At 36.7% G+C, this 72,089-nt stretch overlaps 1 long non-coding RNA gene and 1 pseudogene across 1 annotated transcript; one reads left to right on the top strand and one right to left on the bottom strand.

Annotated features, from left to right (window-relative positions):
• Positions 1-11,901: 11,901 nt before the first annotated feature.
• Positions 11,902-12,670, top strand: LOC122467941 (annotated as a pseudogene).
• An 18,329-nt stretch (positions 12,671-30,999) lies between these two features.
• Positions 31,000-66,010, bottom strand: LOC122467940. Its single transcript, XR_006293105.1, has 2 exons — positions 65,914-66,010; positions 31,000-31,296 (listed from the first exon to the last, which is right to left on the bottom strand). It is a non-coding gene; the product is annotated as an uncharacterized LOC122467940 (long non-coding RNA).
• Positions 66,011-72,089: the final 6,079 nt, after the last annotated feature.

The following is a 72,089-nucleotide window of genomic DNA, read 5'->3' as shown; positions in this document are numbered from 1 at the left end:
TCAGATAAAATGTTTGCATTAGACAATGAGTGACTGGCCAAGAGCATTTTGCAATGCACGTCTCTAATTATAAATAAGATATAAACAGAACCCTGGGAGAATAATCAAGGACAGAAAAATAACTTCACCTTCAGAACAGCAACCTCTACATAGTTCTCTTGCCTGTGTTCCAGAGTCCACATGTTAGACTCTCCACAATTGTACATGACAGAAAAGGAAAAAAGTGTCGGTCTATCATGGCTAAGGAAATTGGGACCTTATTTTACTTGATATGCATATTATTCTTTTTGTAATTAGTGTCCTTTTAGGTCAAAGTATTAATGTTCCTCTTCTTTGAAGAGACAGATAGTTGGGATTGCTTATTTTACTTTTCAGCAAACCCATAAAGAGAAACAATGCATGTTGATGGACTTCAACAGAAAAAATTGACCAAATACAAAAGCCAATGCCTAATCTAGTAATTACCAGATGGGAGATGGGAGACAGAAGAGAGAGCTCATGCTTTTGAATAGACTCTATATGCTATAAACCCAAGCCAATACATGACCTTGCTTTCTTCCCATAGCTCCCCTGGAGGCACAAAACCAAACAGAGCAGCCTATATGGCCCAAGACCAGGTCTCTTCTAAATACCTCCTTACATAATTAGTAGGCCTTAAAGAGAGAGAAATTCAGTGCTTAAAGTAGCCTCTCTTTCTGCCACTTTAGGAAAAACTTCCAAATATTCTAGCACATATCAAAACCAAAAATCTCATAACCACAGCAGGAGATACTATCTAAAGAAAGTTAAAGATCCCTACCTGAACAACTTTTCTCTCTCTTCAGATCAAAATCTTTGAGCCTACAGAGCTTTCATGCTCTACCATTCACTGGAAAGATTCAAAGAGCTAAATAGTTCTAATTTTTTAGTCATATGGAATAGAACTACTGTAGATAAGACTGGAAATCTTATCAAAAATCTCTATTCTATTGGTTACATCAATAGAATTCTTCCATCATAATATCAATGAAAAAATATATCTGCATAAGGCATTTGGAATAAATGTAAGATCCTTCTCTGAAATTGGTTATTATCTTGCCTTTTTGAAACCTAATATATTCCTGCCACAGACTGAGTATACTATTTTGTGATGAGGACAGAAAAGTCCCACTTATGATAGAATTACTGTATCACTCTCTTTCATGTTCAGAAATGTTGCTAGTGTTGTTGTCCATGTAAATGGGACTTTAAAAAATGAACTGCAGTTTCTTTTCCACTTGATACATGTAAAATCCATTTTTCATCAACAGTTCTTTGAAGAACCTGCCACTGATTGCATTTCTGCTTTTCTCATCATAGTCTGACGGATGTTTGTGCTCCAAATAAGCTGCCCTTTGCTGATTGCTGCAGGCTGTGTGGTCTGTCAATTGTGAAAATACAGCATTCCCCAGCTAGGCCACATTGCTTATTGTAATCAAAGAGTCAGATGCAAACATTCATTCCAATGATTCCCTGACTCTGATCTCTATTTGCTTTACTGTAGTGTCCATTTTCGTTGTGAGGTATCCTCAGAACAAAAATGCCACAGGTTAGAAATCAAGTCAGTCAACCCAGCTATGTTAAAATTTTCCCCTCAGTCAAGAGAATAAGCCTCTTGTTTCTCTTAAAAGATGTGCAAAACAAAGCTGTTTTCTTTTAAAAATACAATTGGTGGAAGCTGCCATTTTAATGAGGATACAGAGAACACAGAGTGTAGGAACTAGAAACTAAAGATTCGCATCCCTGGCAGCAACTCTGAATGTTACGAGTTTAATACCTGTCAATCAAAACAATGCCAGTTAAAAGCATGTTTGTGAAAACAGAAATGAACTGACAAATTATATGGTCAATTAATCTTTTGATCAAGCAGGAAAGAATATCCAATAGGAAAAAGACAGTCTCTTCAACAAATGGTGTTGGCAAAACTGGACAGCAACATGCAAAAGAATGAAAGTGGACCACTTTCTTACACCATACACAAAAATAAATGCAAAATGGATGAAAAACCTAAATGTGAAAAAGTCCTAGAAGAGAACACAGGCAGTAACTCCTTGGATATTGGCTATAGCAATTTCTTTATAGATATCTCTGAAGGCAAGGGAAACAAAAGTAAAAATGAATTATTGGGATTTCATCAAGATCAAAAGCTTCTGCACAGCCAAGGAAACAATCAACAAAATTCAAAGAGGCTCTATGGAATGGGAAAAGATATTTGCAAATGACATATCTGATAAAGGGTTAGTATCCAAAATATATAAAGAACTTATAAAACTCAACACCCAAAAAATAAATAATCCAATTAAAAAATGTCATGAACAGACATTTCTCCAAAGAAGACATAGAGATGGCCAACAGACATATGAAAAGATGCTCAACATCACTGATCATCAGGGAAATACAAATCAAAATTACAGTGAGATTATCACCTCACACATGTCAGAATGGCTAAAATCAACAACACAAGAAACAACAGGTGCTGGTGAGGGTGTGGAGAAAGGGGAACCCTCTCATACTGTTGGGGAGAATGCAAACTAGTGCAGCCAGTCTGGAAAACAGTAGAGGTTCCTCAAATGGTAAAAAATGTTAAAAATGTTAAAATGTTAAAAATAGAACTACCCTGCACTCCAGCAATTGCACTACTAGGTACTTACCCAAAGAATACAAAAATATGGATTCAAAGTAACACATACACCCCAATGTTTATAGCAGCCTTACATAATAGCCAAATTATGGGAAAGGCCCAGGTGTCCATCGACTAATGAATAGATAAAGAAGATGTGGAATACACACACTCACATACACACACACACACACAATGGAATATTAGTCATAAAAGAGAATGAACTCTTGCCATTTGCAACAACATTGGTGGAGCTAGAGAGTTTTTATGCTAAGCTAAATAAGCCAGTGAGAGAAAGGCAAATACCATATCATTTCATTCATAGGTGGAATTTAAGAAACAAAACAAATTAACAAAGGGGTAAAAAAGAGTGAGTGAGTCAAACCAAGAAACAGACCCTTAACTATAGAGAACAAACTGATGGTTACCAGAGGGGAGGTGGGTGGGAAATGGGCGAAATACATGATGGGGATTAAGGAGGCCACTTGTGATGAACACCAGATGTTGTATGGAAGTGTTGAATCACTACATTGTACACCTGAAACTAACATGACACTGTATGTTAACTAACTAGAATTTAAATAAAAAAACTTTTTTAAAACCACTTTATTGACAAATATTGACACAAAAGAAGCTATACATATTTAATGGTACAATTTGGTGAGTTTAAGATGTGGCTTTGTTTTGTTTTGTTTTGTTTTTGTTTTTTAATTTACATCCAAGTTAGTTAGGATATAGTGCAACAATGATTTCAGGAATAGATTCCTTAATGCCCCTTACCCACTTAGCCCATCCCCCCTCCCACAACCCCTCCAGCAACCCTCAGTTTGTTCTATTTAAGAGTCTCTTCTGTTTTGTCCCCCTCCCTGTTTTTATATTATTTTTGCTTCCTTTCCCTTATGTTCACTTGTTTTGTATCTTAAAGTCCTCATATGAGTGAAGTCATATGATATTTATCTTTATATAACTAATTTTGCTTAGCATAATACCCTCTAGTTCTACCCACACAGTTGCAAATGGCAAGATGTCACTCTTTTTGATTACCAAGTAACACTCCATTGTATATATACACCACATCTTCTTTATCCATTCATCCATCAATGGACATTCGGGCTCTTTCCATACTTTGGCTATTGCTTTTTTTTCTTTAACATTTATTCATATACAAGAGACAGAGATCACAAGCAGGATAGGGGCAGAGAGAGAGGGAGACACAGAATTGAAGCAGGCTCCAGGCTTTGAGCTGTCAGCACAGAGCCCGACGCAGGCTTCAACTTACAAGTTGTGAGATCATGACCTGAGCTGAAGTCGGATGCTTAACCGACTAAGCCACCCAGGCATCCCTGGCTATTGTTGATAGTGCTGCTATAAACATTGGGGTGCATGTGCCCCTTCAAAACAGCACACACCTGTATCCTCTGGATAAATACCTAGTAGTGCAATTTCTGGGTCCTAAGGTAGTTCTATTTTTCATTTTTTGAGGAACCTCCATACTGTTTTCCAGAGTAGCTGCACCAGTTTGCATTCCCACCAGCAGTGCAAAAGAGATCCTCTAAATAAAAAAACTTTTTAAAAGCATGTTTGTGTATGTCACAAAAAATATGAGGAATGAATTTGTTAAACAGAAAGGCTCTGAGCTACTTCCTAAGTCCCACTGTTAGAAGAGAGATGTGGAGTTTAATGGTGTTATTCAAAAAATAACCACCTTATATTCAAATTCATGTGCAATAGACCCATTTTAAGCTCCTATTCCAAGTAGGAAATCACTTCTCCTGCCAAAAGATGTTGGCATTCACATCAATTAGCACTAGGTTCAGCTACACATAACAAAAAAATCCAACAAAGAAATGGCTTACATTCTTAAAAGAAAAAGAAGTTGTCTCTTTTAAGTCTCTCATGCATAAGAAATTTGGAGGTAAGCAATTCAGAGCTGGAATGATGGACCACAGCATCATCTCATACTCAAGCTCTCCATTCTTCCCCCATCTTAGAGAATGATTTTCATTCTCCAAATCATCCTATGGTCCAGGTGGCTGCTACAGCCCCAGCCATCACATCCACATTCTAGACATCAGGACAAAAGAAAATAAGAAGAAACCTTATTGCCTCTTTTAAAAGAGACTTCTAGGCAGTCCAGCACAACACTGCTACTTACATCTCATTGGTGAGAACTTTATCTGATTGTACTGGGAATGAAGAGAGATATTTATATTTAAGGTTACAATGAACTTGGCTAAAACTTGGGTTTCTCTTACTAAGGAAGAAGAATGAGTGTAACAAAAAACCAGTGATACTGCTTCAGCACTCACTCTTCACCAGTTTCTCTGCTGTCAGAAATATCAAATGATCTTGGGCGAGTCACTCAAATCTCTCTACTCTTCGATTTCCTCAGTTCTAAAATATCTAACTTGTATATTTGTTTGAAACTTAAATGAGATGACAAGTGTAAAGGGCCTAGGGCATATAGGTCCTCAGTAAACATCAGCCCCTTTCACATATCAACAGAAGCAGAATTGAAGGGGTTGGATTGAACCCAAACTGGCAAATCCCTTGGGGCTGTAATTGGGAACTACTGTCTCCTCGGTCAAGGACAAACTGGGTGAGTTCTCCTGGCACTTGGTCTTCCTCTTCTTTCCTATATTACACCCCATATCCAGCTTATGCCATAGAAGCCTAAGCAATAACTGGGTGCACAGAAGCTGTGGCAACTGGATGACCTGCTCTACAGAAAGAACTGAAGGAAAAATGGAGAAAATCAATTTTCCACTAAAACTTCGTATACCAGAAGAACTCTAAATATATATATATATATTTGCAAAGACAGCAAACCATTCAGATTTCTAGCAGTTTCTACTGTCTGCTTAAAAGAAAGTGCTCCTAGATTACCCAACCTTTGGTTTATGTTTCAAGTCATTCCTCTTGGAGAACCCACTGAGAGACTGTGAGGATTACTGATCAACTATCTGCTACTGCAGACCAGGTTCTCTGCAAGCAGATGTTGAGATGGAGTTTGGGATGCAAGATGTTTGGGAGGGATAAAGCCTGTGGATGAAAGGAGTAGAACCAAGATTGACCGGAAAGAGAAGTTAAATTGTAAACGCTGGCAGGGACCTCTGGAGCAAGTATTGTCTAACAGGATGTACCCCATCAGGCAGTCTGGTCTTTATTACCACCACCACATCTCATGCAATTATCAGTGGGGAGCTGTTCTGGAAGGGCAGGACTTCAACGGAATCCAACCCTAAAGGAGCTGACATCTTCAGACTTTCTGCTGAATGCTTCCCCATAGCTGGACAGCAAGACCCACCTTGTAGGAGACAGGGCAGCACAAGTCTACACTATCTGCCATAGAAATTAATGTCCACCATAAAAGGATGTCAGTGTTTTCCTGGCTCTGCTGGTCATACATTGATTTCTTATGACAAATGGAGTTGACACAAAAATCACTGTATTTTACTCCTCGACTCACATCACAAGAGTGTATGCTTAATTGATAATAGGCTTGAAATGCTATATAAACAATTCAATTAAGATTAGAAAGATTGGAAAGTCAGGTTTACTCTATCAGCCCTCTTGGTGTAAAGATCAATGTATATAAGTAAGGATTTTTCCATTTAAAAGGAGATTTGAATGCACTTCATACTTGATAGCAAAAACCTGAAAGATAAGGACTATGGAGAAAACTGATCTTTAGCAGATTTCCAATATTTCTGAAATCTTGCTTTCCCAGGAAGCAAACTTTTTTAGTACTTATTTTCCAATTTTAAGTTCTACTGAGATGCAATGGATACTTTCATTTTCTGGTTAAAATGTTCAGTGGTAAGCTGAATTTCCTCAATTCTCAGGGTAATCCTGCAATTGCTGCATGTGTCCTCCATGGGGATTTCCTCTAAGAAATGCTAGACATCCTTTATTTCACAAAACTACCAAATTCTCAAAGAAGCAAAACACACCAAAAGAATTTTTTCCACTAGAATCAAAATTAGTCCTTGCTTAACATATAATACCTAGTTTGTCATATTAAGTACAAGTCCACTGCAGTCTAAAACATGGACCAAATTCATTTTGTAATAAATCATTTTGAATTTTTTTTTTGGTAGGGTGGGGTGGTGAGTGTTTAAGAAACTAGAATAGTAACAGAGCAGATCACCAAAACACTATGCATTTCACATTAACATAGTTCAGTTAACGACCAGTTTTTATCTTAGCTTTTCCTATGGAGCTGCTCTCACAATAACTACTAAAAATATTTCTTCCCCAGAGAAGCTTACCAGGGAATGAACCAGAAGGAGGAGATAAAGAGGGAATAAAGAAGATGTTCAAGAACATTCAACTATCTGGAGCTAAGTGTTTAATGAAGCAAGGACCAGAGCTGAGAAAGAATTTCTGAAAGGACACCAAACCAAGAGGGGTATCTCTAGATCAAGTGTTAACAAACCAAAGCCCATTAGCCAAATCCAACCCATCATTTGTTTTTGTAAATAGAGATTTATTGTAACACGGCTACATCTATTTGTTTACATATTGTCTATGGCTGCTTTCGCGCTACCATAGATGACTGAATTCAACAGTTGCAACAGAGATTATGTGTTGGTCTACAAAGCCAAGAATATTTACTATCTGTCCTTTTCCAAAAAAAGTTGCTGACCTGTGCTCTAGATGGTTACAAATACTGAGTCACAGAGGGCACTAGGCCAGTAACTATGATGTAGTCTTAAATGGAGAAGTAAGCTTCTTTGGACAAAGAGAGAGCTAAGGCAGAGTCTTCAGGACAATTGATGACATCTTATAACTCCTATGTGCCAAGCCATGCAAGCTGTTTCCACCTGCAAATAACAATCCTCTGTGATAATCCTTTGACATATTGTAAGTGACTCTTCTACCTCTCCTTTCCCCCCAAGTTTCTCTCGTTGCACCTCCTCTTTTCTAACTCACACTCTTCTGGGCATTTCCATCAACATTTTTAGCGCCAAATAACTTCTATAGGCTGATGATTCCCAACTCCACATCTCCTGAACCTGAGATCTGCAGACCTACTGCCTTTGGAACAGCTCTACTCCTCAAATGCAATATACATAATAACTCACCCCTTCTTCCCCTCTAAATAAAATTAGTGATGAATTCTGACTGCCTTATTTAGATCCCTCACTCCACCCTTACTAGTTCTGTAACCCCAGGTAGATGACTTAAACCCTTTAATACTTGGTTTCCTCATGTGTAAATCTGGGATAATAAAAATACCTACTGCAGAGTGCCGTTAGGATTAAATGAGATGGTGTATGTAAAGGACTTAAAAAAATGCTCGACACAAATGAATAGCTCAATAACTATTAGTAGTGAAACTATCAGTAGAATGTTTTATTTTTATTTCCACTATTAGTAACTAGCAATTCCATTAAGTGTTACCTTTTACCTTGGTTCTCCTCTTGAAATTCTGACTTCTCTATGCTCTCACAGGGCATACTTCCTCCTAACAGATCAAGGGTTTATCATTGTTTTGTAATTGCTTATTTATATGTCATCTCTCAAGAAGTCCATAAGCAACTTGGTGACAAGCTGCATCTGATTTTACTCTTGATACTGAAGGAATATCATAGAATGGACATAGTGGGCAGGTGGAGAGATTAGCGAGAGGATACTAGATGAGACATAAAGAGGGCCTATTAAACTAAGTCAGTGGGACTGAGGATGCAGTGGGGAGGAAACGATTTCAGAAAAGTTCAGAAAAAAAGATTCAACAGAACTTGGCAATGACTGGATATCAGCAATGAAAGAAAATCTTCCATTGTACTTCCTACCAGCCACAAGTTTATCTACTCTTGAAGTAAGAATATTTTCAACAGAGCAAAGACTGTTATTTTGAGCTAGGACTGGTCGTAAGAATGAGAATTAGATGTGACTTCAGACTTTCTCTCTGCCCAGCTTTAATGTGTTAGTCCTCACCTAGTCTCCTCATCATATTTTTTATCCATTGAGCAGTGTAGCCCAAGAGATAAGAGCACATGTCTGAAGTCAGGCAACCAGTTTCAGTTCCTCCCTGATAACTGGGGACTACAGGCAAGTTACTTAACCCCTCCAAATCTCAGTTTCTTCATCTATTTTTTAATGAAAATTTATTTATTTATATTTTTGTTTATTTTTACTTCAAGTGTAATGAACATACAGTTTTACAATAGTTTCAGGTGTATAATATAGTGATTCAACACTTCCATACATCACCGGGTGCTCATCACAGCAAGGGCACTCCTTAATCTCCAACACCTATTTCACCCATCTTCCCACCTACCTCCCCTCTGGTAACCATCAGTTTGTTGTCTATAGTTAAGAGTCTGGGTTTTTGTTTGTCTCTTTTTTTCTTTGTTCATTTGTTTTGTTTCTTAAATTCCACATATGAGTGAAATTAGTTTCCTCATCTTTATTTTTTTTTCAACGTTTATTTATTTTATTTTTGGGACAGAGAGAGACAGAGCATGAACGGGGGAGGGGAAGAGAGAGAGGGAGACACAGAATCGGAAGCAGGCTCCAGGCTCTGAGCCATCAGCCCAGAGCCTGACGCAGGGCTCGAACTCACAGACCGCGAGATCGTGACCTGGCTGAAGTCGGACGCTTAACCGACTGCGCCACCCAGGCGCCCCAGTTTCCTCATCTTTAAAAGGAGAATGATGATTGTATCTACCTTGCTGGTTTATATGAAAATTAAATAGACAATACATGTAGAGCCTTGGGCACAGCACCTGGTAAATAGTAAACATTCCATATTCACTATTTTTATTTTATAAGAATAAACATAGTAAAGTAATGAATCTTTAACTTGGAGAGCCACAAATATAAAAAATTCCTAAGACAGAGCTACAACTTTTGTATCATAAAACATAAAATATAATCAAAATGTCTAATCTGGATATTTTGTAGAAAAGTAGGTATGAATACCACATGAGCCAAAAGATAAAAATCTCATCCTATAACACCTGTTGGAAGATATCATTAGAAATTGGACTAGAAGAAAAGAAAGTCAATCAGCTGAAATCATTTGACCTCCGTAATTTCTTTCATAATAAGAATCTGTACTCTGCTCAAGAATTGGACTCCCAATCTAACCTCTATCATATCATTGCTCACACAAATTTCTTTACCTTTCAGTTATGAATTTATTACCAAATCTTTTAGAACTGAACATTCTTATTCAGTATAGAAACAGCAAAGTCAAAAGATATGTTTAATAATTTCCTTCTAACAAATGGAAAGTAAATGTTATGAGTAGCATATTTTAGTATTATAACTAACTTAGGAATTATTGGTTTATATCATTTAGTGTTTATTGTTGCTTAGGAAGACTATAAAATCCAAATGGTCTATCAAGTTCCTGATTGGAAAGCTGTTCTATTCACAAAAGTTGACTAATGTGACACTGACAGTAGTTCATTGTGAATTTTTCATATTAGGCAAGTCATATCATTATCAGTATATTACTTTAAAAAGGTAAGAGTGGGGCGCCTGGGTGGCGCAGTCGGTTAAGCGTCCGACTTCAGCCAGGTCACGATCTCGCGGTCCGTGAGTTCGAGCCCCGCGTCGGGCTCTGGGCTGATGGCTCAGAGCCTGGAGCCTGCTTCCGATTCTGTGTCTCCCTCTCTCTCTGCCCCTCGCCCATTCATGCTCTGTATCTCTCTGTCCCAAAAATAAATAAACGTTGAAAAAAAAATTTTTTTTAATAAAATAAAAAAATAAAAAGGTAAGAGTGACATAAAATGAATGCAACTAAAATCTAAGGGCAAGTTCTCCCTAATTCTCCTTACCCTCCAGCCCAGCTACCATTACTTCCAGGGTTCAGATATCCATGAAATTTCAACCAAAAAGGGTTTGAAAAGATAGAGGCAACTTTTATAAGAAAAATAAAGTAAACTCAGAAGACAGGTAGGTGAGAGGAAACCCATTCCATTTTGGTCCTCTGTGTAGCCTCAATTGAGTCATTTCTTTCTATACTACTCTTTCCTCATTTCTGAAGTAATAATTGCCATCTCATCATCTTGACAGTGTGATCTAAATTCTAGGAATTTCTCTCGCCTCATTTTGCCATTCAAAAATGATGGAATTGCATTAGACATTTCTAAGTTTGCTTTAGCTTTCAAATGCTATGACTCCAATAGGTCAAAGGTTATTTTCATTAAAGCTTAAAGACATCTTATCCAGAAGACCCCTGGCCAAGTACACCTATGTTATCCATAGACATTATGGATTTCTTTAGGTCCACAAGAAGACAGAACATCTGACTGACAAATTTTTATGGAAAGTCAGGAAGCAGGAAGGCCAGTACTACAGAGAACTATCTAGAGAGGAGAAAGCCATTGGGGGAGTGGGGGGGGGGGGTGGGCAGCAGGCCACAGGGCCAAGGTTAAGAATGCTTTCTTCATGGTAGGTGTTCAACAGAGATGGTAAATTTTCTTGGAAAGTAGGTGTGGATATTGTCAGTGTAAGGAGAGAAGATACTCCAAAAGAGAAATCTGTGTGACATTAAAGACTACTTATCATGCTGAGTTATGTTGTCTCAAGATTTCATTGTCTGATGATAATTTTTATAAGTCCTCAAAAATGAAACTTGTAATCATGTATGAGAACTCTCATCATGTGACCAAGTATATTATGAAGTTAAGGTTGCTATAAAAATACTCTTATAGTGAGGATTTGTTCTGGGCAAAATTATGGTGCAGAGAGAAAATATCATCATGACATTCTCATCTCCCCTCTGCCACATTTGTCTCCCCTCCAATTCTCACCCTTCCCTTGGTTTTCCTCCACCACCCCCCTTCTTAGTCCTGAATTCCTGAGGTATGGTGAGCTACCCTCTCAGCCTCTCAGCCATGGACTGAGCCTGGAAATACTGCACTTTCCTTTAGAACATCATCACAGTAGGATGAGCAATGGGCTTTGAAGTCAGGCATCATGAGTATGAGTCCTGGCCCCCTGTGAACAAGGGAAAATTACATACTTGCCAAGTGCTGACATCTAAAACTGCTGACATCTAAAACTGTTTAGAAGTGATAATATATTTAAGACACCTATCACAGTCCCTGGATTACAGTGCATGCAAAGTGACTCTTTTCTCCTTGTTTCCAAAGTGAAAATTCACTCAGTATGATAGCAGCATGGTTTAAAATCATTTGATAAGCTAATTCCCAATGGATGTTAATAACTAGTGGGAGTTTGGGAAGAAACAAGAGTGTGGCGTGAACAAGGGGAAGCAAAAGAAAGCAAGAAAGTATGCTACCATGAAGCAAACGATTAGTCTCTGAGATCAGGGGCTTAAAGAGAAGGATAGATTGAAGCCAAGGAAGGAAGGAAGGAAGGAAGGAAGGAAGGAAGGAAGGAAGGAAGGAAGAAAGAAAGAAAGAAAGAAAGAAAGAAAGAAAGAAAGAAAGAAAGAAAGAAAGAAAAGATCCCAGTGCACTCAAGGAAAGAGAAGTCCCCCCAACATCTTTCCTGCTTATTCTTCCAATATAACACACAGCTGGGCCTACCTTACTACATCCTGGTTGATACCAACTTTATCAACTTTTCCATTAAAGCCAAACTTGACTTAGTACAATTAATGATGGACTGTCTCTATGCCTAGTGTATCCCTTGTATAACTGTGTAATGGCTGAAATTGAGAAATTGGGGCAAAAGTATCAAGTGGCTCTAAGGATTGCCAAAGATCCAAGATTTGCATGATTACCATACACACACAAAGGAACCTATACAGATGACTGCTTAGTACAGACCGTAACTCACCACAAGTGTTACATGTGGCCACAGTTGACCGGGACCTTAAATGAAGGATCTGGAAGATCTCTGGAGTTCCCATCATGTACCTTTCTAACCACAGGTACAACATTGAATGGATGCCAGATGATTATGGAGCCCCTTGGTTCTAATTCTGACACTCTAAAGATAAAGTTCCTCTGCCTTCTTTTACCAACTTTTTCGGTTTCCAGTAAATATAGCAATATGCTATAGCATGAATTATTCTCCTTACCCATTTGTTCTGTTATGAGCTGAGTATGGTGAAACATACTCACTTTTTTATATTGTTTTGGAATTGATATTTTGTATCATTTTGAATTTTGTTGCATCTTTTTATAAATCAGATGATTGCACACACACACACACAAAACATAGCTAGTGGGAGTTTAATGAGCTACTACTTCCTTAATCACTCAATGAAAGGAAATGCTTAGAGACCATACTTTAAAAACAGAAGAATGAAAACAGAATTTCTAGTGGGGTGGCAGGTAAGTAGAAAAATTGGATTTTTACGTGTTCTGTTGCACAGGTAGATGTTTTCTAGAAAACTCTGCATGGTAACTCTTTTCCAAGTGTTTTCAAAAACCAATTTTGCACTGGCCATGAGAAACTTAAAAACTTTTCAGCTAAGAAATAAAGATCTCTGATCTGACAGAAACAAAAAGAAAGGGAAGCCAAAGAAAGTTGTTTCAGAAGCAATTCTAAGGCACTAAGATTTCTTGATAACTCAGAAAGGTCTTGGTATTCTTATGTAGAAAGGAGACAGTATATGAGAAAACCTGTTACTTGTCTTTGTGGGAACTAATAAGTGAAACAGGCCCACAAAATAGCCTGATTATAGGGTACCAAGAATAAGACTTGATGACACTAGTGATGTTGTGACGCCTTCCTTGCTGTGAGTATATGATGATTCATAAGAGAAAAATTATATTTGTGGCAAGGAGAAGATAGAAAAGGTGAATCGTGACCCAAAGGAAGCTTCATTTATACCATATACTCATTTACATGAATGAAGTCATTCTTTTAAAAGTTTAAGTTAGTCATAATTAATCTGTGACTATAGGATCTTTCTGTAAGACTCCAGTGAAATAGGAGTTAGCATAAATATCCATGATATTCAAGCATATTTTTAAAACCCACAATTTTGGCCTAAATTACTCAGATAAGACACTGGCTGCTCAGCTCTTTCTGCTGAGGAAGTGCATTAACTACCACCAAAGAGTAGAAGCTGACATTATTGCTGGAGTTTCTTAAAGCATTTCTGAACATCTGATTACTCATAGTCTACAACTTACAAATTATATAAACCTTTTGAGAATTGAGAGTCAATGCTTTCTTTTCATTATATTAGAAAGTAATAGCATTGTCTCTGAAAGAAATTAGAGGCCCATGGCTAATATTTACTGTGGACCATCTTACTCAGCGAATCCTCAGTAAATGTCAATTGTATGCATAGCCTACTCATCAGAGAAAACAGGAGTCCTGAAAGGGAATTATGACCCAACAGAGATCTCTGTTGATATGCCTTTTCCAGAGCAAAAGACTCAGTGATTTCTCTAAGACTAGAATCTGTGTTTTCTGACTTTCAGGCAGTGCTCTTGCGGTGTCCCATACTTCTACCCTAGGAAGCTGGGTTCAGTGTAAATATTTTGACATCCAGGTTAGATCTGCCACTTCCCAGCAATGTGATCATGGAAAAAAGGTTAAGCCCCTTTGACACTCTAATTTCCTCATCTGTGAAATGAAAATATTACAGGTACCTCGTATGATAGCTGTGTGTGTGTGTGTGTGTGTGTGTGTCTCAACATTTCAATGGCTTTCAAGGACAAATATTTATTTCTTACTCTCCTCACTGAGCTGAGACTCTGTGTTATTCTAGAAGTTCACGGACAGGAGTTAAAAGGGCAACTGGACACCCATAAAGCCTCTTAAAACTTGAGCTCACTGAATGCTTTCATTTCCACCCATATTCTAATAACCAAAACAAGTCATGTAACCAAACCCAAAGTTAATAGGAGAGAATATGCCACCTATCAAGAAGAAGAAAATAGTTAGGAATGATAAACCAATTACCAGAGCATATAAAACATCAAATAAAATCAGCGTGTCCAAAATAGTGATTCTGTCCCCTACTCCCTCTCTAAGTCTGGATTCTCAAGTTTACAGATTCATAAAATTGGTTGATTCATAAAATGGTTGGCTAATAATCATCCTCATACAAGCAGTATAAACAACAATACAGAATTTAGTCTGCAAATATAAATGATTTTCTTTTGGATACTTAAGTCACATATTTTCTATATCACATGTATTTTATCACATGTATTTTATATTGTATTTTTTAATACAATTTTTCATTTTAAATTATTTCTAAGGCTTTAGGTGTGCTGTCCAATGATGATTCTCAATATATAAGTTTTAGTAAAAGTTTGAAAGTACAACCATCTCCAGTAAAGTCTTCTCAACTATATTAAGATGCACTTTAATAACAAAGTAAAAATCTCCAAAATAACAATTGTCATGACTTGCATGTGTACAGGAAAATATTATAATATCAACCTACATGCATAGATAATGCAGGTTGAAATAATTTGAGGGGTAGTTTTGTAGTGGTCACAATTATAAAAAATCTCAAAAAAGTAACTGCAAAAGGAAAGGATATCTCACAAGAATATATTTATTACCACACAATACTAATTTTTACTACCAGCATCTTGTGTCAGAACCCCTAGGACTACCAGGGAAAATGAAGAAACCATGATTAAGAAATAAGCATTTCCACTATCATCCAAAATTTCCATTTGCATGAAGGTGACTCTGAATAAATTATATTCATCTTTGTTCAGAATTCTTGACTATATATCACAATGAAATATTAAGTTGTATACTCACAAAATGTCTAGTTAAGAAGAATATTCTCTCAGGTTGATTTCAGTGATGAATTTAGAGTTAGTGTCTCTCTGTGAGAGTCTATATTATATATGACAGCTTCATTTATAAAATGCTTCAGTATTAAAGTGACCCTGAAACAATAAAAGATGGACATGAAGTGCATAAAAAGGTCCGATTAGAATGCATTTATTTATGTCCCAGTCATCAAAAGAGATTAGTTATTCTCTAGATTAGTGCTATGCCACCATTACTGCCCTGTATGGAAAAGACTTTCACAGTGGTTTTCCATTTTCATCTATCTTCTGAATTAAATTAAATTAAATTAATTTTTAGTGTACAACAGAAGAAAAAAATTCCCAGGGGAATCAGTTTCTTCCTGAGCACTGCTCTCCAAAACCACCCCTCAGATCCCAAGGCTTTTGTGTTCACTCTCCTTTGATATCAAGAGCACATTGATTTCAAGTATAAAAACATTGTAGGGGAAAATCCTTAGGCAGGGTGCATTACATAATTTATTTAAAGAAACAGAATGTTTAGAGGAATTTATAGGAATAGGCTTAAGTGCAAGAAAACAGGCAACCAAAATATTTGTATTATTTTCAGCAAGTCAATGTAAATCTCTTGCCCAGCCCTCCAAAATTTTTCTCACATGGTTTTTGACATTTAAACTTCTACACAAGAGAGCAATGTCTTTCAACCCAAGTTAGTGATAATGCTTAAAGTGTATATAAACTTGAGAATTATAGCACATTACAGTCCCAACAAATATACAAGTAATTAAAACCAGCCTTTTCCTGAAAGCATGTTTTAACTGAGGAAAAGAGCAAGCAAGTTCTGGACACATTAGGTAAAGAAAAACAGGAAGAGAATCCATGCAATGGAGATAGAGGTCCAGAAAAAACAAGCTTGGTGCATCAAACAAGCTTCACTTATTTCAAGATTTTCCCTAGAGTTGCAATGAGTGGGTGCCTTCCACTGCATGATCTAGCCTCTGAGCATAGTGGGGTAACCAGCTGCAATCCAAATCAAACTTAATACTATTTTGGTGGAAAGGGGATTTAAGTTGTGGGTATGAGTGTTACTGGAGCCATTACTAAAAAAAAAATAGTCTCCTCATTGTATATACTAATCAAAAATGGGTAAATAGACTATTCAAGTATCAGCACATGTCAAACGCAGAGCTTTCCTGAAAAAGAGACGATATAGAAAGGACATAACAACTTAATGCAAGGACTAAAGTAAGTCCACCAGTGATAGTGAGGCACATTTGGTTTCCATATAAGAAAGAATTTCCTAAAAATTAGAACTGCCAAAAATGAAGAACTCTGAAGTGATGAACTCCTTACTCAAATGTTCAGGTAAGGGTGATGTGAAAAGGTTACCTGATTAAGAGATGTGGAAGGAGTTTGTACCAAAAACTGAAACTAAACTTAATGCTAAATACCTCTAATTTCTGAGGCCACAAAGAGAGTTTATGAGACATTAGTATAATAGCCCATAAAATAAAGGGTTTTTTTGGAGAATGACTATAAAAATGAAAGAAATTAAATGTTACAAATGAATCTAGAGGCCAGAAAAGACATGAACAAAGGCAAGACAACACTGGCATTGGCAAGGAAGAGCAGGTAAACAGGACACATGGGAATAAGATATTAGGTAGGATTAAGAAGAGCTAGGATGAAAAAACTGATGCTACTTACCAGGGTGGAGTGCACATGGAATAAAGACATAGGGATATGCAAATTAGGAGAATGAGAAATCAGCCTGAAATGGAGTTTCCCAAAATAGGTGCAGTGTTTAATATGTATTTCATGGGTTAAAAAAAAGGAGTCCTATGGTCAAATATTAAACATGTTTGCAAATACTTAGTTAAATACCATTAAACAGTCTCATAGAGCCTTAGCTATTCATCACAATTGTAAGTCTCCAAGAGAGGGAAATAATATGCAATGTCCCCATTAAATCAGTTTTTTATAGAAATCTTCAGGAACTATTACTTTTAAGAACATACAATAAGGGAAGCCTGGGTGGCTCAGTTGGTTAAGTGTCCAACCCTTGCTTTCAGCTCAGGTCATGATCTCACACTTTGTAGGATTGAGCCCTGCATCAGGCTGTGCTGACAGCTCGGAGCCTGGAGCCTGCTTTGGATTCTGTGTCTCTCTCTCTTTCTGCCCCTCCCTTGCTCACACTTTGTGTCTCTCTCTCAAAAACAAATAAACATTGGGGCGCCTGGGTGGCGCAGTCGGTTAAGCATCCGACTTCAGCCAGGTCACAGTCACGATCTCACGGTCCGTGAGTTCGAGCCCCACATGAGGCTCTGGGCTGATGGCTCAGAGCCTGGAGCTTGTTTCTGATTCTGTGTCTCCCTCTCTCTCTGCCCCTCCCCCGTTCATGCTCTGTCTCTCTCTGTCCCAAAAATAAATAAATGTTGAAAAAAAATTAAAAAATTAAAATAAATAAATAAACATTAAAAAAAATTTTAAGAAAGAATATACAATAAAAAATAAATATTGGATTTCATATTAGAAATACTGGACTTAGTATCTGATCATGAGTGAAAACTTGGACTTAGAACACAGGCTTGTACTCAAAGCCTAGTCATAATGAACCGTGCTAATTGACAGACTAGAAACAAGAATCTCAAGCCAATTTGGGGAGGAAGGACTGTAAAGTTAATCTCAAAAATTGTCCTAATGCTTTAAGTCCTGTTTAAGAGCCCTACCTTGTACCAGATTCTGTATTCTAAATTGTTGGCCATGAAAATAGAATTTGGATAGGGCCACCTGGGTGGCTCAGTCGGTTGAGTGTCCAACTCTTGATCTCATGGTTCATGAAGCTGGAGCCCCCACTGGGCTCTGTGTGGTCAGTGCAGAGTCTGCTTGGGATTCTCTCTCTCCTTTTCCCTCTGCCCCTCCCCTGCTCACTCACTCATTCTCGTTCTCTCTCTCTCTCAAAATAAATACACATTTAAGAAAAAAGAGATGAGACAAAATAAGTTACACTTCCAAGATCTCTTTGCTAGTAAGCTGTAGATTCAGGATTCAAGGTCTGCCTAACTCCAGATCTTACACTCTTAAATGGTGGGTGGTGCTGCTATTTAGTGATTAAGGAACATTAAGAACCACTAATTCACAGTATGATAAGACAATAACAATTTTACATATGAATTTGTAACAAAATATATAGTGTATGACCAGACCTTGCTTAAAACCCCTGTCTTTTCCCATTATACTCAAAACCCATGACATGCATTAGAATGCTCTAGATTAAAAGGACCTAAGTGATCTAGTTCCTGCCTGCCAGACTAATTTTATCACTTCTCTCTCTCTCTCTCTCTCTCTCTCTCTCTCTCTCTCTCTCTCTCTCTCTTTCTCTCTCTCTCTCTCACTCACTCACTCATAGTGCTCCAGCCACAAAATTTCTGACATTCTCTACGTCATTCTATGCTCTCCCTTGTCTTGGGATCTTTGCACTCGCCATTCTCAGTACCTAGAACAGTTTCCAACCACCACCCTCCCACCCCTTCACATCTTATCCCTCAAGTCTCAGCTTAAATGTCACTTTTTCAAAGAGTTTATCTTTTTCCACTGTGTCTACAATAGCTAACTCACCCCTTTCCTCTTGTACCAATCAGCCCGGCTATTATTATAGCAGTCTATTGCTTTGATTATATTAACCACAAACTGTGGTCTTTATTTACTTGTTTATTTTCCTTCTGCTTCACCAAACTGTAATCTCCCTGAAGGCAGGAGATCTGTCTTGTTTACCCAGACTAGTTGAAGGCTTGGTTCCTAGTGACCACTCAATAAATAAAATAAATGCCCAATAGGTATTATGCATTGAGGTCTGAAGAACAGAAGAGAAATCTGGGATTATTTATATATTTGGGAGTAATGGGCTGAAAGATGGTATGTGAAGCTATGGATGTGGATGGGTTTATGCACGGAGAATGTGCAGAGTGATAAGAGGAAAGAGACTAAGTTAAAACCTTGACATAGTAACCATCATCCAAGATGGTCCACAATGATTCTTCCCATTTATCTGGCCCTTGGGTGGTTCCCTCCCAAAATGAATAGGACTGACCTGTGTGACTACCAAGATAATAATATATTGCTATCAAGTGCTGTAGAGTTTGAGTTGCAATTCTAGGTCATAAAAGACTCCTCCTTGCTCTCTCAGAGAGTCAAATGCCATGTCAAAAGGACATTGAAGTAGCCCTCTGGAGAAATCAGTATGGCAAGAAACTGACATCTCCTAATAGCCAGCACCAACTTGCAGCACCTTGAGTGAACCAGTAGAAGCAAACCTTCCAGCTGCAGTCGAACTTTCAGATGACTGCAGCGCTGGCTGACATCTTACCTACAATCTCATAAAAGACTCAATCCAGAAATACTCAACTAAGCCACTCCTAAATTTCTGATCCATAGAAACTGAATGAAATAATAAATATTTGTTGTTGTTTTAAACATGAAGTTTTGGGATAGTTTGTAACCCAGCAATAGAAAACCAATACATTCAAGGACAACAATACATTCTTAATTAAGATTTGTCCAATAAGAATACTACAAACTCATCTTACGAATTTTACAAAACAGTATGCCATAGTTCATCTCTTCAGGCATTTTCTTAGAATACATTTTTCATCACACATATTCTGGCTTGCATTCTTAAATCCAAAACCAGACAGCCCATCTCTATCAAAGAGCTGGACATAAGAAGTACAATATATCAAGTAACAACCTTTTAATGGAGGGCATTTAATACTACAGAAACTGTTGTGGAAGTAGGAAAGTATCTTATGCAATTCCATGACCAAAATTTTACCTTTCGAAAATTGATTAGTGTGGGTTGCTTCTCAGAAAAAAGGAATAAGAACATTTGTTGGGTGTCTGCTAAGTGTCAGGCTCTGAACTATAAGCTTTAACATCTATTATCTCTTTTAAAAAATGCTATGAGGTCAGGGCCCCTGTGTGGGTCAGTTAGTTAATCATCTGCCTTTGGCTCAGATCATGATTTCGTGGCTTGTGAGTTCAAGCCCCGCGTCGGGCTCTGTGCTGACAGCTCAGAGCCTGGAGCCTGTTTCAGATTCTCTGTCTCCCTCTCTTTCTACCCCTCCTCAGCTTGTGCACTGTCTCTCTTTGTTTCTCTCTCAAAAATAAACAAACATTGAAAAAACATTTTTAATAAAAAACCCTATGAGGTCAATATTATGGGCCTCATTTTTGCTTGCCCATCAGAGCTTCCTCATCTCAGCATCTGGGTCCTTTTTTGCTTGTGGCTTTAAATTTATGTTGGATAATTGTCATCAATTGGAGAACATCAGGTACCTTCAACCCCTGTTTGGAATGAAATATTCTCTATAAAAAACAAAACAAAACAAAACTATATATATATATATATATATGTGTGTGTGTGTGTGTATATATATATATATATATATATATATATATCTGTGATGAAGGGAGGAGTCTTTTGGGGGGGCAATAAACATTTGGATTTTCAAATGGAGCAACTAAAGTTTTAGAATCACAAGTAGTAGTATATTAGAGCTGAAGAACCTGAGAGAACATTTATCTAAGCCCTCTCATATTGCAGATGAGGAAATGGGATTCATTAGCACAGAATAATCTGTCAAGTGGCCCATAGTGAATTAGTAGCTGAAGCAGAACTAGAAATAGCAACACTGCCTTGATTAAAATTGCAACGGTGCTTGGCATCTAGTAGATGCTCAGTAAATTAAATGAGGCTGTGATGCATCATCCTAGAACAATTACAGTTCCTCTAATATTTAGTGAGAACTGGGAGCTTCCCCCCAAAATTGGTATGTTCACTTTCTTCCTTTTTGCAAGCCAGTAGCATCAAAGGTTGAGATTTAAAGTAGCACCTAGACTTTGCTGCACCAAAGAGAAGGGAACTGGGAATGCTGTCATTTTCTTAGACCATGTAAAAAGCCACCTCAAAATTTAGTAGCTCGAATCACTCATTTTGCTTACAAATTTGTAATTTGGGCAGGAATAAACACAAATAGCTAGTCTGTGTTCCATACAACATCATCAAAGGCAGCTTAGCTGAGGACTAGAAGATCCATTTTCAAGATGGTTCACTCATGGCTAGTAAGCTGGAACTAGCTATAATCTAGAAGTTCAGCTAGAGGTGTGTGCACTGGATGCTCCATCATGCTGCTGCACTGGCTACTTAGGATTCCTCATGGCATGGTGGCTGGCTTCCAAGAGCATGCATCCCAAGAGACAGGAAGTGGAAGTTGCCATATTCTTAAAGCCTGGGCCAAAGACCAGCACAGAGTGATTTTCACCACATTCTATTGGTCAAGCAATCACAGAGCCCTGATTCCAGAGAGACAATGAAGATGCCATCTCTCTCCCTTTTTTTCAGTTTAAATTTATTTATTTTGAGAAACAGTGTGTGAGCAGAGGAAGGGAAGAGTGTGTGAGAGAGGAAGGGAATCCCAAGCAGGCTCCACACTGTCAGCACAGAGCCCAATGCAGGGCTCAAACTCATGAACCACAAGATGATAACCTGAGCTGAAATCAAGAGGCAGACGCTTAACTGACTGAGCCACCCAGGCAACCTGAAGATGTCATGTCTTAATGAAGGTATATCAGAAAATTGGTTGGCTATGTTTTAAAGCCATCAAAGATACTATCCTTTTAGTGTAAATGTAAATATGATTCCATTTTGCTGATGTGACAAAGAATTGAGCATTATTGGAGATAAGTCATAGATATCAAAATTATAATCTTTTCAAAGGTATTAATCCCTTCACAATATAGTAATCAAAAAAGGATAATAACAAGCTCTCATGGGAAATTGAAAGGCTTATTTATAGCTATAAAGGCACAGTATACTTATAATTTGTCTTAATAAATGCTTGTTAATAATGAGTTATGTATATAATGTCCTAACAGGTGAAAAGTATAATTATTATGTGCTTAAATAATTTTGCACCATGAAGCCTTTTCAGATTCCTGGACAACTGTCCATACCTGAATTGAAGAAGCCTCCAATTAATTAATTTTGCTGAACATGCCAGTAAAATATCAAACCCTATTTTTGAAAATGCTAGTTTTATGGGTTTTTAATTTTTGCAAAAGAAGCAATACCTATTGGATACCATAGGATTTCAGAACTTCTTTGCAAATAAGCCATGTTTTCACAGTACATGCTTAAGTCAATATATAACATATTCAGTCAGTTCTCCCAGTAACAGTCCTATTCAGGAATTAAATTGTATCCAAAGGAAGAGTTTTTCTAGTAATATTTAGGAATAGAATTGAATTGTCTTTATTGCTGTACCAAACAAGAAATTTTCAAATGTAACTCAGGTAGTGTGAGTAAAGATCTTAAAACTAGTTCTGTTTGTGAGGAGGAGCTTGTCGGCACCTTATTTAGACCACAGGCACAGTAACCAATTGGGATTTTCCCACAGGGGTTCTAGGATTTAAATTAAATGACTTTCTATTAGGCAACTGATACCACAAAAAGCAATAACTTCCTCAAGTCAGCCACTTATAGAAAGATTGGTTAAATAAGATGAGATTTGTCCTAGCTAAAAATGGGGCCTACAGCTGAGAGGTTGGTTTCTCAGGCACCAGGAGAGAGAAAGCTCTATTATCCAGTTAAGCATTCTTACTGCCAGAAAATGAAGTGAGTATAAAACAAGAGTCACAGCCAGCCAGCCAGTGGGCCTTATTTGTGTATTTGTGTATTTTAACGCTCACAGTGACTTAAAAGGCAATATTAGTTTTAATATCATCTGCTTCATTCATTTACATTTGTTACACACACCTCCTTCAGAAATCTAAATATCTGGCTTAGAGAATTACCTGGATTAATATAAATTTATTATCAAGGATTTATAAAAGAGTATATTTGGTGTAAACCTTTTTTAAGCCAGCTGAAAGATGACACCCTATGCCCTAAATCAGAACCTATATGAAGCAGACTCCAAATGAATACAGTCATTAGAAGCATGGCCTCGACCATTGTGTAAGACAATAGTCTCCACACTTGACCTTTCCTTAACGTACTAACACCTTCTCTGTTTTGTTTCTTGTCATCCTTTACTCACTATGGTTTAGGAGATGTTTGTGAAATGCTTGAGAGTGGCCCTGAAATAGAAAGCAAAAATTTAAAACCCAAAAATGACTATAGACTCCAAATTGTAAATACATATACAAAAAAGTTTGTATAAGCTTGGTAAGAGAAAAGAGGGAAGAGGAAGCATTCAGAAAGCAGATAACCACTCTAATAACAAGATGGAGCCCAATGATCCCAGTTACCCAGAAATTTTCAAAACAACTGGACTAGGCTTCAAACAGCCCTGATATTAGATTATGATTATCTCCTCAGTACAATTTGCCAAAATAGAAACACATGCTCATGGTTTGAGTCACTGATGTTATATAAAACATTTCCCTTCATTTGCTAATGTCAAAATATTCTGTCACTTATTAAAATATAAATTAAGAGCCAATTTTTTAGCATGCCCTCACCAAGATTTAGAGAATTACAGCAGTTGTAAAGGAATTGAGAAACATGCATTGACTGTAGATTTCTCCAAAATCCATCCATAAAACAGTGAAGGGTTCTCTTTTAATAAATTCCCCGTGAAAACCACATACTGTGCTCACTGAAGCAAGAAATAAAAAGAAATGATTGAGCAATATTAAAAGGTGGGAAGTCAGACCCTTTTCTCTATAGTATTTTAATGTTGAAATAAAAAGCACTGGGTAACCCTTGGCTCCTCCAGCTGAGACATCAGTGTGCAGCCCCTCATCGTGCTGCCAGGGCAAAGAGTCACTGGAGACCCATTCTCTCTCCACATTAAGACAAATTTTAAAGGCAAAAATTCCAACTAGACTTTCCAATATCACATTTTCTGGTGTATTCTGCTTGTCTACTAAAAAGGTTAGAGAAGCCGATTTCATTTCAGACTTGGGCTAATATTACTACTGTCTCAATGCATTCAAACTGGATGGGAGAGGGTTATTTTCAACAAAATGTTATTTTGCTACAATCCAATGATACTCAAATATTTTAAGAGTCTAGGTTGGACTTTGAAATTTAAAAATGGTATTACAAAATAATAGATTATCTGTAATTGCTTGACTTACGGAAATATTTCCACAAATCCCCCCTCACTAGACATATTAAATGTCCCCACCTTTTCAGTGTAAAGTATATAAGATGTTTAAAAATAAGCCCTTGACCATCACCCATTGTATGTATTAAGCATATCCAGTATCCACAATAAGGAGAATATTCCCTTATACTTTGTGTTAAAAATTCTTCTAATGGAAAAATTATTTCCCTGCCTCTTTCTCCCTCCATCACCACCACTAGTGGGTCAAGAAAGAGGACCTATGGTCAACTGCATCCCCTAAATTTTATATATTTTGTATTTACGGGATTTATACAACTTGATAGCAACAGATATATACATGCTCAATATATCTAGCACTAACATATTCTTTTTGTTCACCTCATCTACATTTTGTTTCTATATAAAGCAAATTATTCCCCCACCACCACCCCAAGCATAATTAAAAACTCTCACCTATGGAGACTTCCACAAGATGGCAGCATAGGAAGATCCTGAATTCAGTTCCTTTCTATAGACATACCAAATTGCATTACATATGGATCATTTCCTTCAGAAAAAGACCTGAAAACTAGATGAACTTCCCTCCACAATAAAGGATTTTTTAAAAACACATCAAGACATGTAGGAGAGGCAGAAACATGATTTCACCAAAACCCTGTCCCTGGCATGTTGACACAAGAGGGAGGGATCTCATTAGTCTGGCACTTCTGGAGAAGCAAGGGATTGGTGCCCCACATCAGTCACCTAACCCCTAAGATCTGCACCAGAGAAATGACCCCCTAAAACGCCTGGCTTAGAAAGCCAATGTGGTGGACTTCCAGGTGATCCAGCACGCTACAGGAAACTGAGATTCCCCTTTTAAAGGTCTCATGTACGGTCTCACTTGTCCAGAGACCCAGCTAAAAACACAGCATTCAAAAGTGCCTAGACCATATGTGAAGGTAATTTATTTGCTAATCTACAAACATCTACCGAAGGAGCCTAGGACAGGTGAAACTCTCCCCAGAGACAGAGGCAATGGCAGATGCCATTTTCTTACTTCCACCCACCTTGCTAGCACAGATGGGTAAGCTTAATTACAGCACCTTTCTGTCCCCTTGCTAAGACAAACAGGGTGAGCAGTCATGGCACAGTCCCATTGCCTTGGTGAAGCCAGATACTACAGGCCATTACAGCACTTCCTCACTCCCTGTATGGGGTTGGCAAGTAGGCATTCTCCAGCTCCTAAAACTGGCACACACACACACACACACACAGACAACGCACTGTCCTGCTGCATTCCTAACACCCACCATGAGTACAGTCAAAACTTTCCCACTGCCTTTCTAAAACTAGTCAGTGTGCCCCTCCCCCAACACTGTCCAGCTGCCTTGCTAAAGTCAGCAGGTATACACAATCCACACAGGGGATGCCCCTTGATCATCTGGTGTCCAAGGAGGCTGGCGTTCCTTGGGAGTAACAATCAGAAAAACAGTTCTTCACAGGCCACCACCCCAAGGACACTGCACAGAAAGTAGACTGAAATATAACCCCAGTCTTTCTGTGAAAAAGGCCTATTTACTTAGCCTGGAGTTTCAGCGTAAAGGACAGAGTTCAGATTTCCCACATGTCTAGAGGCTAAGGAGGTGTTCCCGGGAACATAAGCAGGGAGACCTCATCCTTGCACACTCCCTTGGCCTCACTACAAGATAACAAGATCTCATAGAAAGGAGTTTATACAGTTATCTGATGTCCTGAGTTTCGCAATCACAGCCCAGGAGTCACCTCCAGACCTCCAGGTCTAGAGGCCAACAAGGATTAGGATTATGGCCCTACAGGACTGTTTATATTTACATACTTTAAAAGCTGCTGCCAGGGGCACCTGAGTGGCTCAGTCAGTTAAGCGTCTGACTTTGGCTCAGGTCAGGATCTCGAAGTTTGTGAGTTTGAGCCCCGCATCAGGCTCTGTGCTGACAGCTCAGATTCTGTGTCTTCCTCTTTCTCCTGCCCCTCCTCTGCTCACGCTCTCTCTCTCTCTCTCTCTCTCTCTCTCTCTCAAAGAAATAAACATTTTTAAAAAAAGCTGCTGCCTGAGGGTCTGGCTCTAATCAGCCTGAAACTAGGTGCCAAATGAGATTCCTCCCCTTGGATCACTGACAAGTCTTGGCACATATTAAGAACAGGAACATATCAAGAATAAATCAGCAAGTATAGACAATCAAAAAGATTTGACTGAGCAAGGGCAAGGTTGAATAAAAAGGATCATCACCTATACAAGTCCACTCCTTCAAGAATGAGAGCAATAGCTAGCTATTTGCCTAATGCACAGAAACACACACAGAGTTAAACAAAATGAGGAAACAGGGAAATATGTTCCAAATGGAAAAACAAAACAAATTCTCAGGAAAAGACCTTAATGATACAGAGATGAATAATCAACCTTATAAATAATTCAAAGTAATTACCATAAAGATGCTCAATGAACTCAGGAGAAGAATGGGTGAACACAGTAAGAACTTCAACAAAGAGACAGAAAACATAAGTACCAAACAGAAGTCACAGAGCTGAGGAATATAATAACTGAACATAAAAATACACTAAAGAAGTCCAACAGCAGACTGGTTGAAGCATAAGAATGGATCAGCAAGGTGGAAGACAAAACAGTGGAACTGACCCAGAGAAAGAAAGAAAGAAAGAAAGAAAGAAAGAAAGAAAGAAAGAAAGAAAGAAAGAAATGGGGAGAGGTAGAAAAAGAAAGAAGGAGAGAAAGAGAGGAAATAAAGAAAGAAATAAATGAATGGGGAGAGGTAGAGAAAGAGAAAGAAGGAAAGAGAGAGAGGAAAGAAAGAAAGAGCAATGAGAAAGAGAGGAAGAAAGAAAGAAAGAAAGAAAGAAAGAAAGAAAGAAAGAGGGAGAGAGATAAAGAGGAAGGAAGAGAAAAAAAAATAATAAAGATAAGGGACCTACAGGACAACAAGTTAAATAACATTCACATTCTGTGGGTCCCAGAAGAAGAAAAGAGAAAGGGACAGAAAACTTATTTGAAGAAATAACAGCTGAAAACTTCCCTAACCTAAAAAAGAAAACAGGCATCCAGGTCCAAGAAACCCAGAAAGTTCCAGATAAGATAACCCTTCCCCCAAAAAGCCACACCAAAACACTTACAATTAAAATGTCCAAAAGTTAAAGAGATAATCTTAAAAGCATCTAGAGAAAAACAACATTTTACATACAAAGGGGGAACTCCAAAAGGCTATCTGTAGATTTCTCAGCAGAAACTTTGCAGGCCAAAAGAGAGTGTCATGACATATTTAAAGTGCTGAAAGGAAAACACTTTCAGCTAAAAATACTCTACCTGGCAAAGTTATGATTCCATTTTGAAGGATAAATTGTTTTCCAGACAAGCAAAAACTAAGAAAGCTCATCACTACTAAACTTGTCTTATAAGAAATGTTAATGGGACTTCTTTAAGCTGAAAAGAAATGGAACCAATTGATAATAACAAAACATACAAAAGTAAAAATCCCACTGGAAAAAATAAGAATATAGTAAAGGTAGTGGAGTAATCATTCATACAGCTACTATGAAGGTCAAAAGACAAAATTAGTAAAAATAACTAGTTAAGAAATAATTAGCTAATAAATATATAAGATAAAAAGATGTAAAACATGACATCAAAAACACAAAATATCAGAGCAGTGGAGTAAATATGTAGTTTTGGAATGTGTTCAAATTTAAGTTGTTATCAACTTAAAATAGACTGTTATGGATACAGAATAATATATGTGAACCTTAAAGTAAATAAAAAGTAAAAATATAGTAAATTTACAAAAGAAAATGAGAAAGGAATATAAACATAACACTAAAGAAAGTCACCAAACCACAAGGCAAAAGAAAAAAAAAGAGACAGGAATCACAGAAAAGCCAGAAAACAATCAACAAAATGGCAGTAAGCACATACCAATCAATAATTACTTTAAATGTAAATGGACTAAATTCTCAGAAAGAAAGAAAGAAAGAAAGAAAGAAAGAAAGAAAGAAAGAAAGAAAGAAAGAAAGAATAGTGGCTGAACAGATTTAAAAAACATGAGATATAATTTTTTGCAGCACATACCCCTTCAATTCAGTATTTTTGTATCCTTTGGATAAACATCTGGTAGTGCAATTGCTAGGTCGTAGGGTAATTCTATTTCTAACTTTTTGAGGAAACTCCATACTGTTTTCCAGAGTGGCTGTACCAGTTTGCATTACCACCAGCAGTGTAAGAGGATTCCCCTTTCTCCACATCCTCACCAACATCTATTGTTTCCTGTGTTGTTAATTTTAGCCATTCTGACAGGTGTGAGGTGGTATCTCATCATGGTTTTGATTTGTTTTTCCCTGATGTTGGCCATCTGGATGTTAGGGCAAATATTAACAGAACTAAAGGAAGACATTGACAGCAATACAATAATAGTAGGGGACTTTAACAGCCCACGTACATCAACGGACAGATCAACCAGACAGACAATCAATATGGAAACACTGGCATTAACAATACCTTAGACCAGATGGACCTAATAGATACATACAGAACATTTCATCCAAAAGCAGTAGAATACATATTCTCCTCAAGTGTACACAGAATATTCTCCAAGATCAATCAGCCATAAAAAAGAATAGAATCTTGCCATTTGTGACCACACCAATTGACTTCATGGGTACTACAAAAAGTGAAATAAGTCAGACAGAAAAAGATAAATACTGCATGATTTTACTTACATATGGTATCTAAAACACAAAACAAAACAAATCAAAACCCATATTCAGATACATAGAACAGATGGGTGACTGCCAGAAGAGTGGGGATGGGGGTTGCGGGGGGAGGAAATTGGTGACAGAGATCAACAAGTAGAAACTTCCAGTTATAAAATAAATAAGTCATGGAGATGTAATGTATAACATGAGGAATACAGTTCAATAATATTGTATTAACTTTGTATGGTAACTTATTGTGGTGATCACTTCACAATGTATACCAATGTCAAATCACTATGTTGTATACCTGAAATTATAGAATACTGTAAATCAACTACACCTCAATAACAATTTTATTGTTTTAATTAGGAAAAAAAATCTAAAAAAAGAAAGCTATCACCCATCATAAATTCTACAAGTGCTTATGCATACTTTCTTTCAGGTGTCTTTATACAAAGACTTTTCTAATCACAACACAAGTTATTTTTAAACTGTCTTATTCCTCAGACAAAGAGTATGATTCTTTAGAAATGTTGGTGCGCCTGGGTGGCGCAGTCGGTTAAGCGTCCGACTTCAGCCAGGTCACGATCTCGCGGTCCGTGAGTTCAAGCCCCGCGTCGGGCTCTGGGCTGATGGCTCAGAGCCTGGAGCCTGTTTCTGATTCTGTGTCTCCCTCTCTCTCTGCCCCTCACCCGTTCATGCTCTGTCTCTCTCTGTCCCAAAAATAAATAAACGTTGAAAAAAAAAATTTAGAAATGTAATGCACATAATACCCACAAACAGTGGGAAGACATAATTTAAAATAAAAAGATTCTTTTTTCAACCCTTGCAGCAGAATTTTCAGAGTTCAAGAGCTAGAGTTGCCATTGAATAACAGAGAGGAGTCTACAGGTATATATAAGAAAAGTAAGATAAGATGGACAGTTTTATTTCTGTGAACCTTAAATACAGTTCCTAGCAACTCTTAGAACTGTCTGCCTGGGTCAGACATGCTGCCATGGTCAGGATGCTCTAAAATCCTCACAGGTTTTCCTTTTCTTTCCTTCCTTTCAATCTGAGAATATTTCTCCTTTCATTTACTGTTATAGTATCTTGTGCTATTGAAATATTTCATACAGCATGTTCTTTCTTTGTTCAACTGGGTTCCTTTTAATATCTGAAAAAGTGGTAGCCTCATTTTATTTATTATATGAAGACATACTGGAGATTCAGACTTCCTGAATTACAGTCCCAGTTCCAACACTGATTAATTGTATGACCTTCGGCAAGTCAACCAAACTCTTTGTACCTCAGTTTCCTCGTAATGAAAATAATAAGAGAACACAGCCAAAAGAATTGCTGAAAAGATTCCATTTTAAAAGTTAGGCAAGCGGGGCGCCTGGGTGGCGCAGTCGGTTAAGCGTCCGACTTCAGCCAGGTCACGATCTCGCGGCCCGTGAGTTCGAGCCCCACGTCAGGCTGTGGGCTGATGGCTCAGAGCCTGGAGCCTGTTTCCGATTCTGTCTCCCTCTCTCTCTGCCCCTCCCCCGTTCATGCTCTGTCTCTCTCTGTCCCAAAAATAAATAAATGTTGAAAAAAAAAATTAAAAAAAAAAAAAAAAAGTTAGGCAAGCACTTACTAGGATACATTGCAATAAGTAAACGCTCAGTAAGTATTTACAAATAATTTGAAATCATTTTTTAAAAACAGGCAATTTTTTTGGCTGATATTATTTTTTCTTAGTTATATTGCTCATACATTCTTTATAAACTTATATCCTTTAGATTTCTGCTAAGTTTTCTTTAATTTTTATCATCATTCAGTTTACCTGCATTGCTTTAATAATTTAATTACTTAAAATCTTGTCACTTACTTTTAATTTCAGCTTGAAACTGTAGCTCTCATATTTGCAACAAGAAGAAAGCTGGATAGACAGAAAGTTAATGACATTTTGTGAACTGTTCAGAGAACTACATCACAGGACAGCCAACCTGAAATCTGGAGAGATGTGGGGTGGCCATGTAAAAAATAAGGAGGATGTGGTAGATACAGGGATCCTGGAAGCAACCAATCCTTCTACTGAACTACTTTACAATAGTAAATGCTTCAAATATAGTCTTGGTCCTTTGCTCCTTTCCTGTGCACACTCTGGCTTCTCTTCTCCATGGCACTGTAAAAAGGAAATGAGAGAATCATTAAGATGCTGGATGAGGGCAGCAGAACCATTAACAATACAGGTTTGCTCCCTCCCAAGCAGACCTAATACTTAAACTCAGGTATTGTCAATCTAGACTCTGGAAGTTATTTTCATGGTAAAACAGCAAATAGAAGAACAAAATGCAAATATGCAAAATAATCAAACAACTTTTACCCTCTCTTGCTTCATCCCATTCATTAGGCATCAAGACCCCACGTGACACTACTGTAATACAAACTGTCACCCTATCCACCCTTTCTTTCTCAAAATGTACCTCTCCATCCTTCTGCTCCCAAACTGTAACTACCAAAATTTCCCTTTGCTTGGTAGCTTCTGATCTCAATGAGGGGAATAACTACTTTCTATTTTTAAAAATATATTTTTATAAATTATTGATAGAATTATTTTTCCCCACTTAGTGAAACCTATAGTTCTCTAAGACCAACTATGAAACTAGTGTTGTTCTTCTCCCAAGATTTTCCACCAAGAACTATATTCATCAGATCAAACTGATATGATGAAGCGGAGCACCTCTATTCCTGCATCATCATCACCACCAACATGTTTTATTTAGCTTTTTATTTGAAAGGCAGGAAAAAACCAGTAAAACTTTACCCACAGTTTAGTATGTTTATGCTTAAAAAATAAAAACATCCCTATGTAATCCGATCCCTAGAGTTAACTACTGTTAACACTTTGGAGTGTAGCTTTCCCCAGTTTTCCTATATTCATACAAATATGTTTACATCTATATATCTACATATAACTATATATAGAAATGTAAGTATCTGGATCTTTACAATAATGCATTTATACTTGCATTTATTCTACTCACACTTAATTTCATATTGATCAGTAATCTTTTTCACTCACTACATCATATTTTTTTTTAACGTTTATTTATTTTTGAGACAGAGAGACAGAGCATGAATGGGGGCAGGGTCAGAGAGAGAGGGAAACACAGAATCTGAAGCAGGCTCCAGGCTCCGAGTTGTCAGCACAGAGCCCAACACAGGGCTCTAACTCATGGACTGTGAGATCATGACCTGAGCCGAAGTCAGAGGTTTAACCGACTAAGCCACCCAGGTGCCCTGTCTCACTGCATCATATTTTTTAAGTTTTTATTTATATTCCAGTTAGTTAACACACAGTGTAATATTAGTTTCAGGTATACAATATAGTGATTCAACACTTCCATGCAACACCCAGTACATATGTCAAGGGATACATACACCCCTATGTTTACAGCAGCATTATCTACAATAGCCAAATTTTGGAAACAGCCCAAGTGTTCATCAACTGATGAATGGATAAAGAAGATGTGGTATATATATGCAATGTAATATTACTCAGCCATTAAAAAAATGAAATCTTGCTATTTGCAGCTACATGGATGGAACTAGAGAGTATTATGCTAAGTGAAATAAGTCAGATAGAGAAAAATACCATATCATTTCACTCATATGTCAAATTTAAGAAACAAAACAAACATGCAAAGGGACAAAAAGAGAGAGAGAGAAACAAGCCAAAAAACAGACTCTTAACTACAGAAAAAAAAACAGAAGGGAGGTGGGTGGGGGGATGTGTTAAATAGGTGATGGGGACCAAGGAGTGCACTTGTGATGAGTACCCTTCATATTTATAAATCTACCTTTAAAAGAGCACTTATGACTTTGTCTAGAGCATATTAAGTACTCAATAAATCTTAGCTGCTGTTTTATTATTATTCCCTATTCTTCTAATATATGCATACTATCCCATTTTATGGATATACTTGCCCTTACTAAGAGACTTTTAAATTGCTTGTAATGTTTTTGCTTTTACAAACAGTGCTTCAAGTGAGCATCTCTATCCTTCCTAGAAAATAGATTCTCAGAACTGGGTGACTGGGTTAAAGTATATAAACATTTAAAATTTAAAAATACATGCCACAGAGTGTTGTCTTCCCTTACCCAGAAAGGACTGTACCATTCTACACTTCACCAACAGTTTATGGCAGTACCTGTTCCCCCCGCACTCTCATCAGCATCTTTTCATATGTTCATTGGCTATGTGGGTACATGTCTGTGTAGACTTTATTTTTTCTCAATAGTTTATGAGATCTCTCTGTATAATAGTTATATAAATCTTTATTTTTATATGTGCAAAGATTTTCTCCAAAATGTCATTTGATATGAATATTTTTATGTTACTTTTTAACATAATTTTAAATGTATAATTGGGGATCCTGGGTGGCTCGGTCGGGTAAGGGTCCAACTTTGGCTCAGCTCATGATCTCACAGTTCATGAGTTCGAGCCCAGCATTGGGCTCTGTGCTGACAGGTCAGAGCCTGGAGCCTGCTTTGGATTCTGTGTTTCCCTCTCTCTCTCTGTCCCTCCCCTGCTTGTGCTCTCTCTCTCTGTCTCTCAAAAATAAATAAATGTTTAAAAATTATAAAATAAAAAAATAAATAAATTTACAGATAATCAAACATATTGATTTTTTTCACTGTGGGTTCTTAGTGCCCTGGCTTGCTTAGAAAGTCCAGAATATGCTCGAGTAGCTCTGCTCAGTAACATCAGAGTCATCTACATTGGGAGAAGCTATTTCCTGTTTTGTTTCCTGTTTTGACAGGAAAACCAGTCTATGATTGAGATCATACGAGGAGACTCTCCTGTAAAGAGTTTACACTGAATTAATGAAGCAGTTACTACTAATAAACCAATAGCCATGGATTTCTATGCCAACCAGATAAAGAATAAATCCACCAGTAACACAGTCCCTAATAATATATACAAACATGTATGTGAAATAAAGAGCTAGAAGGAACTTTAGATAGTTATCATTTTATAGATAAGGAAGCTAAGAAACATTATAATGTTCTATCCATGGGAATAGTGCACAAAATATGAAACTAAAATAAGATCATATGTTATAAGAACTATATTATACAGTCCTTCAAGAAGATATGCTTCAAAATATAAAAAGAAAATCAGAACAGTTCCTGATGGATCATGAGATCCAAATTAAATATGGCAAAACTATACATTCAAAGTTAATATTTTAGCAAAATTCATGTACACTAAGATAAAGATAGCAGAAAAACATCAAGCTAAAAGGACAAAATCATAAATAAAACAATATAGCATGTACCATTCTAGAAGCTTTTGGTACACAGGTGCTATTCACAAGTATCTCTGGCTTTTTCTCTTTCTGCCACATGATAGGATTGTAATTCTTTCCCCACACTGACATCCTATGTAGCCACAGAACTTGCTCTGATGGATGAAATGTGAACAGAAGTGCTGTGAAAATGTATTAGCCACTACAGGATTACCAAGTTCTCCCTTCCCCTCTGACACAGCAATAGAAAATACCCCAAATCGTGGCTATTCCATTAAGCTGGATCCAGGAATAAAGACGACACTCAGCATAACCTCCATAACTAAATTAACAAGTATCACAAGCAAGAAATTGTTCCTCTAAGATATTGATATTTGGGGATTGCAAGTTCCTGCAGCAAAATGCAAAGTAACTTTTTCATAAATATTTATTGAGCACATTCCTTGTGCCGGGCACTATGCTAGGTGGGAGGAATATAAAAACATTCCAGAATCAGTCCCTGACCTCAGGGATTTACAATCAGCAGGTGGAACAGAAAAGCAGTAAAATGTACAACCGCAACACAGTACAACAAAGTGCTGGAGTTGGGTCAAGCCCTAAGTGCAAGTGAGCCCAAAGTATGGGTACAAGGACATACCTCCTAAGGGAGGTTACTTCTGAGTTGAGAAATAAAGGACAAATGGAATTTTTTTTTCAAAATTATTGGTGTCTCTCAAAATTAGGCCAAAGTATGCAAAATTTAATGCTGTTTTGGCAAAAGGAAATAATAACCATAAAGTGACAATAAGGAAACAACATGTACTCTTCAACTAGCCAAAATTCAAGAGATATTGCAGAGAATTGTTGCCAATGTGTACTAGTTTACTAGGGCTGCCATAACAAAATACATAGACTAGGTGGTTTACACACACAAATTTATTTCCTCACAATTATGGAGGCCAGAAGTCCAAAATCAAGGTATAAGCAGGGTTAGCTCCTTCTGAAGGCCTCTCCTAGGTTGTACATGGTAATCTTCTCCCTGTGTCTTCACATAGATGTCCCTCTCTATATGCCTGTGTCCTAATTTCCTCTTCTTATAGGACACCAGTCATATTGGATTAGGGCCCACCCTAATGACCTCAGTTAACCATAATTACTTCTCAAAGACTCTATCTTCAAATATAACCATATCCTGCAGTGCTGGGGTTAAAATTTCAACATATGAACTTGAGAGGGGAACACAATTTAGCCCATGACACCAAGATTTGGTGTTTCCATCAGTTCTAGCTGCTATAAGAAAATACCATGGACTGGATGGCTTAAATAGCAAACATTTCTTTCTCACATTTCTGAAGCTGGAAGTCTAAGATCAGGGTCCATGGTCAGGTTCTGGTGAGAGCCCACTTCCTGACTTATACACAGACTCCTTCTTGCTATATCCTCACATGGCTGAGAAATTGTCTCAGGTGTCTGTTCTTATAAGGGCACTAATCCCATTCATGAGGGTTCAATCCTCATGACCTAATTACCTCCCAAAGGCCCACCTCCAAATACCACCACATTGGGTATTAGGGCTTCAACATATTAATTTTGGAGAAACACATTTAGTCCACAGGCATTAGTAACCAACTGAATGAAAGATGCTAAAGAAGGAAAACAGCACATAATCACACGAAAGTTGAATTCTAAGACCCTATAAAGAGGTGATTCTGATCAGCTATAGAAAGGCTACCTATCTAGTTAGGAAGAGGAACTCTATTTTCAACCTACAAAACCTCAGCTGAGAGTAGAACACTTAACTGGAGATATCCTGAAGGCAAATAGAGGGGGTGCAAAGTCCAGGTTGAAAATAAACCTAAATGTGGAGGCAATTTATTTTAGAACTAATAAAAACCATAAACGTTAATTAACATCCCAAGGGAAGAAAAGTCTGTATATAGATAGTCTGTATATTTCTTGAACTGTACACAAATATAGTTTAAGAACTCAAATCAATTTATGATAAACAATTAGCCCAGGTACTAAACAATACTAGAGTAAGTCTGCAATGAAAAGAAATAAGCAATACTAAAAAGCACAGAGGCAGTTAGAAACCATAAAGATGATTATTTTATGATAAATACAAATTCACAGCTCAAGCCTCACATAAAAATAACAACTAAACTGTGCTTACCTTTAAAATAAACTCAACAAAGAAAAGAATATTTCCCTGAATATGAGAATCCTATCCACATTTTAGAAACAACATAACAAGTAGAAATCCATAATATGTTGGTGAATAATAACTCTGAGGAAAAGCATTAGATGATTTGACATCACTTATTAATAAAGTCTTTCAAGTGCTTCAGATAGTCATTATTTATTATCTATTTTCCTGAAATTCCCTGTAACTAGAGGGAAACTTCATGTTTTAAAATGGTAATAAATCTGAAATTAGTGCTATCTCATTCTTCTTCAAGTAGGAATCAATTTTAAAAATCATAAAGGATTATACATTCTGCTTTAAGATCTTAGAATTATTAAATTTAAGGGAAAATTAAAATCGAACTGGAAGAGAAAACTTTAAATTTAGTAAAGCATCCTTCTTGGTTAGCATTAGGGCACAGAATAGATACAGTTTATCATAAAAGATCAATTTCTTTGAATTATACACAGTTCATTCCCATATGTTGATTAGCATAGTATTTAAGGAAATTCTCAGATAAACCAAATCAACAGGAAGGGAAGAAAAATTGTGTGGTGCAAAAAGCACTGAATTAGAAGCCAAGTAACCTGGATTCAAACCTCTGTTCTTCATCCTCTGTGACCAGTATAATCATTCTCTGTTAGATTCTATAATGGAGAAAATAAAAGCTACCACACAGAATTACAGTGAAGACTACATAAGATAAAGCATGGTAAAGTATTTTGAAAACTTTTCATTTTAATGATGTGAGATGTAAATGATTGATCATTCAAAATTACTGGCAAACTGAACATCATAAAGATACGTCATGATAGTTAATACAACTGGCAAAAATATTGGCTGACATTCCAATACCACACACAATTCAGAACAAGGTACACTAAACCTAACTGAAATTTAGAAAACTCCAATAACCAAGTTATAGAATTGTGTTCTTGGATATAGAAAAGTAAAAATTCTGAAAATGCCATCCTCTAAAATCAGCTGGAAAAAGCAGTTTAAAACCACACCTAAGATTTTCAAGACTTCATTTGTAAACAATAATTTATAAACAAAAGTGTCCCGGAAAAAAACTTTAAATGCATGCTTCTTTGAAAATTGCCACCTCCTTCAACTTTGTTGTCCTAGCTTGTTGTTAATGAAGCTTTTGGAATAGATACCAAGAAGAAGTATAAGAAGTATAAGTGTCAAAATTTTTAGTATTTATGCATGTTTTTAAAATCACTTAATATCTCTATTCCCTTTCCATGTCACAAGGAGATCCTTCTAAAACTTTGTAAGTGTCCATAATTTCTATGAATATTAGCACCTGGATAAGAAACAAAAATTGGAGGAAAAAATTAAAAGAAGATATGTAAATCAACACATGAATAAAAAATATAGAAAAGCAAAAAAAAAAGTTAAAAGCAAATAAATATACCAGACTTAGTGCAATTTAAGCACTGAATGAGACTCATGGAAGCCTGAGAATATTAAAGACTATTTCTTCTAATAGTCACAATATTTGTTTTGGAGTAGTGATGCATTTATAAAAGCAGCTTATACTAGAAGGTTGATAATGATGGGAAAGCACTCAAGTATTGACAATAAAACCAAAATTGTAAATTGAGTCATCCAAACAGATATTTTTAAATTTCTATTCAGCCAATTAACTCAATGAACTGTCTCAGACTTTCTTTGGCTACTAACACCTAATGCAGTGGTTCTCAAATTTTAATATGCTTCTGAATCACCTGAGAATCTTTTAAAAATAGAGACTTTGAGGGGCACCTGGGTGGCTTGGTCGGTTATGCGTCCAACTTCAGCCCAGGTCATGATCTCACGGTCCGTGAGTTCAAGCCCCGCGTCGGGCTCTGTGCGTCATGACAGCTCAGAGCCTGGAGCCTGTTTCAGATTCTGTGTCTCCCTCTCTCTCTGCCCCTCCCCTGTTCATGCTCTGTCTCTCTCTTTCTCAAAAAATAAATAAACGTTAAAAAAAATTAAAAAAAATAAAAATAGAGACTTTGATTCAATAGGTCTGAGGTGATACCTGAAATTCTGCCTTTCCTACAAGCTCCTAGGTAATGGTAATACTGCTGGTCTGCACAGACATACTTTTAGAAGAAAAATCAAGATGCAGTCCCACCAAAAAAAAATTTATTGATTGATCAATGCTAAAATTTTGCAGTTATAAATATAGGTGTGTAATCATCTGTGCCCTCAAAAGTATCCATGCAAAGATATTCTTCTATCTTTAAGGCACAAAACTCTCAGCCTTAATCAAGGTTCTCTTTAGCAATTGAACAGATCCAGAGTTAATGTCAAGAAGAGTCTTGTCCTGCCCCCAGTGCCCAAGTGCAAAGTTGGATGGCACTCATCTAACTGTGGAATACAAATTAGGCTCCTATCAGCATTTTCACTGTCTATGCACCTGTTGTCTAGAGCATATTGACCTTCTTTCAATCAGCAGTAGAGAGTGCCTTCCTGTCACACTGACTATTCATCTCATTGGGGAATTATCTGTCCAATGGATCCTGTCCAAAGCCCAGTGGAAATTACTAATATTCTAGAGGGTAAATCTAAGTAAGTGGATTTTAAGTATTACTTTAGCTATATAATCTCTGTCAAATAAAATGCTAGATTCAACTCTAATATATAAAGTAGCATTTTATGTGTATAAATATATTTATATAATATGAAGTTGTTCTGTTGAACCCCAAAGATTTTAAATTGGTGGTTATAGTTGTCAGTTATAGCTACACCAGCCTCAGGATCCAATTTGGTTTTGAATTCTGTTTTGGTTGCACAATATTGAGACAACACCAAATCACACAGGAAATTAATCTCAAATAATAGAAGTTTATAATAACTCATTCTGCACCCTCAGAATTCTCTTCACTAAAACGGAGATGGCAGGAAAAAACTTTAGCACTTGTTTCTTTTTAACAGTCATTAAAACATTTTTTTAAATATTTAAACCAAATCCAAATCAAACATTTGTAGAGCACCTCCTCTGTCCTGCTATCTAGAGAATCCACTTAGAAACACTGACTAAAAAATATTAACCTCCTCCTGGTGGTTACTTTAGTTTATGCTATCTTACATTAACCCAGTTCATCAGAAAGATATGCACCGAGAACATATTATCAACCAAAAAATGATATAATAAATGCTTTATGCAAAATTCACTTCTACAAAATGTATATTAAAGATATAGTTTTGATATAGACATTTTCCATATAGAAAGTTCAACTACTACAAAAAAACCTCATAATAAATTTTTCTCTGAGGGGCACCTGGGTGGCTCAGTCGGTGAAGTGTCTGACTTTTGGCTCAGGTCATGATCTAGCAGTTGGTGAGTTCCAGCCCACATTGGACTCTCTGCAGACAGCTCAGAGCCAGCAGCCTGCTTCAGATTCTGTGTCTCCCCCTCTCTGTCCCTCCCCCACTCCCACTCTGTGTATGTCTCTCTCTCTCTCTCAAAAATAAATAAGCATTTTAAAATAAATAAATAAATATTTGTCTGAGTTCAGGATCACAGAAAAGTATATCTCTCCTTAAAAACTCTTTTCAATACTAACAAGAAAATATTTTAACACATAGTTCCCTTAGCTCTTTAAAGTCTTGAATGTCTTAAATAAAAATTATTATTTTCCTTTAGCTCTCCTTTACTATGCTATCCTGCCTTTTTTATTATTTCCTATTGCATCTGGGTATATATATATATATATATATATATATATATATATGCATGCCATGCTTCAATAACCAGATGTCAAACAGGGTTTACATTTTATTAGGAAATAGGTTAAACTGAGGCTTCACAGAAACTCCAAATTAAGCGATTCAAACAAGATAGAAATATCTCTTATGTAATATTTGCTCACATCCCATTAGCCAGAATTTAATGACAGGTCATTCTAAGCCAAAGAAGACTGGAAAATGTCTCTAGTTGGGTAGTTCATTGTAGCTAAAACAGGGAGCTCTAATTCTAAATACGGCAAAGAGAGAGTAACTACTGGAAAGCAATTAGCAATCCTTACCATGAGGTCATATTTTTTCCCAATTCCCCAACTGTCCCCTAAATTTATATTCACAGCTGGTTTTACTAAACAAATCGAATTCAGAATCTTGCATTGTCATGTATACTTTAAGGCTGAGTCCTTATGTCGATTTAATAGTGACTTCAGTTAGTAAAAATGAGTTTTTTTCTAATTTGGGGGTTTTCATTCCTAATATCATCAAGAACTCAAGACTTTTGCATATTTCATGCCTTTTCATAGACCACAATCATTGTTCTTTTTGAAGCTCAGATGTAATGCACATATTGATATAACTTTAACCAGTAGGAATCCCTTCAGTCTAGCTCCGGGATCTTTTTTTTTTATCAATTGTGGTAAAATATACACAAAATTTACCATTTTTGAGTGTACAATTAAGTGGCATTAAGTGTATTCACAATGATGTGCAATCATCACCACTATACATCTCCAGAACTTTATGTCTTTTAAGACAACCTCATTATTCCTTGAAAGATTCCTTGCTTTCTGATATGTGCCCAAGGTTCACCTGTTACCTTCTTTGCCCCAGTCTTCAAATCAGCCATTTCTCTAAGAAGCCCAGATTTCTTTTAATGAGAAACAGTATTAGATACTATATCAGTCAAATTGTCATAACAACCCTGTAAAATAAATTTTAAAACTTCAGAAGCATAAAATTATAAGCATTTATTGCTGACTCATTTAGAGTGAGCTAAGGTTAGACATCTTATGATGTCTCTGGCATTATTAGCCCTGTAGTCTCATATGCTGAGAATTGGATGGTTGTCTGGTGAATTAGAATTGCTTTGTTTGGGACAATTGGGGTGAATTGATTCTGTTCCACTTACCTTTCCAATGGCTGGCCTGAGCATGTTTTTAGAAAGATAGCACAAGAACAAGCAAATCCAGTTGCACAATTGCTTTTTTTTATTGCAGCAAAATATATACATAACATAAAATTCATCACTTCAACCATTTCAAAGTGTTAATTAGTGAATTTTAGTAATATCAAATGTTGGACAACCACTACCACTTCAAGTTCCAGAACATTTCCATTACCCCTCCCCCATAAAAAAAAAATCTCATATCCATTAAGCAGTCATTCCCCATTTCTCCTTCTCCCCAGTCCCTGGCAATCGTTGACCTGCTTTCTGTCTACAATTTATCTATTATGGATATTTCATATAAAATGAAACTGCAATATATGGCCTTTTGTATCTTTCTTCTTTTACTTAGCATTACTTTTTTCAAGGTTTCAAGGTTCATCTATGTTGTAGCATTTACCATTATTTAAAGCTGAATAATATTCCATTATATGGATACACCACATTTTGTTTATCCATAGTCAGCTGAGGGGCATTTTGGTTGTTTCCGCCTTTTGGTTCTTGTAAACAGTTCTCCTATGAACACCTGCACACAAATTTTTGTTTCTATACCTGTTTTCAACTCCTTTGGGTATATAACTAGAGGTGGGTCATATGGTAATTCTATTTTTTTTTAATTTTTTTTAACGTTTATTTATTTTTGAGACAGAGAGAGAGCATGAACGGGGGAGGGGCAGAGAGAGAGGGAGACACAGAATCGGAAGCAGGCTCCAGGCTCTGAGCCATCAGCCCAAAGCCCGACATGGGGCTCGAACTCACGGACCGTGAGATCGTGACCTGAGCTGAAGTTGGATGCTTAACCGACTGAGCCACCCAGGCGCCCCGGTAATTCTATTTTTAACATATTTTTAAAAATTTTTTTAAACGTTTATTTATTTTTGAAAGACAGAGCATGAGCAGGGGAGGAGCAAAGAGAGGAGACACAGAATCCAAAGCAGGCTCCAGGCTCTGAGCTGCCGGCTCATAGCCCAACTGGGGGCTCAAACTCACAAGCTATGAGATCATGACCTGAGCCAAAGTCAGGCACTCAACTGACTGAGCCACTCAGGCACCCCTCTATTTTTCACATTTTGAGGAAATGTCAAAGTGTTTTCCATAGTAGCTGCACCATTTTACATTTGCACTAGTAATATGCAAGGGGTCCAATTTTTCATATTCTCACCAAAAGTGAGTGTGGTCATTTGTGTATCTTTGAAGGAAGTCCAAGTCCTTTGCCCGGTTTTGAATTTGGGCTGCTTGTCTTTTTGTTAAGTTGTAAGAGTTTCTTATATATTCTAGGTTAAAAACTCCCTTATCAGATATATGATTTGCAAATAGTTTCTCCCATCCTGACTTTTCACTCCCTTGATAGTGTCCTTTGATGCATAAAAGTTTTTAACTTGATAAAGTTTAATTTATCTAAGTTTTTCTGTTTCTGCTTGTACATTTTCTGTCATATCTAAGAAACCATGGTTCTCTTTCCAAAAAAAAAAAAATTATAAATCACAGATCTGATGAGGGACTTTTATCTAGAATACACTAGAATTTCACTTGCTGTTCCTCTCATCCAGAGATGGAATCTATTTCCATCAATTTGAAATTGACTTGCTTGGATCAATTGAATGTGATAGAAATGATGCTGTGCCAGTTAGAAACCTAGAATTCAATAGGCACTACTTGGACAGAGAGGTCACATATAAGGGGATACAGTCACCTAAACAACAGTCAGTACTAAAGCCCCAGACATAAAAGGGCTTCTTGGACCTTTCAGGGTAGACCATCTGCTAACTAAACAAACCCACATGAGGAACTCTAGCCCACATCACATGAAACAGAACTATCCAGACAACCCAGAAATAAAAAGCCATCAATGTTTTAAGTAGTATAAATGAAATATAAGCAAATTCTAATGTAAGAAAGTAATGTTAAATGAGTGTACCACCCACTTGGATGTTTACAGAAGTTCCAGAAAGGGAAAGCCATATGACATTCCTAAAAAATGGCAAACATGCTTTGATGTTTTGATTTTCTTGAGTCCTACATGCAAATGATAAAAATTTTTTTCACAATAACCTTTTTCACAATAATCTATAAGGCTTTACAACTCAAAATTACTTTAAGAAAGTAACTATAGGGGCGCCTTGGTGGCTCAGTCAGTTATGTGTCTAACTCTTGATTTCAGCTCAAGTCATGATCTGAGAGTTGTGAGATCGAGTCCAACCGGGGGCTCTACGAGGGGTGTGGGGCTCTACGAGTCTGCTTGGGATTGTCTTTCTCTGCCCCTGCTTGCACTCTCTCTCTTTTAAAACAAATAAATAAACATAAAAAAAGAAAAGTAACTATATAAAAAAGTAACTATAAACAACAAATTTCTCTCAAAGTAAAAAGGACATTTTAAAATAAAATGTAATTTGAACTGAATTAAAAGTACAATTATAAAATCCACAGATGTAAGAGATTGAAATGCATTTGAAAAGTTGTGACTTTATAAGTCTCTTTAGGGGACTACTACAAGGCAGATAATGATGAAAGAAATAGAATTGTTCAACATGGTTTTCAGGAAGAGGAATATTTAAAACTGTTAATATTAAACTTTAAGGTTCTAAAATACCAACTTATTTTGACTTATGTGGAGCAAGCTAAAAGCATGAGTGCCCCTAAAGAATGTCAAAAATTATTGCTTGGAAGTCTTTTTCCCAAAAAAGAAAAAAAAAATGAGCCATCATAAGGTTTCCCAACAGAATTTTATATGAAAATTAATGTCACTTCAAAATCATTTCTCTGCATGACTGAAAAGGCTGCTCTTCATGTTAATATTCTTCAAAGCATTGTTTTAAATGTTATTTGGCTATGCTGAGAAAGACAATTAATACTAAGCCACAGTAACAGTGCTATGTTCCAATTGTACTGATCTGTTACTTACAAAGTGTCAGAAAAAAAAAAAGAGAGAAATAGCTGTTGAAATCTAATGAAAAACTACAGAGCTTAATAGTAATAGGATTTTTCAAAATGTTATTGGTAAGCCCACAAGCTGAAAGGTCCCTATAGAGGCTTTTATTTAGTTCTTAAATTACTTTTAAACTCTAGGCTTAAGAAGAAATAGAATCAAACCCCAAACTTTCAAACCTTTCATAAAATATCAGTGAATATCTTCATATAGCATCCCTCAAGGATTCCTTATTCCAAACAGTGTATTTTCAAAAAGTCAAGTAAACAATAACCACAGTCTTTAAAATAGCCTAAAAGAAAGCAAGTATGTGCTAGTGTTTCCTGGCATGGAGTTCATTGTTAATTTACTATACCAGAAACCACCTCACAGACCATAAAAGATTCCCAAGAGGTTATTAAATGCCTCGGTATCAACCTATTATTATCACATCTCTTTTGTAACAACTCTCTCGAAATCGAAAGAAAAACACAAAGTTAAAAAAGCATTAAAACTAATATAGTGTCACTTTTTTTCAATAGCTTTGTCATAAGTTAAACCTAATTAGAGTCACTTTTAATATAAAACGTTATTGAAAAGTGTTATGAAATGTCCAGCCTTTTCAATTATTGCATTGCTTTTAAAATAATTTAATTAATAAAAATCGCAATTTATATTGATATTAATAAACTTTATTAATTTAGCATTTTATTCACTGATAAAAAAGAATGAAAGTCAAAACTTTAATACTTAAGTAATAATTTATCTATGAATATACTGCTTCTTCAAACGCTGTAAAATAGGGACACCTGGGTGGCTCAATTGGTTGAGAGTCCGACTCATGGTTTCAGCTCAGATCATGATTTCATGGTTTCATGGGTTCAAGCTCCACATCAGGCTCTATGCTGATAGTATGGGGCCTGCTTGAGATTGTCTGTCTCCCTCTCTCTGTGTTCTCAACCTCATCTCTACCAAACCCCACCTTTGCCTAAATCTCAAGTCCATATACACCCAAATGTAAGCATACATTCACCTTTCACCCTACACTCTACCAAACCAAGTAGTCGAGCAAACATATAATACACACGCACGCACACACACACACACACACACACACACGAAGTTTGGAAGATAAGAGTTTGGAAATTAGGGGAACAACTCTCTACAACCGACTGCCACATCTAAAATATGCAGTGGTTTTCAAAATAATCAAATGACAACACCAAATATACAATATAATATTTCTTAATATCTAGATCTAAATGTGAAGTATATCAGTTCATATACAAACTTTAAAACTTGCCAAAACATCCATAACTGAGCTGTCTTACATATGAATAAAAAATTAAGTCTTAAAAGAATTATGAAATTTTCATTAACCTCCATTTAAAACACAATAACTACACAACAAATAACCTAAGGCTTCAGCTTCCAGCAATAGGGTAAATAAGATAGTTTGAAAGACCTTCCCACCAAAAACCAGATAGATCTCAAAAGAAAAAAAAAAAAAAGACTAGATTTTTTAGGGGCTCCAAATAAGCAAAGGAACTCTATGAGAAACACTCCTCTTGTTTAAGAAAAAAAAAAAACATAAAGCAATGAGCTAAGAGCAGCAAGCAATTAAGGACAAATGCCAATATAAGAAAGCATTATAGAATAGTAATATACTTTGGAATAGTGGCAACATTGGAGTACTACACCTGCAGCTTCTGCATTAAGAAATATCTTAGGGGAGGCTGGGTGGCTCAGTTGGTTAAGTGTCTGACTTCGGTTCAGGTCATGATCTCATTTCATGAGTTCGAGCCCCAAGTCACTCTCTGTGCTGACAGCTCAAACAAAACCTGGAGGCTGCTTCTGATTCTGTGTCTCTGGCTCTCTCTGCCCCTCCCCTGCTCATCCTCTTTCTCTCTCTCTCTCTCTCTCTCTCTCTCTCTCTCTCTCTCTCTCTCCCTGTCTCTCTCTCAAAAAAAAAAAAAATACTGGGGCATCTGGGTGGCTCAGTTGGTTAAGTGTATAACTCTTGGTTTTTGCTCAGGTCATGATCTCACAGTTTGTGAGTTCCAGCCCTGCACTGGGCACTGCACTGACTGTGTGGAGCCTGCGTGGCATTCTCTCTCTCTCTCTCTCTCTCTCTCTCTCTCTCTCTCTCTCTCCCTCTCTTTCTCTGCCCCTCCCCCACTCGCTTGCACATGCTCTCCCTCTCTCTCTCTCTTTCAAAATAAATAAACATTTTTTTAAATAAATAAAACTAAACATTAAAAAAAAAGAAATATCTTAGAAGGTGGTTATCATGGCCCCAGGCCAGTAGTAACCCTGGCTCCCAAAAGAATATACAAATTATCTTTAGATGCAGGATCCCCTAAGTCTCCCAGGTTTCCAATATTTGATATTGATAGTCCCCCAATCAATATGATTAGGAAATACAGAGGGAAATAAACTACCACAATTGAAAGCCAGAAGAAACCTCAATGAATGAGCTACAAAATAACAAAGACCATTAAAAATTAGCAGATAGATTTAGAAAAGAGCCAAAAGAACATCTAAAAATGAAAAGCATGGAGCACCTGGGTAGCTCAGTCAGTTAAGCATCTGACTTCAGCTCAGGTCATGATCTCATGGTTTGTGAGTGGCCCCATCAGGTCAGCTCATGCCCCACTTTGGGTGAATTCATGCCCAGGTTTGGGTGACCATGAGCCCTGCTTTTGGGCGAGCCCCACTTTCTCCCTCTCTCTCTCTCTCTCCTTCTCCCCTCTGCCCCTAGTGGGATTCATTCTCTCTCTCTCTCTCTCTCTCTCTCTCTCTCTCTCTCTCTCTCTCTCCCCTTCCCTCTCTCTGCCCTTCACTCACTTGTGCCCCCTCTCTCTTTCTAAATAAATAAATAAATGAAAAGCATAATTATTAAAATCAAAAACTGAATTAGCAAGTTAAATAGTAGATTAGACACAACTGAAATAATTAGTTAATTGGAATATGGAGCTGAAGAAATTAACCCAAAATGGGAGTTTGTGGGGTTGAGAACACAGCAGTTGTTGATAATGGCTTAGAAAGATAAGGAAATAGAGAATATAAAGAAAAGAGATATAGAGGGGAGAAGCTCAGAAGGTCTTGAATACATAGAGTTAACTTATCATCCAAGCCACATAATTTTGAGAATGAAAAGGGTACTCTGTTAGTAATTGGCTAGAACAAAAGATTTATACCAACACTATTCGGTGCAAATCAGAACTATGATCATTCTACATATATACCTTATGAGAATACTAAAGAAGGAAGTGGAGAGGAAATATTTCAAGACACAATAGTCATGAATTTTCAAAAACTGACTAAAATACATAAATGGATAGAAAACCAGAATCATGAAGAGATTATAAAAAGCCACCTGATATAGGCCAACTACAAAGGAACAGCAAACAGTATGACAGCAGTCTTCCCAATGGAAACAATGAAAGCCAGAAGATTGTGAAGTAATTTCTACAAAGTGCTGAGAGAAAATAAAAAAACCCAAGGAGACCACTTTATAAGAATGAGAAATCAAAAATATACAGTTTCAGATAAACTAAAACCAAGAGAGTTAACCTCAAATAGATCTTAACTAAAGGAACTTCTTAAAGGGATGAATGTCAAGAAGAATAACAATTCCTGAATAAGGGTCTGAGATATAAGAAGGGAGGAAAAACAAATTGGGAAATATTGGATAATTTTAAATGCACACTGACTGTGTAAAATAACTTTTCAAAGGCACAAATTTAGATACTCTACAAAACAGTGTATAATTCTGGAGGGATGATGAGAATTCTCTATACAATTACAGTAATAATTTTTTATTTAAATTATAGTTAATATACAATGCAATATTGGTTTCAGGAGTAGCATTCAGTTATTCATCACTTACATACAACACCCAGTGCTCATCACAAGTGCCCGGTGTAATACCCATCACCCATTTAGTCCATCCCCCCCCCCCACCTCCTCCATCAACCTTCAGTTTGTTATCTATTGTTAAGAGTCTGTTTTATGGTTTGCCTCTCTTTTTTTTCCCTTATGTTCATCTAATTTGTTTCTTAAATTTCACATGAGTGAAATCATATGGTATTTGCCTTTCTCTGATTGACTATTTCGCTTAGCACAATACACGTTAGCTCTATCCATGTCATTGCAAATGGCACCTTTTTTATGGCTGAATAATATTTCAGTGTGTGTATATATGTGTGTATGTGTGTGCATGCCACACCTTCTTTATCCATTCACCAGTCGATGGACATTTGGGCTATCTCCATAGTTGGGCTATTGTCGATAATGCTGCTATAAACACTGGCATGCATGTACCCACTTCGAACCTGTATTTTTGCAACCTTTGGGTAAACACCTAATAGAATTGCTGGGTCATTGGGTAGTTCTATTTTTAATTTCCCAAGGAACCTTCATACTGTTTTCCAGAGTAGCTGCACCAGTTTGCATTACCACCAACCATGCAAGAAGGTTCCCCTTTCTCTGCATCCTTGCCAACACCTGTTATTTCTTGTGTTGTTAATTTTAGCCATACTGACAGGTGTGAGGTGATACCTCATTGTAGTTGTTGTTTGTATTTCTCTGATGATAGTAATGTTGAGCATCTTTTCATGTCTGTTAATCATATGAATGTCTTCTTTGGAAAAATGTCTATTTGTGCTTTCTGCCCATTTCTTAACTGGGTTGTTTGTTTTTTGGGTGTTGAGTTTGATAAGTTCTTTATAGATTTTGGATACTAACCCTTTATTAGATATGTCATTTACAAATACCTTCTCCCATCCCACTGGTTGTATTTTAGTTTTGTTGATTGTTTCCTTCACGGTGGAGATTTTTATCTTGATGACATCCCAAAAGTTCATGTTTGCTTTGTTTCCCTTGCCTTCGGCGACATGTATGGTAATAATTTTTACATTAAAAGGATCAAACTAAAATGCAGGATAACAATGACATATTATTTGGAAGGGAAGTGTTCAGAATTAAAGTGTTCTAAAGGCTTTGTATCATTTGGAAGGAAGGTTTAGACATTAACCTTAGAATTTGTTAAGCGTGTATGACAAAATTTCAAGGGTAACCTTAAAACAACAGAAAAAGAATATACAACATATACACTAATTGAGGAAGAAAATTTTAAAAAAGAAAATAAATTTTTAAATACATTCATTATTTACATGAATACATACATTTAAATACAAATCCAAAGAAGAAGAAGGAGAAGGAGGAAGAGGAGAAAAGATAACTGAAACAAAGAGGAAAGTAAGATAGAAGTCACAAGTCACAAATATTTACATAGTTTATACTTCCCAATTAAAAAACAAAAAGTGATGGATTGACTTTTAAAAAATAATTTAGCTATATGCCTTAGGCATATATTAACCCAAAGAAAATCTGGGATGGCTATAGACTTTAAGACAAAAAGTAGTGTGTATCATTATATAATGATAAAGTTTTGAATAACTTATACGACAAGAATTTCAGCCATGTGTGCACCTAATTACCTCAAAAAATACAAAGCAAAAATTAATAGAATACAAAAATAAATTGGCAAATCTCTCATCAGGGTGGAAGACTTAAAAATACTTCTCACAGTTATTGATAAGTCAAGCAGACAAAATACAAATAACTTAATAAAAAATACTGACTTTATCAATAAAATGTTCTTATTTCCCCATGAATTCAGGAAAAGTCGACTGTGGTACCCTTATGACACATCCAAAAAATTACAAAATTTTGAACCTCATTTTACAGAAAAAATGTAAAAGCTCTTTTGTTTATTTGACAATAATAGCTGAAATTAATAATGCATTTCACTATTTTAAAATATTTTATCAATTTCATTTTTAACTCATTTACTTTAAAATTTTTTTAATGTTTATTTATTTTTGACAGAGAGAGAGAGAGACAGAGCATGAGCAGGGGAGGAGCAGAGAGAAAGAGAGACACAGAATCCGAAGCAGCCTCCAGGCTCTGAACTGTCAGCACAGAGCCTGACGCGGGGCTCAAACTCACAGACCATGAGATCATGACCTGAGACGAAGTCAGACGGACGTTCAACTGACTGAGCCACCCGGGTGCCCCATAAATCATTTATTTTAAATACAGTAAGTATATGATAGCTCAACAAAATATATGTTTATTGGACACTTCAAATGAGCCAGTTAGACACTTGTTAGGTGCTGGAGATACATTGATAAAAAACAGTTGCTATAGGAGGTAATGGTCTACCAAGAAACATACATGTAACATTATAATGCATTATGAAAAGTATAGCAATAAAAGTATGCTCAAATTATTATAGGATTAAGAAATGAATTGGATATTTCTAAATCCCAGATTTCCAATGATAATTTTATAAAAAAGCTTTCATGATTGACTTCTCCTTCGTACATTTCTACAATATTGCATGTAATTTTTTTCCTCAACTTAAATGTCCAAGCATAGAAAAGGAGCAAAGGGAACTTTGATCTTACATCAGAAGTTTTCAAACCACCATCTAAGTGTTTTCTACAATAATTTTTAAATATTTTGTTTATATTTGGATACAAATTTCAAAAAATTAATACAAGCATGTTTTTCAATCATCTATGACCATCTTTTAATTTAGGACCACTGGGTAAATTATTTACTCCAAGTGAGAGCCAAATACATTTGCTGTGTTAATAAAATATTCACAACAGTTCAAATAAAGAGCTGTAGAATAACTGAATTCTCACACCCCTACAATGTAGTAATAATGCAGAACTTGAAAATACACACTAACAGTCAGATTTATGTTAATGCTTTAAGGAATGCTTTAGTTTAAGCAAAGCAACATTAGTGCCTGTTAACATGAATGGCATTAGTTTTACAGTTCTTCTGTATTTTACTTGTTAATTTATTTCACTTTTATTGCTGCCTAGACCCTATAAACAAAGGAGTGCAAAACAAGTTTGATGTTAGCATACATTTTAGTTACATGTGAATAAAAATAATATTTCAACACTGAGAATGTCTGTGGAAATAGTGGTAAGTGTCCATACATGGCTTAAATTTGAAAATAAGAAATACATGTGTGAGACATAATATTGCACTGCTTTCTAAAGAAAAAGTTTTTGATTTGTTATCAGTTCACTAATGTATATGTGAAAAAATGTTATGTGAAAATAATAGAATGCAAAATATGATAGAGACCTCATCACTTCTTTAATAGGGCATGAGTGACAAAGAGTTATCATCAACATAGTAAGAGTTCTTATAAACTAATAAAGAAAAATGAATATTAAATAGAAAAAAAATGGGCAAATGGCATGAACAGACAATATACAAAAGAAGAAATATAGATGATCAAAAACGTATCATAAATCTCACCCTCCTTACTAATCAAAGAAATAAAAATTCAAACAACAATAAGAAAATTATTTTCTCACCAAATATTCTATAAGTTACTATGAGTACTTTTTAATAGCAACTTCCTATATTGTCAAGATTTCATGGAAATGTACATTCCTTTACTTTAGGGGGAAAGAAATGGTGAGATATAAACTGCACAAGCTTTATGAAGGATAGTGTGTCAACACATGAAAAACCATGAAGGGCTTATCATTTGACCCAAAATGTCTATTTCTGGAGTCTGACCTAAGGATGTAGCACAAATACATGGAATGCTCATCATAGCACTTGAAACAATCTAATGTCTGACAATAAGTAATTAATCATATATATTACAAACAACTACACAATACATTGTACACAATGTGTACAAACAACTACACATAGGTGTGTGTTTTCATTTCACCAATTGAAGTTATGTGTAAGTTTTTATTTAGTGAAATAGAAATATATTTGTGTTATATTGCTAAATTTAAAAAAGCAGTTTACAGAAATCTATAATCTCATTTTATGATTAATAAATTCTGTATGTGTGTGACTGCACACATATATACAGGAACACATATATATACAAACAAAGGACAGAATGAATAACAATTCTCTCTGATTATTGAAACTGCAAGTGATTTTTATTCTCTTTTTCTATGTAATTTCTAAAGTATATGTAATTAAAAATAAGGCTATTTTTACTTCTTATTTTTTTATTTAAAACTTTTTTTAAGTTTTCTTTTTTCATTTTGAAAGAAAGAGAGCATGAGTAGGGGAAGAGCAGAGAGAGAGAGAATCTCAAGCAGGCTCCATGCTGTCAGTGTGGAGCCTGCTGCAGGACTCAAACTGTGAGATAGTGACCTGAGCAGAAATCAAGAGTCAGATCCTTAACCAACTGAGCCACCCAGGAGCCCAAAGCTATTTCTTATTTTTTAAATAAAAATTTATTTAACAGCATTTTCCCATTTTAACACATATTGCTTTAAATTGTCTACTAAAAATTACTGTCATATAGTTTTATTAGGGTTGTTTTCTACGTGTGTGTGTGTGTGTGTGTGTGTGTGTGTGTGTGTGTGTGTGTATTCTTAATCTTCTTCACCTATTTCAACCATCTCCCACCCACTTCCCCTCTGGAAACCATCAGTTTATTCTCTATAGTTAAGAATCTCTTTAGGGGTTGTCTCTTTTTTTTTTCTTTGTTAGTTTGTGTTTCTTAAATTCCACATATCAGTGAGATCATATGGCATTTGTCTTTCTCAGACTGACTTCTTTCACTTAACATTATACTCTTCTAGATCAATTCATGTTGTTGCAAATGGCAAGATTTCATTCTCTTTTATGGCTAATATTCCATGTGGATGGATGGATGGATAGATAGATAGATAGATAGACCTCACATTTTCTTTATCCATTCATCTATTGATGGACACTTAAGTTGCTTCCATAATTTGGCTATTGTAAATAATGCTGCAATAAACATAGGAGGGTATACATCTTTTCAAATTAACATTTTCATATACTATGGGTAGATACTCAGTAGAATTACTGGATTATATGCTAATTCAATTTTTAATTTTTTGAGGAACCTCCATACTGTTTTCCACAGTGACTGCACCAATTTGCATTCCTACCAACAGTGCACCAAGTTTCCTTTTTCTGTACACCCTTGCCAGCACCTGTTGTTTCTTGTGTTTTTTATTTAGGCATTCTGACAGGTTTGAGGTAATATCTCATTGTGGTTTTGATTTGCATTTCCCTGACATTAAGCATCTTTTCATGTGTCTGCTGGCCATCTGTATGTACTCTTTAGAGAAATGTCTGTTCATGTCTTCTGCCCATTTTTAAACTGGATTATTTGCTTTTTCAGTGTTCAGTTTTATAAGTACCTTATATATTTTGGATATAAACCCTTTATCAAATACTTCATTTGCAAATGTCTTCTTCCACTCAGTAGGCTGTCTTTTAATTTTGTTGATTGTTTCCTTTGTTGTGCAGAAGCTTTTCTTATTCCTACTTATTGTCTTTCTTTTCCACTCAAAAAGTCCCCTTTAACATTTCTTGTAGGGCTGGTTTAGTGGTCATGAATTCCTTTAACTTTTGTTTATCTGGGAAACTCTTCATCTCTCCTTCTGTTCTGAATGATGACCTTACTTAGTAGAGTATTCTTGCCTGCAGGGTTATTTTTTTTTTCTTTCAGTATTTTGAATATATCATGTCACTCCCTTCTGGACTGCAAAGATTCTACTGAAAAATCAGCTGATAGCCTTATTGGGTTTCTCTAAGATGTAACTGCTTTCTTTTCTCTTGCTGATTTTAAAATTATCTCTTTATCACTACTTTTTGCCATTTTAATTAATATGTGTCTCAGTGTAGACCTCCTTGGGTTGATTTTATTGGGGATTTCTGTGCTTCCTGGATCTGGATTTCCATTTCCGTCCCCAGATTTGGGAAGTTTTCTCTCTTCTTCCAGGATCCCTATAATGAAAATGTTATTACACTTGATGGTGTCACTAAATTCCCTAGAGTATTTTCATTTTGTATTATTTTTTCTCCTTCCTGTTCAGTTTGATTGCTTTCAGATTTTCTGCTTCCTGTTCAGTTTGATTGCTTCAATCAGTTTGATTGAATATTTCTTATTCCATTAGTCTGTCCTCCAGGTTGCTGATGCATCATCTGCTTCCTCTAGTACACTATTTATTCCCTCTAGTGTATTCATAATTTCAGTTAGTGAGTTCTTCATCTCTGATCAGTTCTTTTTGTGTGTTTGTTTTCTAATTCTTTGTTAAGAGTTCTACTGAAGTCCTCCACTATTTACTTAAGTCCAGTAAATGTCTTTATAATCATTACTTCTGTGACCTCCTTGGGCTTGAGTTGAGTCAGACCAGGCAGAGATACAGTTGCACTGACCTGCGGGGCACATTCCCTGTTGTCCCTTGAAAAGCTTCCATTGGTGGGCAGGGCCTGCAGTCAGACACCTGACCCCAGCCAACTGTTGGGGCCACAGTTGACTGGTGTGTGTGGTTATCTTCTGCTCTCCCCATGTCAGGAGTCACTGTGAATTTACACTGGCCCATCAGGGATGCCTGCACGCTGCCAGGCTTATGGCACCACTATGGTCAAGAGTGTACTGGAGGGGGTGTGTCCAGAGGAGAACATGATGGTGGGAGGGGGAGGCAGGGATGCACTTTAACAAGCTAGGTAGAGAGTGTTCATGCTCTGCTGATTCTAGTAGGTACTCGAGTATCTCAAGTATCTCAAGTATCTCCAGTACCTCGGCTGGGTGGGGGGGAGGGGTGGGAGGCAGGAAGGAAAATGGTGCTCGCCAGTTCTTTTGTTCTTAGAGAAATCCCCCAAAGATCTCTGTACCCCCAGCACATGCTCTGAGATTAGTAAATAAATCTTCCAGCATACCCCAGATGTTTTTTCAAACTGTTGCTTCTGTGCTGTATCTTTGTGGGGCTGTTTGTTATGCTGTTTCTTTAAGGGCGGGGCCTCTGCCCTCCTGGCTCTCCCTGAGTCCAGCCCACTAATTTTTAAAAGTTGCAGGTGTTAAGCTCCACTGATTGTTAGGCCCTTCTAGGTTTCAAAGCCAAATTTTATGGGGATTCATCTTCCCATAAACATAACTTCCTTCTAGTTGTGGGATGAGGTGAGCTTAAGATACTCCTACTCTGATTGTTAGGCCCTTCTAGGTTTCAAAGCCAAATTTTATGGGGATTCATCTTCCCATAAACATAACTTCCTTCTAGTTGTGGGATGAGGTGAGCTTAAGATACTCCTACTCTGCCATCTTTCCCGAAAGTCTTCTACTTTTTAATTTAATAAAAATATATTTACACTTTAATACTGACCCAAAATAAAATCTAAGAGCTCAAAACGGTTTTCAGTTTTTAACCAGTTTCATTTTTAAAGTAAGTTATGCTCAGAATATAATCATACTTAAAGACTTCCTTTCAAGATATTTCAGGACCCACATAAGCATGCTTTGTTGAAATATGCATTTACAATATTTATGTTGATATGTACATGTGCCAATTATTCCAAAGCATAATCAAAATCTAAAATTTCTCCAAAACCAAAGAGTATCTCCAATGTTTTCCTCCTCAGCATTTTGAACATAGAAAGCACTCAATGAATAAACACCACATATATTATATTGATAAATTCAGTCCCAAGCCATCAACTTTCCTCCAGTTCATTTAAAGAATGAACATATGGGCACCTGGGTGGCTCAGTTGGTTAAGCATCCAAATTTAGCTCAGGTCATGATCCTGTACTTTGTGAGTTCAAACCCCATACTGAGGTCCACACTGACAGTGCAGAGCCTACTTAAGATTCTCTCTCTCCCCCTTTCTCTACCCCTCCCTAACTTGTGCATGTACTCTCTCATGTGTGCTTTCTCACACACATGCTTGCTCTCTCTCTCTAAATAAATGAACTTAAAAAATAAAAAAAAGAATGAGCATACAGTGTTCCATGAGCCCTTTAAGCAACCTCTGTTAGTGAAATTCATAGAAATAGCATCTGATTGCGTATTCTGAGAAAAACTGGCACATTAGCTAAGAATGGTGCTGCATAAATATTTTCCTATGGTGTTTTTGGTAGCACATGAGCTTATTCATCTGCCTTTAGTGCCTTTCTGAAAAACAAAACTTAAAAGTCACCAACTTAAAGTGTGCATTGTCTTATAGTTTGATCATTAAATTGTTAAGAATGAAGAAATCACAGAAGTTTTCTGTGCTCTTTACTATGTAAATTGAAGCTAGCAACAATCGTTTATAGGCAGCTGTTGCCTTTAATATTTCAACCTATTCATGCTGAGAGCTTTAAAACTCATCCACTTTTGAGAACTGCTTTCTCATTAAATGTCAACCTTACTGACTATTAAGTAATGATAACTCTTCTTCCTTAACTGGGAATTGTGGAGAAGAATCCTCAACAGATTTCAAACAACAAACTATTAAAATAGCTTCTTGTTGTAAAGGACAAGCCCCTCCCCCCCCCCTTTTTTTAGAAAGCACACGAAAAAGAATAAATGCATTTTCTGTTACTACTGCTTGGTACACATGTTATCTGGATGTTGTTTCTCATCTTGCTCCACAACCCACACAACATCCACTGTCTAGTCAGTGAAAGCTCTGTGGATAGATCATCTTCACAGGAGACAGAAAAAGTCATGATCCTTTGATGGATTAAAGATAAAATATTTAAAATTCAAAAAAAATAGCATAAAAGAAAGGGAAGATGGTAGTAATAAGATAGTTTGTTGTACCACCTTCCTCCATTTGAATTAAAGGATAATGATGTTTGTGACCTTGAATATTAAATAATCCATATATATTCTTTTTATTTCTTCTTGCCTTGTTGAGGCAACAGTAAATATTTCAACCCTATGTGACTTCATGCTAGCTTTCCTCGGATTTTCACTATATAAACAAAAAGAGGTATGGCAGCCAAACTTCTTTGTCCCCAACATAACATCTTTCATCAATCAGATTCCTCCATCAATCAGTGAACAAAACTAACTGACATCTACATGTAATAAGTCTTCTTTATTTATAAACTTATCATCTGTTCTGTCTGGCATGGTAATTGCTTAGTAGAAGTTTATGGAATGACATATACTATACAATATTGGTAGCTTCCCCTAATACACCTTGAGTGTGTAAGATATATATAACCTTATTCCTGCTTTCCATGGCTTGGAGGGAGGGGGGAAGAGGCAGCTGAAATGAAGAAGGATGAATGAGACAAAATGGCAGCCTAAATGAGTATAATCAACTCTCTCAAAGCTTTCACAGAGGAGGTGATGCTTTGGGCTATGAATTGAAAGATAAGAGTTCACTAAGCTGAAGGGGTCAGAAGAATCTCCCAGTTAGAGAAAACTGTATGTTCAGAAAGCATGGAGCATGAAGATACAGCCATTTTGGAATAGTATTTGGCAGTTTCTTGTATAGTTAAGCATATACTCTGTTTACAATCCAGCAATTGCCCCCCTTAGGTATTTACCCAAGAGAAACAAAAAGATAGGCCCACAAATAAAAAAAGAAAAGAAAAGAAAAAAGTCTTAAATAAGAGGATTTATGGCAGCTCTACTCATTCAGAATAGACAAAAACTGAAAACAACCCAATGTCATCAGAGAAGAATAAAACAAACTTAATAAGCAGTATTCATACAATGGAAACTACTCCACATAAAGAATAAGCTGCTGATTTCAAAAATACTATGTTGAGCTAAAGAAGCCAGAAAAGGAAGAGTACATACTATATGATTCCACTTATATGAAGTTCAAGTACAGGCAAAACTATTCAATAGTGATAGAAATCAGAATAGTAGTTGGCTATGAGAGGAGAGGGAAATTGACAGAGACACAAAGAGAACTTTCTTCTATGTTAGCAATGTGTTAAATTTTGATTGGGGTGGTGTTACACAGCTACTTATATTTATCAAAACTTACCAAATTACAGACTTAAGATCAGTACATTTCACTATATGGAAATTTCTCCTTGATGGAAATAATGAGCAAAAAAGAATTAATGAGACAGTATTAGAACAAAAAAACAAAGACATAAGGGCTGAAACCACATAGTATAAAAAACTGCAAGTAGTTTAGCAGTGATGGAGCACAGTGTTTGAGCAGAGAAGGAACAGGGAATGAGCCTGGAAAGGTGAGAACTGTGAAACTGGAATGCCAATGTTCCCATGTTTCAGACCAAAGAAAACTGGAACCTGGGTTAAAGGATTAATCTTGGAAGTTAAAGAGTGATTGACTACCCAGAGACCTCCAGAAATTTTAGAGTTCTCTCTCTCTTTCCTTATCTAAGGAGAATGAAATCCTGAGCCAGTCCTTTACATTCCAAAGAACTATAAAAACTAGAGAGTAGGAACACCTGCATGGCTCAGTTGGTTAAGCATCTGACTTCAGCTCAGGTCATGATCTCATGGTTCGTGAGTTCAGAGCCCTACATCGGGCTCTGTGCTGACAGCTTAGAGCCTAGAGCCTACTTCAGATTCTGCATCTCCCTCTCTCTCTGCCCCTCCCCTACTCACATGTTCTCTCTCTTTCTAATGTAAATAAACATTAAAAAAAATTTAACTAAAGAGTAAAAAAAAAGAAAAAAAACTAAGGAGTAAAGGTTTCTCTTCTTCCCTCAAGAGATGATGGGGCAGCATGTAGCCTATATAAACTCCCAGATTCATAATTTCAAGATTCTTCTCCCATAGTGTAGTATCTCCCTTTCCCCAACATACAGGATAACATCTGGCTCTCATTGTATCACATGTGAATTACTAGGTGTGAGGAATGAGTGCAGTCATTGCTGTAATGATAACTCTATCTCTGCCTCCAAAACCTCATGTTTGCATTCAAGATGAATATACATATAAATTTTTAAAATTTATCAAAGAGGAATTAGATCATAAGAGCTTCCTATAACATGCAAGAAGTGTCTAGATTTATCTTGTTGCCACTGGGAAGACAGATTTAGAAGGGTTTTAAACACAGGGAAAAGATCATATTTGAGTACAGGAAGATCATTTAGCACTATGCCAGGGTGCACTATGGACAATAAATCCAACATGATCAAGACTGAAGGCAGCAAGATGATTTAGAGGAAGCTGCCAATGGCCCTGGTCGGAACTAATGGGATAAACATCAGTAATGGGGAATTAGCAAAGGGAACAGACGTAAGCAATGTCGGGAAGGTAGGAATGAAAGTTTTAGACTCCTATAGGATGATTCCCACACAGTGCCTAGTAGATCTGTTTGTATAACCAGTGGGATTTGGAACATGGAGATTTAAAAGTCAACTGACTCAGCACTGGGCTGGCTGGGAGGGTAAGTGATAGCTGGGTCACCACCCTTAACAAAACAGCAGCCCACAGAAAGACAACACAGAAACGGAAGTTTGCACAATTCCTGGGGCAAACAGTAGGAAGATCTATTTATACTGATTTTAGGTGAGCATGTTGGAGGACTTCTCTGGGAACAAAGGAGCTGGCAGGTGTCATTTTCTTCCCCTGCCCTCCAGCATAAACACAGTGCCACTTGCAGGAGCCAGCACTGCACAGACACTTGCTACCTAACCTCCTGACAGTGCACCCAGCCCACCAGTTCTCCTAAGGACTCGCCCACTCCAAGCCTGCTGCCCATCACACTGGGCTTAGTGCAAATTTTGTTAATACCACTGCCCCACCCCTGAGTTCCTCTGAGGGCATGCCTCCTCATAGCTGGCCTGCCTAAGTCCCACTAACAACACAGTGAGAAAGCACAACCCACAACAGGCAGAGAGTCAGTGCAGATAACTGGACTAGAAGGAAAAGTGACTCAGATACAACATCAGGGTGCCAGGAACACTCATAGGAGACCCCCTGAAGTGCCAGTTTCTGGTGAACAGGGGACACTGCACTGCAGGGCACTATAGTATCTCTTCTTCATGAAGCCACTACTTTTAAAAGAAGATGTAGCTGACTTTCCTAACAAACAGAAACAGACACAGAGAGGCGGACAAAATGAGGAGGCAGAATATGTCCCAGATGAAAGAAAGGACAAAAATCAGAGCAGGAGATCTAAACAAAACATAAATAAGTATTATGCTTGATAGAGAATTATAATAATGATCATAAAGATGCTCACTGGACTTGAGAAAACATAAATACATGGAGATTAAATACCATACTACTAAAACAATTAGTGGATCAAGCATGAAATCAAAGAGGAAATCAAAAAATACATGGAGACAAATGAAAATGAAAACACAGCAGTCCAAAATCTTTGGGACACAGGAAAAGCTGTTCTAAGAGAGAAGTTTAAGCAAAGCAGACCTACTTGAAGAACCGAGAAACATCCCAAAGAAACAACCTAACCACATCTAAAGAAACTAGAAAGAGAACAACAAACAAAACCCAAAACCTATAGAAGGAAAGAAATAATAAAGATTAGAACAAAAATAAATGAAATGGAAACTAAAAAACAATAGAACAAATCAGTGAAAACCAAGAGCTGATTCTTTGAAAAGATCAATTGCAGCCAATTTCATTAAAAAAAAAAAGACTCAAATAAATAAAATCTGAAATGAAGGGGGAGAAATAACCATCAACACCACAGAGATATAAAAGACTGTAAGGGAATATTATGAAAAATTATATGCAAACAAACTGGACAACCTTGAAGAAATGAATAAATTTCTAGAAATGTATAACCTCCCAAACCTGAATCAGGAAAAAAACAGAAAATGCAAATAGACCAATACCAGCAATGAAATTGAATCAGTAATCAAAAAACTCCCAACAAACAAAAGTCCAGGGCCAGACAGCTTCACAGGTGACTTCCACCAAAAATTTAAAGAAGAGTTAATAAGAGTTACTTATTCTCCTCAAACTATTCCAAAAAATAGAAAAACAAGAAAAATTTCCTAAAACATTCTCTGAAACCAGAATTACCCTGATAGCAAAACCAGATAGACTCCACTAAAAAAGAAAACTATAGGCCGATGTCTGTGGTCAACATAGATACAAAAATCTTCAACAAAATATTAGCAAATGGAAACAACACATTAAAAAAAATCATACACCGTGATCAAATGTATTTATCCATGGGATGCAAGGATGGTTCAATAGTCACAAGTCAATCAATCTGACACAATACATCAACAAGAGAGAGACATCGTATGATACTTTCAATAGATGTAAAAAAAAAATCATTTGACAAAGTACAACATCCATTTATGATTAAAAAAAACCTCAACAAAGTAGGCTTAGAGGGAAAACACGTCAAGATAATAAATTCCATCTATGAAAAACCACACCTAACATCATCCTTATTGGGGAAAAACCGAGAGCTTTTCCCCTAATATCAGGAATAAGACAAGGATGTCCACTCTCACCACTGTTATTTAACATAGTACTGAAAGTCCTAGCCACAGCAGTCAAACAAAAAGATATAAAAAGCATCCAGATCAGTAAGGAAGAAGTAAAACTGTCACTATTTGCAGACAACTTGATACTAATATAGAAAATTCAAAAGAATCTGCCAAAAAACTGCTAGAACTAAGAAATGAATTCAGTAAAGTCATAGGATACAAAATCAATGTATAGAATTATGTTGCATTTCTCTACACCAATAATGAAGCAGGAGAAAGAGAAATTAAGAAAACAATCCCATTTACCACTGCACCAAAAATTATAAGATGCTTAGGAACAAACCTAACCAAAGAGTTGAAAGATCTGTACTCCGAAGACTACAACACTGATGAAAGAAATTAAAAAACCCACAAAGAAATGGAAAGACATTCCATGCTCATGGATTGCAAGAATAAATATTGTTAAAATGTCTATACTACTCAAAGCAATTTACGCATATAATGCAATCCCTATCAAAATACCACCAACATTTTTCACAGATCTAGAACAAACAATCCTAAAATGTGTATGGAACCACAAAAGACCTCAAATAGCCAAGGCAATCTTGAAAAAGAAAAGCAAAGCTGGAGGCATCACAAATCTGGACTTCAAGTTATATTACAAAGCTGTAGTAATCAAAATAGTATGGAAGTGGCACAAAAAATAGATACATAGATCAATGGAATAGAACAGAAAACCCAGAAATAAACCCACAACTATATGGACAATTAATCTTTGACAAAGCAGGTAATAATATCAAATGTAAAAAAGACAATCTCTTCAGCAAACGGTGTTAGGAAAACTGGACAGCAACATGCAGAAGAATGAAATTGGACCACTTTCTTACACCACACACAAAAATAAATTCAAAATGGATTAAAGAACTAAACGTGAGACCTGAAACTATAAAAATCCTAAAAGAGAATGTAGGCAGTAACTTCTTTGACATCAGTCAAAGCAACTGCTTCTAGGTAGGTTGCCTGAGGCAAGGAAAACAAAAGCAAAATTAAACTATTGGGACTACATCCAAATAAAAATCTTCTACACTGTGAAAGAAACAATTGACAAAACTAAAATACAATCTTCTAAATGAAAGAAGATATTTGCAAATGACATATCCAATAAAAGGTTAGTATCCAAGTTATAAAGAGAACTTATACAACTCAACACACACAAAAACCAAATAAACCAATTAAATGGACAGAAGACCTAAACAGACATTTCTCCAAAGAAGACTTCCAGATGGCCAACAGACACATGAAAAGATGCTCATTATCACTTACCATCAGGGAAATGCTAATGAAAACTACAGTGATATATCACCTCACACCTGTCAGAATGACTAAAATCAAAAACTCAAGAAACAAGTGTTGGCAAGAATGTGAACAAAAAGGAACACTTGTACACCGTTGGTCAAAGTGCAAACTGGTACAACTACCATGGAAAACAGTTTGGAGATTCCTCAGAAAGTTAAAAACAGAACTACCCTATAATTCAGTAATCATACAGTTGGATATTTACTCAAAGAACACAAAAACACTAGGAATGTATGCACCCCTATGTTTCTTGAAACATTATTTACAATAGCCAAATTATGAAAGAACCCAAATGTCCATCAGTTGATGAATGAATAAAGAAGATATATATGTATATACAACAGAATACTATTCAGCCATAAAAAAGAATTAAATCCTGCCATTTGCAACACAATGGATGGATCTAGAGTGTATAATGCTAAACAAAATAAGTCAGAGAAAGACAAATATCATATGATTTCACTCATATGTGGAACTTAACCAAACAAATGAGCAAAGGAAAAAAGAGAGACTGAGAGAGACAAATTGAGAAACAGACTCTTAACTATAGACAACAAACTGATGGCTACCAGAGATAAGGTGGGGGGAGGGGGGTCAGGGGATGGGTGAAATAGGTGATAGAGATTAAAAAGTACACTTATCATGATGAGCACCGAGTGATGTATAGAATTGTTGAATCACTATATTATACACCTGAAACTAACATAACACTGTATGTTAACTATACTGGAATTTGTTTTAAATTAAAAATTAAAAAGAGGGAGAGAAGAGTTATCAATAATGTAGCTGTGGGAAAACCCCATACTGTAAGATTGATTGTCAAGCGGGCCTCTTCCTCTGCAACCATTGATGACAGCCACTGAGATAGAAGAAACATAAGTGGTAGTGACCCAGTAGTCTGGATTCCTCCCTGGAACACCTTTAGGGAAAAGCATTAGACTTCTTAGTTTTAACCTCTCACAGAACCCATTGGATGTTAAGAAGAGTAATATCCACGTCAGGTGGACTTAGTTCCCAGGAAACAAAGGAATAGCTTGTAACATTAGTTACAAGGGTCTTCTAATTCCATATTAGATAAGAAGGACTTTTGCTCTTGAACTGATTTGGTATTCTTTGTGGAGGGAGAGCATCTCCATAGGAGCCAAGGTGGTTAGGACATGGAAGAAGAATGCATCTTCTTTATCAGATAATTCTTCCTCTGGGGACCCATTTTGTGAACTTGCACTCAATATGTTGACTCAAATTATAACGTCAAACTTGTGGTCTACATAATAAATTTTTGTTTTTAAGTTGAAAAAAAAGATTCCTAATAGAAATGTACAGTCACCTTGGTGCCACAAAACACATGTTTGATTTTTATAGTGCCTTTACTTTGGCATGGTGACATTAAATGAGATAGCATAGGTGAAAGTACAGTGATACCTACATACACAGTATACAAACAGTAAGTACAAATTTCACCTTTTGCTCTCCATCTACATTTCTTATACTTTAATACTCTGCCCTCATTTTTATTTACAGGTGAAACTATGAAAACTGATGAAATTTTCACAGCCTCATTTAAAACTACAAATATGGTCTATTGCCTCAAATTAATGGGCACTGAAATTCATGATACAATTAAAATGTGCTTATACTGCATAGAAAATAAAACCATGGCAGTAGGAAGAAAAAATGTTTCCTCCTCTTCTCCGGAAAACAGAAATATATAAAATATACATTTAGTGCACATCTAGCCACTCTAATGATTTCAGTAAACAAGGGAAAAGATAAAAACTGTATGACAAGCATATACAAAATGAATGAACAGTTCATATTCTAAATAAGAGAATGAAATAGAAAATAGGTAGACTTTACCACTTATATCCAATTCCAAAAGTTAAGGATATTATATTTATTATATAGTGACATCTACCATTAGCACTTAATAAAGATAGAAATATTGCCCTTCATTCAGTACTGAAAGCAGAGCCTAAAATTGGAGTTATTCAGAGAGTGGCATTGCATTCCAAAGTTGTCAAGTGTAAATTAAAACAAGTTTCAAGTCTAGACCATAAATATGAGAGAAGCCATTGATCTACACTGCTGCTTTCTTCCACTCCATAATAAGAATTTTATCAAAGCTCATATCCAACAAATAATGAGGCCAGCAAACCAGGACTTGTAAGGTGAGCCTAGACTACATATTGGAACTCTAGTTTCACGTCATTCAGGATGAAGAATGTTTCAGGAAATCTTGTCCCTAGAATAGAAAAATGCCTAAGAAAACAGGCTGTGGCACTAGAGACAGGAGAACATGTACATGGGTTAATGTCAAAAGATTGTACAATCTAGAAATTATGTCTTATTGAGTTCATAACCTCCAACTCATAAAGAGACACTCAGCATTCAGGGTTCAACATTTACTGAGTACCTACTCTATTCCAGGATCTTTACGAGAAAAGTCTGCTTCTCTTAGCTCATTTAAATTGCTTGTCAAACCAAAAATTCTTTATTATCTCTATGTTACAGAGACGGCAATTGAGAACCAGAGAATTACAGGGACCCAAAGTCACATGGTGAGGAAATATTATAGCTAAAATTTAACTCTGCTTTTATACCTCCATGAGCTATATTATATCCACAGTACGACAAGTGCCATCATTTCAAAATGTCAGAAAATTCAAAGAGCCTTCCCCAGGGGATGGAAGAGAGGAGGGCGGGGGTGGAGGGAGAAGAGCGGTGCCTGTATAGTGACTGGGAGGGAAACAGGGGCAGAGGTGTACACCTGGGATATTGATTGTATTCTCTGCCTAGACCTGTGTGCTGGTTACATGAGTATGTTCGCTTTGTACAAGTTCATCAAGCTATATTCGCGTTGTGCATACACTTTTCTGTATGCACATTATACTTAAAGAAAAAGTTGGTAAATGGAGAAGGAGGATGATTGACCTTACCAAGAGTCCCAGAGTTGCTCCTTAGCCCAGATCAACTCCCTGATTATGCCTTTCTTCTTTCTCACAGGTGCAGGAGATAAGTTGGCTTCCTTTCCTCCTAAAGTTATAAAAAACAAAACAAAAACAAAAAAACCTTTAGCGACTACATTAGCCAAATACAAACCATTAAAAGAGTAAACTTTTTTCTTGAAAATAAGTTTCAGCATATTCATATGGAGGTGGCACAGAATGAATAAAACATGAAAGTCAGGGGATCTTATCTGTAGTCTTACTACCAACTGACTGGAGCCTCTGGGCCTCAGTTTATTTGTCCATAAAAGAAGGGTTTCAACTAGAAAACCGCTAGAGTCCATTTTCCCATATATCTGCTTCAGGATATGTTTACAAGAATATTCATAGTAACACTGCTCATACAAGAAAAAAAGAAGGGTAGAAAAGTCTGCTGACAAGAGAATGGACAAATAAACTATGGTATAATTCATACAATGCAATATTCCATGGGAATAAAGTATATGAATTATGGTAATACATACACACTGGATGACTCTTAAAAGCATATTAAATAAGGAAAGCAGATTATTGAAAAATTATATATACTGTCACACCATTGATGTAAAGTTAAAAAGAAGCAAATGAAAAAATATATTGTTTAGGGATTCATACATATCTGGTAGAACTGTAAAGAATACCAACTGAATGATAAATACAAAATTCAGGACACTGGTGATTTCTGGAGGAGGCAGGGTGATAAGGGAGGATATGGAATAGAACAGAATTTTCAATAGTATTACTGATTTTTATTTCCTAAGTTTGTGAATTCATGAGTATTTGCATGGTTGTTATACTTTATAACTCACATGCCATACATAATCTTTTTTTTCTTTTTTTTTATTTGAGAGAGAGAGAAAGAACATGAGCAGGGAGAGGGGCAGAAAGAGAGAGAGAGAGAGAGAGAGAGAGAGAATCTTAAGCAGGCTCCACACTCAGCTGGAGGGCTGAGCTTGGAGCTTGAATGCAGGGCTCAATCCCATGACCCTGGGATCATGACCTGAGCCAAAATCAAAAGTCATGATCAACCAACTGAGCCACATAGGCACCCTCATACATAATCTTTTATGTATCAAATAATTCATGCATTTATAGAGTATGCATATTTTTCTCAGAAAATATTGGAAATAAAGTCTAAGTACTAAATCTTAAAGTCACCAAAAAATTATTATTCTGATCTTTAACTACCCTAATACTAGGGTTTGTTCCCTATGGAGAGGAAGCAGGATCATGATTTTGTAGAGGAAGTTGCCCCCAAGAAGAGCAGGTGGGGTATTTTAGTCCTTTTGCTTGTTATCCTCACAGATCTCTACCATGTAATAGGAAGTTATAATGGAAGAATGCCAGGGTTACCACTAACTTGTGTGATAACTGCAGGATGGCACACTCTCCTTCCTCCACCCCAAGAACACAGTTGGGTGTGTGCATTTGGGCCCCTTTCATGGAAGAAAAAGCACATCTTCCTCCTGACACAGCCCAAACTGAGGCACCTGGCTTGGTGAGCAAAGGGCAGGTCAGAATTCATTCCTCAGTCTACACTTAGCCACAAACCTTGGTGCGATACACAGCTGAAGCCAAAAGTGAATCATGTAAACATAACAGAAAACTCTTTATTCAGACAAAGAAATGAAACAACTCTTCTCTGGAAGAAATCATTTATTGACTTATGCCATTAATATTTATTGAGTATCTGTCTTACACCAAGTGCTATTTAAGATGTTGGACATTTAGAAGTTAACACAACAAACTCCTATTTCAGGGAGCTTACATCCCAGCAAAAGAGACCAACTGTAAATCTATAAACAAGAAAAAATTGGATGATTTCTTTTTATTTTTTTATACTGTTTATTTATTTTTAAAGAGCGTGAGCAGGGGACGGGCAGAGAGAGAGGCAGGCACCGAATCTGAAGTAGGCTCCAGGCTCTGATGATCAGCACAGACCCTAACTCAGGGCTCAAACTCACGGACCACAGGATCATGACCTGAGCCAAAGTCAGAAGCTCAACTGACTGAGCCACCCAGGTGCCCCTAAATTAGATAATTTCTGTTAGTATGTAGAAAATACTTATTTTATGCTCAACTTTCACATTTGACTTCAAATGAAACCACAAATTTTTCCTTATGTTTCTTCTGCCATTTGGTTTAAAAAACACTGAGTCTCATATTTTACTATAATGAAAGTAGCCTAGTTTCTATGAACAAAAGAATCCAAAGAGGCCAGATGGATGGTGTGACGGTCTTCCTGGTTTGTCAGTCTGACTAAGCTATGGTCTCCAGTTATTCAACCAAACATTAACCTAGGTGTTTCTGTAAAAGTATTTTATAGATGTGATTAAAGTCCATAAGCAGTTGGCTTTCCTAAGAGAGATTATTGTAGATATTCTGAGTGGGCCTGACTGAATCAGTTTAAAGGCCTTCAAAGTTGAGCTGAGGCTTCTCTTAAGAAGAATAAATTTTACTTACGGACAGCAGCTTCAGCCTCTGCCCTTCCTGACAGCCTGCCCTATTAATTGCAGGCTTGGCTATGCCTGCTCACACACTGCACAAGCCAATTCCTTGTGATAAATGTCTTTGATGTATAACTCCTACTATTCTACTTCTCGATACAGATTGATTTAAGATGCATTATTTTGGACTCCCATCATAAAAGATCCTGGATCTAAACACATCCTTGGTTATATGTTCCCTCAATAAATAAAACATGGTTTGGGAGGTGGGGAGATGGAAGGTGATTTACATTTATTGAGAGCCTACTCAGAACCCAGTATTTCCATATGCAGTGTCTCTACTCATTTTGACCAAATCCCACGCAAGGTTATTATTAGTATCCCTGCTGTACTTATAAAGGGACTGAAACCAACAGAAATCATGTCATTTGCATAAGGTCACCCAATTCACAGGCAATCAAAGCAGGATTCCAAAATGGATCCATATAAAGCCAAAGGCAAAACTTCCCATGCTGCTTTCCCTAGGAAGATAAACATCTTATAATCTTGTCAGCTTATACCATAAAGTTTTAAACTGAAACACTATTATGGCACTGGGAACTAAAGGGTAAATCAGCAAATAATCCAATTTAGTTAAAGGATTGGGAAAAATCTGGAGGATAATCAAATTTTTCCTCGGGCATCGACAGAAACATATAAAACTCAATTTTTATAACAGACTATTGAATTTCTCAGAGGGATGTTGAAAAAGATGCCTAAGTGACCCAGAGGGTTCATTTAAGTATCTCCATTATAGGATTTGGGCTTCAATTTAAGGGGGAAAAAAGTGATTCACATTAAACCAAACAAATCAGGATCTGAAATGTAGCCGTATGCCAATCTGCCACTTAATGGCTTCTCCAGAAATACTTCACAGTTACCTTTCTATCCTCAGAGTCTCTTCCTTTAAGAAATTCACCTTGATTACTCTGTGCCTTTAAAGTGCTAAAACTGAACAGTCAAAATCCCAGTTCTATTTAAGAGTGCATCCCTTGGAGCCCAGGGCAACCTGTTACTTAAATATAACGTATGAATTTCACTGTATTTCAATGATTTGGGTGATATTTCCTTGACATTCACAATATGTCTGTAAATTAGAAGTGCTATAGTTTTAACATGAAATGAATAAAATGATCAAAAAAATCCTCCAGTTACTGCCTACCCCTGGAGGAGGGGGAAGCTAATCGAATTGCTATTCTCTGCATACATCAAGCTATACACAGAAACATGGTGAAAACACTAATAAATTGCCTTTTCTCATTATATTTTGCTTTACTTTTATGTTTTGTAATTCATGTAATTACTCATTGTCTTCTATTGAAATATATAATAGAAAACCTTGATTAATCCATTGAAACCCTCAATTTACCATAATTTAGTAACCAGAAATTGTTTTCTAAATGGTGAGGCTATAGAGAAGCAAATGACAACATAACAACCTATATCAGGACGTTTTTGTGGATTTTTTTCTTTTTCTCCTTTTATTTATTTATTTGAAGCACACCATCTCTTACAATAGAACATAAAAACCCAATCTAAGAACATTCATACATAAAAGGTCAGGCCTCACCAAATGTTTACAAGATAGCTCTTTCCAAATTCTGGGGACTGAGGATTATGCTCTCCAAAGGAAGTCTCCATCCTCTCTTGCTATGAACCCAAACACTATATGTGGAAACCCCAAACCTCATGTGATAGTGTTAGGAGATTTGGTCTTTGGGAGGTAATAAGGTTTAGAAGAGGTCATAAGGGTAGAGCGCCAAGAAGAGATTAGTGTCCTAATAGAAAGAAGAAGCTAGAGCCCTTTAATGGTCTCCACCATGTGAGGGCACAGAAAGAAACAGGGAGGAGAGGAGCCAAGATGGCGGAACAGCAGGGAAGCTTTTTGTCTGTCTCACATTCATGAAATACAGCCAGATCAACAGTAAACCGTCCTACACACCTAGAAAACTGATTGGAGGATTATCACAACAATCTGCACAACCTGAACCACAGAATTCAGCAGGTATGCAGCGCGGAGAGCTAAACTCAGGCAGCGAGAAGGCACAAAAGGTAGGGAACCGCTTTTGCGGGCGGAGAGAGGACGGAGACTGGGGAGCGAGGGACAATACGGGAAAAGCACCCCTCTCCCCCAAAAGCAGCCGGAGAGAAAGTGGAAAATTGAAAACAGCCACAGGGACTAAACTAAAAAGGGAGAAAGGAGAGGGTTTAAATTCCATTAAGACTGTAAACAAGTGGAGCGCAAAGGCTGCAACTCTGCAGCTCGATAACTGGTGGTGTTCTGGTGGGAAGGGTGAATCCCCAGGAACACAGTGGGGTCCATGAGGTTCTCAGGCCACACAGGGAAAAGCGGTTCCACTGCTGGAAGGACATTTGGTAGAGACTGTTGAAGCCACCTGGTCCCAGCAGACCCCGGAAGGTGGATACATTAGCTGGTGCTGGAACAAAGTCGTTAAGGGTGAAGCCTGGTGCCAGATGTGTGTTGTGATTTTCCATAATCCCTTAAATACTGCTGCTACACTGTCGCACAAACTTTTTCTGGGACAGGCTGGCACCTGGTCGCAGTCTCAGTGCACCGACATCAACAGGGTCCTGCAGGCATACCTGGGTGCAGCCAATATTCAGCAATTGCTCATTCAGCCATTGCTCAGTGAGACCCTCCTGAAGAGGGGCGGAACAGGTCAAAGCCACAGTCCTTTGGAAATAAGGGGCCGGGGAAAACAGCCGCATCTGAGACAAAGCTTGGGAGAGAGTTACTGCCTGGGGTCTGGTCACGGAGACTGAAAAAGCAGGGACTGGATGAGAGTTGAAGACAGAGGATGGGTGCACGATTGCTGATCCAGGAGAGCAGACTGGGTAGTTGGCTGCTGCCATTTTCACCGCTCCTGCGCATGCGCATATGCACCTACAAGCTCTGCAACAATCAACCCCAGTAGGCTAGTAGCACCATCTAGTGGAGAGCAGAGCTGATACACTGAGCCTTGCCCAACTGGGCCAACTTCACTCTTCCAGAACACAAGTCTCACCGCCAGCTTAATTTATGGACTATAAAGAACTACACAGACTGACTTCTACAGGAAAATGAAGAAATTTTAGTCCTACTTCAATCTGTTAGTAGGTTCATCTATTCAATTTTCTTTTTTTTTCTTTTTTCATTTTCTCTTTTACAAATCTTTTCTTTTCCTTGAATACAAAAAGAGAAAAAAATCTTTTTTATTTTCATTAAAAATATCTTTATTTTTTATTACTATATTTATTACTTTTGTGTAAATTTCTTCAAATTCTACTTTACTTCCATCATTTTATTTTAGTCTACTTCAGTGTAATCACCTTTTCAAATTTTCAAACAATTTCCTTTTTTCTTTTTTCTTTTATTTTTCTTTCTTTACTTTTTCATTTATTTTCTTCAATGCAGAAAGAGAAAAACTTCATTTTCCTTCCAATTTCTAATAAAAATATTCTTATTTAATTTTCATTACCATATTTTTTGGTTTTATGTAAATTTTTTCAAATTCTATTTTACTTCCGTAATTTCATTTTAGTCTACCACAGTGTATTCCCTTTTTCAAATTTTCAAATGATTTCTTTTGTTTTCTTTCCTTTTTTTCTTCTTTATCTTTTTGCTCTTTTTCATTTCTTTTT

This window comes from Prionailurus bengalensis, chromosome B3 (assembly GCF_016509475.1).
Source record: "Prionailurus bengalensis isolate Pbe53 chromosome B3, Fcat_Pben_1.1_paternal_pri, whole genome shotgun sequence".
Taxonomy (NCBI): Eukaryota; Metazoa; Chordata; class Mammalia; order Carnivora; family Felidae; genus Prionailurus; species Prionailurus bengalensis.
The sequence above is the reverse complement of the archived record's forward strand: the minus strand, read 5'-3'. Positions and strand labels throughout refer to the sequence as shown.